General features: G+C 39.3%; 3 protein-coding genes across 5 annotated transcripts; 1 reads left to right on the plus strand and 2 right to left on the minus strand.

Annotated features, from left to right (window-relative positions):
- Positions 1–3,771: 3,771 nt before the first annotated feature.
- calcb (calcitonin related polypeptide beta) lies at positions 3,772–5,484 on the minus strand. The gene is made up of 3 exons (XM_022765382.1): positions 5,399–5,484; positions 5,159–5,290; positions 3,772–3,934 (listed from the first exon to the last, which is right to left on the minus strand). The coding sequence occupies exons 1-3, from the start codon at positions 5,482–5,484 to the stop codon at positions 3,772–3,774; spliced, it is 381 nt and encodes a 126-aa protein (XP_022621103.1).
- A 6,937-nt stretch (positions 5,485–12,421) lies between these two features.
- Positions 12,422–15,279, plus strand: LOC111236567 (vitamin D 25-hydroxylase). Its single transcript, XM_022765355.1, has 5 exons — positions 12,422–12,658; positions 13,291–13,432; positions 13,544–14,176; positions 14,362–14,691; positions 15,062–15,279. Exons 1-5 carry the CDS (start codon positions 12,422–12,424, stop codon positions 15,277–15,279), a joined length of 1,560 nt encoding a protein of 519 aa, XP_022621076.1.
- A 1,906-nt stretch (positions 15,280–17,185) lies between these two features.
- On the minus strand, positions 17,186–58,385 carry pde3b (phosphodiesterase 3B). 3 transcript variants are annotated; one of them, XM_022765330.1, is made up of 16 exons: positions 58,054–58,385; positions 31,889–31,939; positions 30,580–30,828; positions 29,187–29,338; positions 27,805–27,905; positions 27,468–27,699; positions 27,257–27,348; positions 26,643–26,809; positions 25,895–26,050; positions 25,147–25,258; positions 24,820–24,933; positions 23,227–23,426; positions 22,184–22,387; positions 21,237–21,398; positions 20,401–20,659; positions 17,186–20,305 (listed from the first exon to the last, which is right to left on the minus strand). In XM_022765330.1, the coding sequence occupies exons 1-16, from the start codon at positions 58,255–58,257 to the stop codon at positions 20,079–20,081; spliced, it is 2,682 nt and encodes an 893-aa protein (XP_022621051.1). In that variant the 5' UTR covers positions 58,258–58,385; the 3' UTR covers positions 17,186–20,078. The 3 variants fall into 3 exon arrangements, with proteins under 3 accessions (XP_022621051.1, XP_022621050.1, XP_022621049.1); XM_022765329.1 differs by having other exon boundaries at positions 25,895–26,029; positions 57,370–58,385; XM_022765328.1 differs by having other exon boundaries at positions 57,370–58,385.
- Positions 58,386–60,948: the final 2,563 nt, after the last annotated feature.

The raw sequence follows: 60,948 nt of genomic DNA on the forward strand, positions 1-60,948 counted from the left end.
TCACTAGTACCAACGTAGTAGCTAGTCAGATGGCTTAGCTGTTTGGTGACAGGCATGCTAACGTCCCTCTGGCCTTTATCATCAGGTGTTCGTTGTTTCGTTGATATGTTCCTTCTTTGCTTTCCCCTTTAACTTTAGTGTGAATTTGACTGGATGTTTTTTAGGCTCCATTTTTTACTTGTCACCACTAACAAAAGCTATTAAGTCGCGTATTGCCAGTTACGTACTAGACACTTTTCTTCACCGGTGTCACTTAACGGCTTGTTTTTCATTAACTGGTGCAACCTGAACGAAGAGCCGATTGAGTCCCGCCCTCTCTCCTACCTGGCCTCTGTAACTCTTAAAGGGGAACTCTACTGAACGTATTTTACACATCAAAGCATGTTGACAGGTCTCCACTGCAGACAGACAGGTGACAAAATAAAGGAAAAAATAAAAAAGTGTAGAAACGTGTACAAATAAGGGTGCTGTAAACAACATTTTAAACATTAATATATCAGTAATCATATATTTTTCTGTGTAAAGATAGCCTATAGTGGGGTAATGTCTGAAGCAGAGAACAAAATCACACCACCTATAAAGGTCTTGTAATCTGAGTGTCTCTGTTCTTTGTATTGGTATCCAGTCTTGCAGCGCATGCGTGTTAGTGCATGTGTGTGTGCGCAATATGAGTTCCTCAACACATTTATAAACTATAAAGGCCTCAGACAAAAAAAGAGATAAGACAGACAGTAAGTGGACTGTGAACCCACCTGTCACTCAGAGTGGCCACCTCCATGCACAACTTTAAGGCTTGATAAAATTTAAATGGGAAATTAGCTAGAGAGATTAGAGATTAACAACGTTTTTGGTACCAGGCTGCAAACATGTTTATTTCTGCTGTAAAGATGGGCATTTTAAAAAGGGAGTATATGATGATTGAGTTGCTTTTGGAGTCAGCATCAAGTGGCCATTCAAGAAACTTCACTTACCATGTTGGCTTAATTTTTCAGCTCAAGAGGTTGAGACTTGGTGTAAAGTCTGATAAATTGCCTTAAGTGACATCACTTGAGGCTGACTTCAGTCAGCATTGGTTGGGGTTGAAGGCTGCAAGGCTGAAAACAATTTGCGAATGTGGAATTGGCAAGAAGTGATCTCGCAAAACCTGTAGCTGGATCCTCATTTCTACCTAAGACTAGCGACTCAAGGATATATTAGGCGCTAAGACACAAGACACCAAAATTTGTACTTTTGTGAATCTAGTTGATTTGCATTGTAGGTAATATAGACAGCAGGTTTTCACAAGGAAGAATATTGCACGGAATAAAAAGATGACACCTGTTGCTCTGATGCATCAATTTTGATCTGATGATCTGATGATTTTGATCTTTTTTGTTAAACTGAGCATTGTGAGTCCGACAATGTCAATCTCCTTACATGGGGTAAATTAGTTTCATTAATCTTATTGTCAATTGTTGTGTTAGCATTTAACAGATATAGTACTAAATCTGTGCACATAGGTAATATGGTGAGGTGATATATCATGAAACAATATAAATTTGTCAAACAACAGAGATTTCTCTTGGTGTATTGGGGTGTTGTAGTCAATGTTACAAATTAGTGACTGCTTTACAGCTATATTTCAATTTTTTATAAATTTTTGGATCCATTTGTTAAACAGCCTTGATTTGTCAGGCATTTTATTTGGTCGATGAGCCAATATCACATCTCCTGGTCTGGTTAGTCCAGCCATAAACAGTTTGTCAATAGATTCTTCGTGAAATTTTATATATCAGAATATAGTATATAGTACTATATATCAGTATCACAGTATAGAATCAAATATATATTGATTGATTGAATTTTATCTCAATTGTTCACTCATTTTAAGCAGCTCGGTATGTTCAGCCATAGTATGTTTAAAGTTAGGTAAATTATTCTGCTTTAGTGAAGTCTGCTTTGGAGGTTTCATAAGTTTTATCCAAGTATCACCTTTGTTGGCATTTATTATTGTTTTGTTTGGCCCTCCCTTGATGAAAAAAACCTACAATTGGCTGTCTTTACAGTAAAGGATGCTTCCATTATTTTCCAGTGGTTTGAGATTCAAGAAATCTGCTAATATACTCAATCATATTGCAGTATTGTTTAGGACATGACAGGAGTCTTTCATGATGGACCATTTGAGAAATTATGCCCAAAACCGTCTCTCTACTTGTATGCGGAAAAGCAACACTTGAAGGTACATTATTATTGGATTTTTATTGAAACAACATAAAAACTTTACTAGAAACCAAGTAAGAGTGTGATGCTGCAGGAGAAATTAAAAATAACCCTCATTTATGACACTTCTTCAATGCAGCTCTATCCAATGAAAAAGCAGTGACTTGTAACCACAGGAGGGCAAAATTAGCCAGGTGTGACAACATATAATATAAATGTGTTCAAAGAGATATGCTTACCAATGTATCTCATATAACAAAATAGTATGAAATACTAGTTTGCAACTCATTGAAATGTTTTAAATAACTATTCTTTAATCAAGTCCTCCATGTGGATTGAATATGTCCACTTTATTTCCATGAAAACAGAAACGCGAATGCCATTGTTTGATTTTTTGCGCACACCTTGTTTTTATCTGTACCTTTTTGAAATGAATTGATAGTGCATGTAAGCTCAATATGGTTTTCAGCTTATATCACCCAATCAAACAAAAATACAGTAAGACATGAAAGCCTAATGTAGCTAAAATACAATTTATTCCTGCCTTCAATACACAATTGTTAGTACATTTTTCATAATTGCATTGTGCACTATAATGAAATGTAATGAAGAGTTTTACATCAAGGCGCAAGACAGCCACAGTTGTTGAAAGTTTAGTTGGTAGTGCAGATGTACAGTATAAGATTTCCACACACTGTACTGCAGACACAGGTCAGAAGTGCAGTTGAGCCACAGGAAAAGAGAGAAAAAAAATCCATTCTGATCTAAAAAATATATACTGGCAACTGTCTGGTAGTCTGAAAGCAAGACATAAGTCCATGTTTGTGAAGGGTATTTTTCTAAATGACACTCTCATTTCAAAGTGATTGTAGGTGGATTATGATGCAGTTTTGTCACTCAAGGAGGCACTCGGTCCTAAAGAGGAGAGAAGACAAAACAATTGTATTGTGAGGCACAGAAAATTGAGAAAGGATTCATTGACAATTTCATTGGGGCATTTGGCTTTATTGACAGTAGACTGCCACTGGAAATATTGGTAGAGACAGAATGGATTAAAGTTAATACTGTGTAATGCTAACTTTTTGTCAATGTAGCCAATCAGGCTTGGTCAGTGTATGGTGTACTGTATATGACCACATCAATGCCATACTTAGCAAAACATGACATGGAATTTTAAATGCAGATAGATTGTGTTAACCCAATACCCATTACAGGAATACCACAATAGTTTTCTTATATACATAATACAACACCTTACACAGGTTGAAACATAACACTAACAGATTTGACAATAATATACTGAAAGATTGCCCTTGATGGGTATATCAAAATATAAAAGACTACCTTGCACTTTTGTAACACCAAATATTCCAAATACAAAAATACAGAAAGTACATTTAGGATGAGACTAATGCTAGTAAAGCTTAGTAATTCTAAACTCAGATTTAAAATACAATGATTTTGTTTAATCCCTCTCTTATACTTTATCTACAGTATAAATTACCATGAGTCCAGCAATTATACTGATATGGAAGTACGGAGTAGTAACATACCACGTATTTGCTCTTGTGCTCACACGGGTCCGTGCCGCTTCCGTCTGCCAAACGCCTGGGCGCCCACATTGGTGGGAACAAAGTTGCTGTGCCCCAGTCCCCCTGACCGACTCAGCAAGTCAGCCAAGCGATGGGTTACACAGGTGGCTGTGTTGCATGCCCGCTTCTGTGCTGTTGCATTGCTTATCAGAATGGAAAAGATAGTGAACACAGTTTGTTATGATATTCAAGATCAGATCAGACATCTACATGACAGACTTTGAACAATACTATCTAGAATTATTACATTAAACAAATATAATAGATTACATTATAGATAGCCATGCTTACCCTTTCATTCTTCATGTTCTTAATCTATGAGTCATGTGTGTTTTCAATCTTGAATTAATTAAATACAGCTTTGATGAAAAGATTAATTTATTCCAGAGGAAAAATAATTAACACAAAGAAAAAAATAAGTTAACATCAGAAAGATTTTTAGCTGTTCTTATTTTTTTTATTGTATTATACAGAACTGCCAAACACAATTTCATAGCTAATTCTAAGTTTTCAAATCTCTGTCAAAATCTAATGTCAGCCGGTGGAAAATTAAAGCAAGGATGTTTTGTTGAAGTTAGTCTGACATGCATCAGCAGTCTGATGTATGGATAGAGCTGGATGAAAAGCACTGATGAAAAGAATAGATGGGCTAAAAAAGAGTTTCAATTATATGAGTTGCCATAGTTTTCATATCGCTCAGATAGACTTCTCTTCTTGCCAGGCGTCCCTGCTCCTACGTCAGTGCGGGGATAGGTTTGCAGTTTGTGAATATCCTGGGAGAGTTTGCCCAGCACACAAGTGCTTAAGCCGGTGCAACGCTTAGACATGGGTCTATCCAAGCTGTTAGAGACAGAGACAAACATGCAGAGACAGGCTTACAGTAACTGTGGCATGCAGATAAATATTAATAGTTACATGCATGAAGTTTTTCTAAAATGTCATGCATTTACAGAAATGCTGAGTTAAATTAACATCTCAAAGGCATGCTGAAAGATCCAACGGGCATATGGAGATTCTCGTGAGGCAAATATTTTGGTTGTCATGCTGTCGTTCCGTTTCATTCTCTATACTAATATCTATCATGCATGTTCTCTCATATTCTTTGATATCATGCTCTCTTCGGTTTTCTGACCAAGGAAACTCATTTACTAATACTGAATGAATGGATGAATGAATGAATAACTTAAGTCCATGCAATAAGGGATTATGACAGAGAGTAGATTTACATTTATTTCCCTATATACCTTGATAAATAATAAACACCAAAGTCGGAGCTGTTGGACAAAAGTCTGTTACATTTTGCTTACCAGATGGTTAGATAGATAGATAGATAGATAGATGGATAGATAGATAGATAGTTAAGATACCTGTTCCCATCAGCTGTTTGGTGGTCTTGCTCATCTGAAGTTATCTGCATTAATGCCTTCATATCTCTGAGTAACCTTTGCGCATTATCATTTGATAGTGTGACTCCATCTGACATGGACTCCTTGCTAGTTCTGAAAATACACATTCAGTCACAGTTATTCAGTTGTCTTTGGGGCTTTGAGGAAATGATTTTTTTTCACATATTAGTGTACTTTTAGGGATAATGCCACAAGTCTCACCTGGATGGAGCTGCCTGTGAGATGTACATCTGGCAAATGATCAGCGCATAGGCAAGAAGGAGAGTCCAGAGTCTCAGCATTATCATGGTTCTCTGTGGGAAACACATACAATACCAAACAAGGTAATAAAAAATGTTGCAAGTAAAAGTCTTTAAAAGCATTTCATGCTTTTAAACATGTTTTTGACTCAGACTTTCTCATCTACATGCATAGAGCTATATGACTTCTCTCTGTCTCTGTCTCTCTCTCACACTCCTCTGTTAGAGCCGCTGAGGTTGCACATGCAGATAGAAGATCTATTACTGATATACTGATATCGGAAGCTTTGCCAGCAACTATAACAGTCCATTAGCAGAATTAGCCGCAGCCTACCATAGATGGTATAACATCAACAAACCAGCAGAGCACCATCGATTTTCTATTAGCATCCAGTATCCACCAGTGTAGTTGTAGTTACTCAGTCCTCACTTTCTCTGCATCAGCATCACATCTGATATTTCTAACAGAGACATCTGATATTTCTAACAGAGACATCATAACTACTACTATAATATAAATAAGCAGTCTTTTATCTGTACTTACCGTAAGATACTAAATCGTCTGGTAATGAAGAATTAAATGATAAGACTCACTTGTGAATCTGCTGAGGACTCCCACAGTACAGCCTTTTATATATGTTCCCCTTGGGTTTCTGTATTAACTAAGTGAGCACTTGATCATGCTCTATTGGCCAGTCGGATGTTTTACCTCAAACTGCTAGCCAATCAGAAGTCCTACGTCACTTACAGCAAGCCAATAAAAGAGCTTGTATGTAAATTACATCAATTCACAAAAAAGCTGCCAGGTACTGGAAACAGTTGGTAGCGTAATTTCTTTTAAGCAGGATAAATGGGGCTTTAACACAATAAGACAGAAGACTCTCCCTGACAATCTCACAGTGTGTGAGGCTCTTGAGTTTAAGTTTAATGTGGTGCCATTTCATCATTAAGTGGTTAAGATGAACAGGACTAGGGCCAATAAGAGGCATGGAATGCACAGTACCTACTCACATATAGAGTGGATAAAAATTGGAAATACCATGAGATGTCATTTCATTCACAAAGACAGTGATTGTTCACAAGTCGGTCACATTTAATTATGTTTTAGCTATGTGTTGAACTTAAAAAAAAAAGGTTGCCCCAAAAGAGACAAACAGTCTTTGTTGCACTCACTCAGGATGCATTTTTGATCATTGAAAAGGGAACAGTTGTTCCACTGAGAGACACAGTGATAAAGTCCTAAGCAAAATATGTTCAATTAAAGCTTCATACAGCTAGTATTTATGGCAGGGCCTTTATATTGAAAAAACAAATATACTGTTGCTCATGAAGTTGGAATAAAATATTTCTTACCTCTTTCCATGAAATGATTGTGACAATGTGATTTATTTCATTTCACCTGGGTAATTGGGACTGATAATGTAATCATTGCAGCTGGTCAAAAGTGATTACTGATGCATTTAAATAGGAATAAACAGAGGATTGTGACTTTATGGGCAACAGTGTATAATCTAATATAAGTCACAAAAGGATGAGAAGCCCTGAGCACTGAGTAATAATTATCCATTGAGTCATTTTTGTTGGCTCTTGTTATGATGGGTTTGTCATCATGTTGAAGGTATTTGACCATCAAACAGCCAGGGAGAATTCACAGTTCCAGGTGTACCCCACAGTCACAAACTGCTCCATCACATGCTTTAGTACAACCCCATCAGACACTGCCCAACAAATTAAGAGGAAGTTGGTGGAAGCCAATTTCTGAGTTAGTTTTCAACATACTGTGTCTCTGCAACCGAGAGTTTAATATCTGGCCAGATCTGCAGAGCAGTTTGATCCCCCTCATTTTCATAGTTTATGGTTGGACAAAATAATGTTTTTTTTAATGTGGGGGCCTCGTAGTGAGCGCTCCATGGATAAACTAAACCTTCCCACAGAATTCAGTGGTGTTCATCCGGTTTCTACAAGATAATTACTGGACTCTTGGTCTCTGGCCATCTTCTAATTCCCCTTATGTAACAATATTGGATGATGTAGCATAAAGCATCCTGCCTCCCAGTTATTTTTTGCGTCACAAGGAAACTCATTAGAGTAGATGAGCCTTTTAGTACTATTGAGCAGGCCTGCAGGCCCCACACAAGGCACTAAATTAGTCTCCAACAGCTCCACATACTGTCAGAAACTGCTCGTGGAGGACTAAACACTTAGGAGCTGGAGATTCCAGATACACACACAGTGATTCATTTTAATTGTCTTGTTGTCGTTTGAGTACCTTGCTATGAAAATTTGAATTTTATATATTTATCTTTAAAGTAACTACTTATGCCCAAATTCTCAGGCAATGTTAACCCAATAGAGCATGTACCGTATCTCAAGACAGAAAATCACTGTCATCGAAAATCTAGAGTTTGGTAATAACTATAGAAATTTGAGAATGTTGTCTCTTCCTCCATGGCAAGTGGCCTTATAACAGGTCAAGTATTGGAGATGCACTTTGTATTGGTCTTTGTAAAAGTTAAGTACTCCTCACACTGTCTCGGTTTGGGAACTGCTCCGAGGCCTCAGATCACCACTGTCTGTTCTGACCAGGGACATGAGTTGAGGCAGAGAAATAACATTCCAAGGGGGAAAGTGTATTGTCAAGAACGCAATTAGCTCACACTGTTCACATTCCCAAATGTTAGGCATGAATTGGTCTGGAAAATTAATTACAGCACAGGAGAGTATTTGTGACAGAGAGGGCAGCGTTACGCTCACTGCAGTGCATCAGTGACAGTCTCAGCTGAGTCAGTATGAATTTGTTTTTTTGTTTTTTGTTTTTTTGTCAGAGTCCCAGCACCATTCTCTGACAAAAGAAAAAGTCCCAAAGAGAATTTCTTTCAAAGCTTTATTGTCAGTTTGCATTATTCAAATAAGCAGCAAGAGTTGATAATCGGCTGGAATGATCCCACAGTGATATCAAAGTGAGTGTGAAAGAATTATGGAAATTTGAGCTTATGGATGGATCTTTAATTATCTGAGATGCAAAAGATACATCAGTCCTCCACAAAGTTTTTTCCCCTCCAGCCTGAGAAGGACGGTCTCTGTATCTTCGAACAGAACAATACATTTAAACTGAGGCTCATGGGATTATAAACATTGAGTAAGTAATCCTCAACGAAAGGACTTCCACCTGCTGCGCCCCATTAGGAAGCTTACCAAACCTAACCTAACATTTAAACACCTGGCCAGTAGTTGCAGAGGGATTACTAGACTCCTTGTTGCGTCTGTCACTGTCATTGTGTTGTTGGAAAAAGAGGTTCTGGATAGCATTAGAGAAGGTTGGTAATTAGATTTTCCACATGCACTTGATAATTCCAGTCATCCGGATGTTAATAATTTACTGTAGAACAACAGTAGTCAAGGGACCCACCCAATCAGACATGTTGCACATGCCCCTCAGTATAGAAAGACCGGAAGAACACTCTTCAAGTGGCCTTATAACGTAAAGACTGATGCTGTTCTACCACGCATACAGTAACTGCATTAAATCCCATACATTGATCAGGATGGAATAAAATTACCCCAGGATAGACTTGGGCAATATGATGATATATGGCTTCCTGTGAGACTGTATAAATTTGTTTTTTCCGTACCAATGATATGTTGGCAGCTATCCCTTTAATCTTTGTTATTTTGGGTCATTATGGGTAATGTTCAAAAAAATGCCCAGGACTAATATAAGTTTTGCAGCACTGTGATGAAATACCTTCATTTTTGTGGGACTTGCAAGTGACAAAAAAGAATTATTTAAAAAAAAAAAAAATGTGATGGAGCAGAAGCTAACATATCCAACTCCATAAACATAGGATTTCATAATGTCATTCAGCAGACCCCCCGCGTCGTTCAATCCTCCCAATACCAGTTTATAATTCAGTCAATAAAATTGTTGGCGTGTCCCTTTCAGTAAATGTATTATGTTAATATGTATATGTCAATCTGCCCACTCCTGTCCCAGGGCATAAGAACATGCGCAAAATAAAATAACTCGCTCCCAAAACAGGAATTATTTTAGAAGAAAGATAGAAAAAATATTGGCATTTTTTTCCAGATACAATTATTGGGGTCTACCAGTAAAGCCTGTTACACCTAACCTGATAATATTATGCCCTCTACTCCAAACACATTTTCAGATATAAACTTTGGCATTTTCAATTTTTTTTCTTTTAAATTGCCTAGTAATAGCAGTATTTATTCTGTCTTCTATTTTTTAATCTTGTATTTTTCAGAATTCATGCCACTTACAAAATATGGTCCAATATACCACCTGGGCACTCTTGTCACTGGTGTTTTGATTAACCCAACCACCAACAAGATAATGCAACAGTGAAACCATGTTTATTTGATTAAAACTGACAGATTGGTATAAAGCTTCTAGAATAGCTTTTGAGTCTGGGGAACTGGCAGGAAGCATAGAAGTCATTTGCAAGAATGTCCTCATTAGGTAGCCCTAACAAATCTGAATGATTGGGAGAGGTCTGTAGAGGCCATTTGAGGCATCTAAGAAAAAAAAGCTGAGCAGCTGCCTCAGCAGGAAGCAACAGCTGGATAAACAACTCCATGTCTAATGAGGAGCCAGTCATGATGAACTGATCACACAGCAAAGTGGAGAGCATGGTTTTATAAAAGTGCAAATTCTTTATAGTTTAGCACCACCTTAATGAGATGATAACATTTTCCAGGGTTAATCTCAACAAGTTCTATCCATCTTCACTTCCGTGACAGAGAACAGGAAAACTCTTGGCAATAAAAAAAGTGAATAAGTAAACAACTGTATAGTGATTATCGTCTATGAATACATGGGATTATTTCAAATATTTGGCAAATATGTTTTTACGTGTGTGTTTATTAATTTCGCTTTACTTGGCTAGAAAACAACCACTAACCGAGTTCTGACTTTTAAAACTCAATACCCATTTATTACAACACTTGTGCACAGTCCTGCGCCGTCTGGATGAGTTCAGGTTCTTAGCCGACAAGTCTGAAAAATCTCACACAACTATGCAAGTCTGGAATGTGGTGCATGCCTTAACCTTTGACCTCTGAATGTAGTGCAGGACCTAACCTTTAACGTGTTGAGGTGAAGGAACCTGCAGCAGCTTACTGGGGCAAAGTTTATTTGCTTTAAAACAAAACCGACTAATACACAAACATGCTTTACCAGGACTTCTCAGTTAATTACCTCAGTGAATTCAATTTTGATACAAAAAAGAGGCTCTCCAAGTTTTTGTGTAAACTTTTTCATTTCCTGTTGTGATTACTATCAGTACATTTTATATTACTGTGTATTATGGAAGTTTAAAAATGTTTTTTGCTCCAACAAAAAAAGAAAAAAGATACAAAAAATTATATTGCAATATATTATTTAAAATGTGTAAAATAAATTTGTGTAAAATTTCAAATAAATATGAAAGCAATGTTCAAAAAAGAAACTAGGTGAACATATAGAAAAATAACCAAATACATTTTGGTATGAGAATCAACAAAAATCTAAATATATTTTATATAATACATCATATAAAATATTTTAAAAAATCTGTAATGTTTTCATTGTTCGCTGCATTTTTTTTCCTGTTGTTTTCTGTTGATACGGCCAAAGTGTAAATATTGCCACTTTGTTACATTCTTAAAAATAAGTCGGTAGGTTCCACCACAGATCTGAAAAAAAAGAAAAAAAGAAAACATTTATCAGGTTATGTGCTCTCTGAACTCAGCTGCTCCCCACTTCTCAGTTGTATCACTGTATCAACAGGCTTCAAGATGTTTTACTCACTAACATAATGAACATTTTTTTTGCTGCCTTCTATCTTGAGAAAGTGGTCCATAACTCCTCCTCATGTTTCTATTATATTTTTACATGGACATGCACTGAAAAAAAAATTATTCAAAATACTATGTGTGCTGTTCTCAAATTATTTAGATATTGCCAAAGAAATTGTTTTGAAAGTACAATAATGAGAGAAGTTCTGTGGCACTGTGGGCGTAGTTGGTATAGGCCTATAGTGTATGATGTATCTTTACAGCGAGATGACAGCAATATGTCCAAGTACATCTTCCTTTTGTTGCCTATAATCCCCCTTTTCTAGCTTCTCAAAGCAATAGTGACTTTGACCACTACACAAATTAGGCTAAAATTACATTTGAGTGCAGGAAAATATTATTGACTCCTTACTAATGGTACGCTACTTAGAAGATTTTATTACAAAACTTTTAAGATTAATAGCATACTCATCTTCCTATTTCAGTAGCCATAATAGTCTGTGCCCCGTCTTCTCCAATCAAATTTTTCAGGTGGTTTTCATCGATTCTATTTCTGATCATCCTTGTTCTTTTTAAGGCGCAGGAAGTTGCAGCTTTAAACGTTCACATTCGCAAAGCCTGTTTTTGAACTCAAATGTGCTCCAGCATTTTCCATGTACCGCCCTACGAGGAAAGACGCTTCCCAACTTTGTGTGCACTGCACACTGTGCGGTTTTCTCTATGGTTTCCTCCCCACCGCACGCCCGCCTCCACTGTTATATGATATATTAAGATCATACTTACATAATTGATGATGTCAATTAATGTTTGTGCACGTGTTATTCTCATTCTTGCATCAACGCGCTATTGGTGCACGTGTGTTTCTGAGTCCAACTAATACATGCATTTTATAACTTTAATAGCCGAAACATTTTTGCAACCAATAAGGGGCCTGATCAACTGCAGTTTAATGACGTCCCGGCCCCTCAAGAAGTCAACCCAACAACCACCAAAATGATCCCGATTATTGATCAGGAGCAGAGCAAAGTTCACCAACAGTTGACTCTGTCTTTCTGGCCAATCTTAGCCTTAGAGGCGGGGGATAGAAAATGTGCAAGATGATACATATGTGCTTCAGTTCGTCTGAGGGGAAGCCGAAGTCAGCAGGGTAAGTCTGGCAGGGAAGAGAATAAGAGACAGTTCCGAAAAGATGGTTTCAATTAAGTCGCCGTCTCTGGTGCCGGTGTCCTGCGCACAGGCTCTGCTCGGTGTGGGCTGTTTGGCTGTCGCCCTCCTCGCTTTCCTGCTGGTTCGCCAGCTCGTCAAGCAGAGAAGGCCCCCGGGGTTTCCTCCTGGTCCATCTCCCATCCCTGTGATAGGGAACATTCTGTCGCTGGCCACCGAGCCGCACGTCTTCCTCAAGAAGCAGAGTGAAGTTCATGGACAGGTAATGACTCAGCCGACAGCGTATTTCATGACTGCAGATCTTTTCTAGCCGAGTGCTCTGCAAACTGTGCGGTGCATGAACCTCTCCACACACACACACACACACACACACACACACACACACACACACACACACACACTTGCGCGAACAGACACACACACACACACACACATGCGCGCACAGACAGACAGACAGACAGACAGACAGACACACACACACACACACACACACACACACACACACACACACGCACGCACACACACGCGCGCACACACACTGGAAAATCCTCCTGAAACGAACAAAGGAGACTCGCCCTAACATTTGGCGGTCTGTAACATTTGCTTGGAGAAAAATAACTGGCAAATCAGGGTCTCCCAAAACAAAATACATATAAGGGCGCAGACTTGGATTTGTAAAGTTAAACATAATTTAAGTGCAGAGCTGGATATCTGTTTTAGATGGAGTCTGTTTCATTCACTCTGTCCTGTTATATATCATGGAAGTTTAACTCATCCCTAACTTTCTGGCTCATGAAACCTCACTTTGGAGAGGAGCACTAAAACTGAATGTTGCAACATGTCTACAATTGTTACACATAAATGTGTATAAATGTCACAATGTGTGCATTTCAGATTTTTAGTCTTGACCTGGGAGGCATCTTGACTGTGGTATTGAATGGATATGACTGTGTCAGGGAATGCCTTTACCATCAGAGTGAGGTGTTTGCTGATCGCCCATCGCTGCCTTTATTCAAGAAAATGACCAAAATGGGTGGTAAGATACAGTGATATGATTACAATGCAATAAAATGAGCCTTTTATTGTTATAAGTCTTATCTATATTTTAAGAGATTGAATTCTTTTCTTTTTTCTCCACTATCCACAGGCCTTCTTAATTGTAAATATGGCAAAGGCTGGATTGAACACCGTAAACTGGCTTGCAACTCTTTCCGTTACTTCGGCAGTGGCCAGAGGCTGTTTCAGAGGAAGATCTCAGAGGAGTGCATGTTCTTTGTCGACGCCATCGATGAACACAAGGGAAAGCCCTTCAACCCCAAACACCTTGTGACCAACGCGGTGTCCAACATCACCAACCTGATCATTTTTGGACAGCGTTTTACTTACGACGACCGCAACTTCCAGCACATGATTGAGATATTCAGTGAGAACGTGGAGCTCGCAGTGAGCGGCTGGGCCTTCCTCTACAATGCCTTCCCTTGGATTGAGTATGTGCCCTTTGGAAAACACCAGAAGCTGTTCCACAATGCTGCCGAGGTTTATGACTTCTTACTGCAGGTTATAAAGGGTTTTTCACAGGGCAGGGTGCCACACGTACCTCGTCACTATGTTGATGCATATTTGGATGAATTGGAGCAGAATGCAGGAGACTCCAGTTCCACCTTTTCCTATGAAAACCTCATCTATTCAGTTGGAGAGCTCATTATTGCTGGCACAGAGACCACGACTAACACCCTGCGCTGGGCCATGCTGTACATGGCCCTCTACCCCAACATACAAGGTCAGTTGCAGTAGAGGCATCGTCCCAATATGTGAACATTTTACTTTACTAGTGTGACCACGAGAGAGGTCTGATGCACATGTCTTTAGAGTTTAGTTGACTGTTTGAGTTTGCTCTAAATGTAATTGTTATGTAATGTTACGCACGCAAATGCCTGATGGTGGTGTCTGTTTTTCTGTGCTAAGAGAGGGTGCACAGAGAGATCGACAGTGTCCTGGCGAACGGGAGGGCACCCACGTTGGAGGACAAACAGAAGATGCCCTACGTGGAGGCTGTGCTGCACGAGGTCCTTCGCTTCTGCAACATCGTCCCACTTGGTATTTTCCGTGCCACCTCCCAAGATGCAAAAGTCAATGGTTACACAATTCCCAAAGGCACCATGGTGATCACGAATCTCTACTCAGTGCACTTTGATGAGAAGTATTGGAACGATCCAGGTGTTTTCTCACCACAGAGGTTTCTGGACAGCAATGGCAACTTTGTGAGGCGCGAGGCTTTCCTTCCTTTCTCCATGGGTTAGTCTCTTTTGATTTCTCTAAAACCGCAGAAACTCCTGATCCAAATTATTGTGCATTATCTGTAGTCTTTAACGAGACAGTGACCTGTCAGTGGCTATTTCATTTACCCACAAATTGTTTTCATAAGTTACATTTTAAAGTTTAGAAAAGTTTTTAGTTCTGATATACACTGAATTCTGTCCTGTTGTCACGTAGTCTTTATCACAGGACATTCTCATAGAGCATGAACTAGAGTCCCTTGTGTTTTTTACATCCCCAGCACACACCGTCATCAGTCAAGCCTATTTTAAATTAAACTGATAATCCATATTAGTCAGATGTTGTGTCTGTGCGTATGAGTGTAAATTAATGAATTTTCTTTTTTCAGGGAGGCGTCATTGCTTGGGTGAACAACTGGCCAGGATGGAGATGTTCCTCTTTTTCACCACTTTGCTCCAGAGGTTTCATCTTCAGTTCCCTCCAGGAACCGTTCCCACTCTCACTCCCAAACTGGGCATGACCTTACAGCCCAAACCTTACTCCATCTGTGCTGTCCGCAGGCAACAGAAAGTTCCCTGCTCGAGAGACACTCCTTATCACAAGTAGGCAAGCAGACATTTATTTACAGCTTGTTCAGCTGTTCAAGCTAGAATTTTAACTATTTTGCACAGCAATGCAACCACATGATAGGGGTGCATAAAACTGTATCACTGGATTGTAATGTCCAGTTCCGGCGCATTACAGTTTTTTAAGGACTTTCAGTGGCCGAGGTGGCTCTCTACATAGGACTGTGTGATCCAGTTTACTTTACTATCAAATTCTCTCACTGAGCAGGATGCATATTTGCACAATACCTTTTAAGCAGCAGGGGAGGCGGCAAGACTCTGCTGAAAGGACATCCTGGGAACATAAGTGTGCTATTGATTTAGATCTCTGGAGCTCAGAGATCCCCTGAGCCTGGAAAGTGAAATGTCCATGCGGTAGTGATGGGTTAGGTACATGTATGTGTCAATGATTGATAGTAAGTACACCTATGATGGTTCATAGCCCTGACTTGTCTGGACAGCTTCAGGTCAGACAAATGGCACCACTGATTCGTACGTGTGGGGCAAAATGGGACTATCAGACTTTCCAAGAAAGTTCTGAACCCTCTCCCTCTGTGTATTAGAGCTGGACAGGGGCCAGGATTTACGTCATCTGAACTGATTCTGACCCCTTCTCCAGGGATAGTGCTCTATGGAAAATCTTTCTCTTAGAAGGCAAATTCAACCCTGGTGGATTTCTAGAAACTGACTATGCAACACTGATTTCTGCTAAATGGTGCTTATCAGTACTAACAAAGTACTGCATTAAGGTTTTAACATTTGTTTGTCCTTTTTTTTTTGCAATACTGGCTGTATTTTGTGTATTCATAAAGTGTTTTTTAAGATAATGAAAACGTGCCTTGTCTTGTTTTAACCTTGGCTAAATTGCTAAAAGCCCAACTCTGAAATGAACAAAGACTTAAGATATATTACTGTTATATTAACACCCCAGATTCTCACTCAGAACTTGCAGAATCATTTGATCGACATGACAGGCAGAGGACACAGCCATCTACATACCCAGCTTCTGCCTGCAAAACACCCAACATAATCATTCATTTTAATAATCTGTAAATCAAAGTTCATGAATGGTGAAAAGCAGCTATGGTGTCACCCCTTTTCTGAGTTTACCACTCACCCCTTTGGATGTGCTGTGCATCCAGTGATTAACAGTATGGCGAGTAGATGGTATTTCCTGCATTAACTGACTTTTTTGAGCCACTTGGGGGCAGCGCAACAAGTTCTAAACACACTGATACAGAATCACCAAGATAACAAACTTCTGAGAGGAATATCTGGCTCTTTAGAAGCTACATGCTCTACTATGTTCACCAGCTAGTCACCAACTTTGTCTGCTGTTTGGTGCTGAGTTACAGTACAGTGGATTTTTTTTTAGAACCGTTTTACTCAAAGTGACACTGATGAATGAAACTAAAGATTTGGGCCATAAAACCAACACAGTGCACTCTAAGACTCTAAAACGCTTTGTGCTATTGCTGAGAAGAACTCCAGAGTTGTTTGTTATTATGAGCAACCTCTTTCACATTATATATAGCATACTGATCCATTGTTTATTTAAAAATCTCTATAAAAGCAGCTTTAAAGGCTCAGTACACCTACGCGAGTGTTTTCAATGACTATGGCTGATTAGACCTACTGCATGCTCAGGTTACCTTGGGTTTTATGCATAACATAAATGACAAGGGGGGAAGTCGTCCCACTGTAAGAAGTGCAACATAAGTAAGAGTGAGGAAATTCAGTCAAGCAATTTGAAGACACACACTGCTCTGAGAGGAGGTCTAATCAGTCTAATCAAGCTTATAAGTGAAAAACCCTGTGTTGGTGTACAATAGGTGTATTTATGGTCTTTAAAATTATTCTGTTTATTTGGGGTGGCATGGACAAAAAAGAAAAAGAAAAGAAAGCAGTGTTAAATAAAATATATTGTGAGTTCACACAGACACACACGCACACACTCCAATAAAAATCAATGAGAACTGCTGATACTTTAGGGATGGTGTTTTATGACAGCTATAAATAACAACAAAAATCAGTTGCCCCCACAATGTAGATAAGGGTGAATGGTTACATTAGACAAACGTACGTATATTGATGCTACATAAGGGTAACAACCATTCATAGATGTATTTATGGCACAATCATTAGAGGACACTGTGGTTTGAAAGACTGCACAGTGAGAAGCCAACAAACTTTTACAACTTAATGAGCCAGAATATGTGGGGTCGGGAGCTACCAAGGCTTTATGATCCAGCATGGGTCCATGTGAAAAAACTGACGACACGGTTGTCAGAATGTATATGGCTCTGACCTGAGTCTGACTCTGACTCTTGCCTCTGTCACTGCCACTTTGAGCCTGGTGGAATATTTGACTCAAGGTGTTTTCTCTTGCATGAACAGTACTGGAGCCCAGAGAAATTTTGCCCATCAGCATATCACAGCCCACAAACTACTGTGTGTAGGTAAAGTTTGGCACTAGTTGGGTTGACTGAGACAACAGTGATAGAGAGAGATAATGAGGAATACAAGAGTGGTTATGATACAGAACAGGGAGAGGCTGAAACCAAGTGAAAAATCTAAATCAAAACACCAAACCCCACAGTTCCACACCTGTAAATAGAAGTAGATAAAAACTCTGGAAACACAATGGTAATTACAGGATCTCAATGTACAATATGTCAGCTGCATGTAGAAAACAGATGCATTCATTTGATTATTTAAAAAATATATATTTATATGCACATACTCTTTTGTACAGCGGCTAAACACTTGTTTGGTATTAAAATGTGCACACCTTTATCTATTTTTTGTCTTTAAATATTACTAACTTGATTTACACTGCTTACTTAACATTTTCTCCAGAGATTATGATTTAATAAGGTGATAAAGGAGCTAGGCAACAATTCTGCCTTCCCTTTCATAAAACGTCTTATTCTAGTGGAATGCCAAGAGTTCTTAGAGACAAAAATAGAGAACTAGTAGTTTTTTAACCTGCCTCATGGCATGTCATAAAATATATATATATAAACAAAAGTAAAGTGAAATGAAACCCTGGATCCCTTCTTTACACACTGGCCGAGTTATGGGTTTGGCAAAAAATTTGAAAATGAGGAAAAAAGAGAGATGGGTGAACTTACAGTTTGTCTAAATATCAGTGTCTGCTGGCGGACTGAAACACAAACATTTAGACAGTGTACTGTTTGTTTAAAAGCAATGCAGAGAACGTTGAATTTAAAAACAAACAAAAAAAAAAACATTACCTAATATACTTTAAAGAACTGCAAAATTGTACAACGTGTTGTGTTGCTGCAGGAGAGACATTTGCAGTCTGCTGACAATCAAGATAAGCTTTTTTCCAGTGAGGTTGTAAAAAGGTTATGCAAACAGTGTATGAATGGCCAAGAGACAGCACATACTGTATGTTCCTCTGTCACAGAGGATTTCAATTGCTTGAATTTGTTTGTAGTCAAGTTGTTCATTAAGAGATTACAAACTACTTCAGTCACCCAGATTTTTAATTTTCTTAGTTTTTAAAGTGTATTTCATATTAATGACATAAATTCTTGCAAAATAATTATTAAACTTTGCGTGAATCCTGAGTAACCTTTAAAAAAATACTTAGAATCAATAAGGAAAATGAAGAATCCATTCATTGAAACAGCACTCCTGATCTGAATGCAACATGTTAAACACCAGAGGACATTTCACTGATTAGAAACCATTACTGAAAGGACACACAAACATACACACAAATTACACACTAAAATAATTAAAAATGTGCTCTCTTTCTCCCTACTCATTCTCTCTATCACATTCCCGCCAAAAAATATTCACACACACAAAATGAAGCAAGGAGAGTTAAAGGATTCAAAAAAAAAAAAAAAAAAAAAAAAAAAAAAAAAAGACGGGTGGTACACATGAGTAAAAGCATCAAAAATGATGCAGATATAATGCTATTAATCAGTCAACATTTCAATAATGTCTCTGTGACTGAGTCTGATACAGTGTTTCGTGTCGCCAGCAAGGAGAGAGAACTACACAAGCCTAGGCTCTGGGCCAATATGGACTCAGTAAAGGTTCAGACAGGCACATTTGATATATATATACATATATATTTATGTATATATATAATTCAAAAATATACCTGACATTGAGGCTGAAACAGTCTCAGTCTCTTGTCTTTCCATGTTTGAACTGTTCACTTTGGTAAAGGGTATCAATCACTTGATGATGTCGCTTTCTTCATTATTTTTCCTCTACCTTTCTTTTTTAAATAGACAGGAATTGTTTTGTACCTAAGGGAGGTGTAAGCGCTTTGCATTCAAGGCAGCATCACAGCCGGGTTACCATGGAGGGCAAGTTAATGCTGGATCCCGTCCACTCTCGTCTTCTGCACCCTCCTCCTCAGTTCTGGTGCTTTTTTCTTTTTTTTTTCTGGGTGCACTCGACTCTCCATGGGGTGAAAGTGCATAGGAGTTGGGCTCCCACCATTGCAGCAAGGATCCGCTCACAGTAGTAAGGCCTTTTTGTTTCTCCAAAAACAATGTGACTGCTTAAGCATCTGAGTGTCTGCACAGTGAATCTTTCAATATATGTGTGTGTGCGTGTGTGTGCGTGTGTGTGTATGTGTGAGGGAAAGAGGGAGCAAAGTGTGTTTTATGTGCGTTTGTCAACTGTCTGCGTGTGTTTCTCATGTCTGTTTGTGTTTGTCTCGGTGAAAGGCAGGTGTTTGAGGGACTAATGCCCTTATACTGCCTCTCGTCTTCTTTTTCACGCATCTCTGTTCTTTCCTTCGTCCTCCTGCTACTGACGCTCCTCTCCCTCCTCTTCCTCCTGGATGACCTGGATGTCATCTGATGGGGAGACGGGCAGGCCGGCAGGCAGGCTGGGGAGCAGGCTGTCTGGCTGCTGCTGTTTGCCCAGCTCTTTGCTCTTCTCCTCCTCCTCGATGGTCTTCTTCCACACCTTGTGGTTCTCCGTCAGGTGCTGCATGATGCTGCAGAACAACCTGCGGCGGCTCTTCCTCCTTTCTGCAGTCGACAAAAGGCAAAGATATGTTTAGGAAAATCTCGATTGGTTTAACTGTGAGGTAACACTACTTAAATGACCAGGTATCAAATCTTACTTGGTGCCAGCTCATCCTCTAACTCATCTTCCTCATCCTCATCTTCTTCTGAGTCCGTGTCCACCTGCCCCTCCTCATCATCTTCATCTGATCCCGCTTCATTAATCCAGTGGCCAGGAAGTAGGCCAGCAGCATCGTAGGAATTACAAAGCGGTCCTACGATGTGGGTGATGAAGGACTCCTGTAGCTTGGCCAGCTGTGGAGAGGAGCGGTCCATGAAGGGGCTGATGGGTAATCCCAACCTAGCCTCTTCATCTCCCTGCGGATCAAAAACAACGATAAGGGTTAAAGTTTCCTCATAGACACAAACTACAGCACAATCACAGAGGAGCAGAATGATATTACTGTTACACCTTCTGACTGACACTTGTTACGTTTTATTGTGTCTGTTTCTGTTCTGTGCAAAGACAAATTTCCAAAAGGGAACATTAGAGAGTGAATTATGAAATGAACTGAGCTGAAAGGCCCTCCTTAGATTTTCACTGATTTTTTTCTAGTCATCTTTTAACTGTTACATCTTTTAAAAGTTTGCAACTTTAAAGGGATACACCACAGAGGGATTCAGGGATGACACTAATATTATTCATCTCTGCTTTTTGTTTTTGTCCATTTTCCTGTTCATCTTCTCTTTGTTGTGTTTGACCTTGATTAGATACAAATGTGTAAGTCATGTGTTCTATCTGAAGGTGTTTGCGGTGGGAATGGGATTACTTCAGGGTACAAAGCATGAGAATATAATCTTGTTTAAAGTATTGCTTTCAGATAGAGAGAGTAGATAGAGAGGAATGGTCTGTGTTGATTGAATACATTCTGCAGCATTAGCCTGCAGTCTGTACCTGCTCATAAAACTCATTGACGATGCCCTCTGTCCATTTGAGGTGCAGGTCACGGACTTTGGCCGGTCCATTGATATCTGCCAGCTTGATACACACTTGGCACACCAGCAGTCTGTCGTTCTCATTGGTCCAATCAATTCCTGGACTGTTCACATCGTTCACCTGTTCGCAAACAGACAAAGATGGATGCCTTATTACAACTGGTAAAACTGTTTTTTCTGCATTCATCATGCTGCGTAATATCCGTTCACCTCGTCACTACACGATCTGAGTCACTACATGATGTGAGTCGTGAATGCGCCATTTCATGACAATAGCTGACTGCTGTTTACTCTGGCTAGCTTCAGTTAGCCAGCCAGTTAACGTCAGAGCATGCCACCTGCTGGAGTAATCCTGACACGGTAACACATAATAAAAGCCCAGTCATCAGCGGGAGGCACTTAATAACAGCCATACTGACAGTGTGGGAGACGCGAGAGCATGTCATGTTTTCTCTGTGAAAAATCCATAAACTCCAGACTGCGAGATGCTTTTATATAATTCAGTACAGTTAACACAATCTTTAAATCTGGTTGGACTGCTTTACTGGCTAGACACCAGCATCTGCTTATTCACATGGAACCTACTATACTTTCTTTATAATTTACAAAATGAAATGATCTGCTGACTTGTGACATACGGTCAAAAGTGTAAGTCCAAGATAGTTGACCTCACATGCTGTAAATTGTTTCCGCTCACGTATCCATGACTCAGATCATGTCGTGACACACAAAGATGATTATAAAGATTGTTACAAAAGGTCAAAGAGTTTTTTCTGCATCCATTATGCAGCGTACTATTCACTAAATTTCAACATACGATCCTGCTAAAGTTTCCATCAATAGTTTGCCTATAATTGCCAGCACCGATGAATAGATAATTATCTATTCTGATCATATCACTCAGACCTTGGTATTGAACTCAGCCAGGAAGTCAAAGTGCTTCTTGAGGTCAGTAGCCAGTATAGCCTCAATGACAAGGAAGCGAAAACGCTTGAACTCCACGTGATCCAGGTTGACCAAGAAGTTGAACTCGGGCCGGGACAGGTAGAGGCTCCAGGCAGACGCAGCGTGGTGGTTCTCCAGCACTGAGCGGTCATTGTACAGCACTGCCTACAACGCACAGGAGGGAAAAGCCATGTGATGAGAGTGGGAAAAATGGCACACTAAGAAGATTCCTACAATTTCCGCTAACATGTCAATAATGAATTTGCTTACATAATGTGTCTGCATATGTGTTACACAATTTGTAATGGATTTAAAAATAGCAAGCACTCCATAAATGAGATAAAAGGGACACGAGCGTATTTGGTTACGAAAGAAGAAAGGTAACACGCTCAAGCGCAAGTACAGCTGAAGGGAGAAGCAGGTTAAAAGCGGTTTCAGGGATATTAGATACCAAGAAAGAACGTTTTAACAGAAATGGCGGTAGTCAACATCATTAGCAATCAATAGGTTCAGGGTTCCTTCTCCTTTCTTTTAACCCACTTTCCTGGGACCTTTACAAAACACAGACAGTGTGAGTGCTATCAATGCACATGTTGTGAAAATGCAAATATAAACTGGGACACACAGTTAACCTTTTCACTCGCCATTTAGATGACTGACCACAATGAGAGCACAATGGGAATAACTGGCCATGTGGTGTTGAGCTCATCTTGTATATGATCTCAATTTGAGACACACTTTGTAGAGATCGGGACATCAAACAACACCTTTACATCAAATAGTGATAATGACCTTGTATCCTAAAAGGCTAATTGTTTTTTTAATTCATACTATGTATAGCTTGGCTTTGCATTATGACGCATGTAAGCATATAAACCCATATTTTGAAGATGTGATCCTTTGATTCTGGAAACATGAGTGTGCTTATGCGTCCCAGTGAGCTATAATAAATTGGTTGATTCAATCAACAACACTTTCAAGTATCGATAAATGCGATGGTTTACCTGAGGTGCATTAGTGGCTACTAGAAAGGCATTTGTGCGACCAGGATGGTCATAGTCGTGCATTGCAGCTGCTACATAAAGAGCCATGAGCTCCAGGGCAGGTATGTTCCAGGCCAGGCAGCCATAGCTGTCATCTGAAATCGAGGAGCTCTTTGAGGAGGCGTAGGATATCCTGCCTGGAGAGATCCCACTATCTGAATCTGGAATGTGACAGAAAACAAGGTGGATGTCAATGAAAAATAAAGTGTAGACCTTTGGTGTCTTTGGAAAAACATGTTATAACTGCAGCTTTTCCCCACAATTAAGCAAAACCTTTATTCCACAATTTAAGCAGAAATTGGATTAAATGCAAAAAAGGAGGACAGAGAGAAACTTAAATTTAATATGGCCATGTACACACACACACACACACACACACACACACACACACACACACACAGTTCTACTTTCATTTATTCACTGTTTTACTCAATTTCTCATATCACTGCCATTTTCTCATCCCCTCCTCTCTATCCCCTCTTATCAAATGACAGCTGTTCTGGCAGCCTCTGTGGCAGACGTCAGTGGATAAGCCTCTGATAATTTCTAATAGAGCTAAAATATTATCAGCAGAGACGAGACTGGGAATCTTTAAACCAAGCCATCTGTGTTCTGTAGAGTAAAGGCCACATCCAAGAAGAGACTACTAAAAGCTACAAACAGAATCAGTCAGAATTACTGTATTGGTGACATCAGAGAGCAGGCGAATAATACTGTCGATCAGCAGTATACGCACCTCCAAACAGGTGCTATCAGAAGGAAAGGATAAAGAGTAGGCACACTTTAAAATACAGTTTATTTTCTTTATTTGGTGCTGGATTCTCAAAATCTGTCTAAATCTTCCAAAGAAGATGTTGCAAAAAATAAATCTCTTGTCTTAACGCCTCGGTTAAAGTAATGATTTTTAATTGCAAGCCTAAAACTTTCTCTTCATCTCTACAGCAAGTAGGAGGCAAGATTCTTTCCGTTCAGGAATTCCAATAATGCAGAAGTTTATTCTCGGGAGGAAAACTTATATGACCTACTCAGGAATATTAGTAAGATTGTTTTGTGAATGTGAGCCAACCTGAGGCATCAAAAATGCACCACGCCCATTTGACCCTTAGTATCAACCAGAGATATGTTTTTTCTGTTCTGTTTAACTTTGCAGACATAAATCCTTATCAATGCACATTCACCCACCTAATAAACTGACTTCATCCACAAGTCGTTCATTAGGATTGGTAGGACACAATGTTTTTAAGTAATTAATGACTATATTTTACATGTCAGATATATCTTAAATATTTATATATTATATTTTTATAGACTGGGAAAGCAACATGGAATAACTGTATATAAAAAAATCATGTTTATTAAAAAAAAAAAAAAAAAAAAAAAAAAATTCTTGATGACATAGAAGAAGTTGATTCAGTGCACCATAAGTGCAATGTGAGTAGACGCTGAATGAATGTTGTGCAGCCGTATGTCTGGATTACAACCGGTGCTCCACAAACTGTAACAATAATCTATGACCAATGAGTTTGTGGGCCCACCTGTATCCCTGGTGTTTACCTGTGTCACTTCCTGTCACATGCTCACTGTGGATCTGCTGGAACCCAGGGATTGGTCGAGTGGTCAGGTACCAGACAGCATGGAGCACATCAGTAGCATGGACCCGGTTATGATCTGTATGTTTTTAACCACAATGAGCTTTAATGAGTCTATTTCACCATGTACACCAGTGGTAATTTGAAATTTTAGATAATCAGTCCAAGTAAAGCTACATCTTAGCACAGCCACACAATAGCTATTTGATTCCTCCAATAATACACACGCACATCCTGGGATAACACAAAAACAAACAAACATGTTCCATCTCAGAATTTCTTGAACACTCACAGGGAATGTCCCTGTAGCCATTTTCCAGAGCACAGAAGTATGTCATGAACTCCCTCACCGGGATCTTGAAAATTTCAAACAGACACGTATCCTGGAAGAGGGTGTATGTCACCTGAGGAAACACAAGCCAGTGTTACTGAAACACCAGTCAGAAAACGAAGTAAGCAGCACCATCACTGATGTTCAGTGGAACATTAAAATACATTAAGCATTAAAATAACTGTGTGCACATTATTATGCAGAGACAAGAAGTTCACAGTCCGCTGAAACTCTGAAATGTAATCACTTACTGAACTTTGTAATGATTGTAATTGAAGTGTTGTATATTACATTTACAATGCTGTATGTCTGTGATTTGACACTTATTTAGAACAGGTCTCTCTTGGGAGCCTTTAGGAAACTGTACTGCTGCTGAAGAGCTAATGTGATGGGTCATTATTAAAGACCACACCAACTCCACCTGCATAATGTTACAGTTACAACATATCACCTTTTCCAGGTTGTACTAAACTGTACCAGTACTGCACTTGTGACTCTGTTCACCAAAATGACAAAATCTGAATGGTCACACAAAACTAAACTCTTCACATAACCAGCATATTAAATTTAGACTACAAGACTACAAGTGCTGCCATAAAGACAGCAAAGACAAAATGTCACACTTAACAGAACTGTTTATCTATCTATTCATTAAGGCACATAATACTACAGTTACAGAAGACGGCTGGTTTGTGCTTGTTGTACTAACATAGCTGAGTATCCTTCCGGTCTCCCCTCCTGTTCTGTCCACCAGGTCAAAGATCTGGAAGTTCCAAGTGTTCATCCTCTCCATGAGCGTCTCATGGTCCTCCAGCATGGGATCTAGTCTGAACTCCTGCTCACCCTGGAGACGGACATGCACAAGCTGTACGGATTAGCACATATATTATTTCCATTGACACAGAATATTCTGAACATGCAAACCCTAACCCGCATGATAAGTAAATAAATATGAATAAATATTTGACTTTTTTGATAATAAAAGAGAAAAAAAAAACCCCACATGATACAGAAATATTGAAATAGTCTGGCACATAGACTAGACTAACCAAAGAATATCTGGAAGATGTTATACAAATGAAGCATATCATGAAGCATTTGGGACGGCTGGAAAGGTTCAATGACAAAGTTTGTTTGCCGAATGAAGTGGGATGACAGGGAAGATTAGTCAACTAATGAAACCTGATGTTACTATGTAAAGAATAAAGTTAAGTTGTTGTAGTTTCAACTCTCAAAGCAAAGTGTTCATGATGAAAACTGAATCCCTAAAATATGCTTAATTGTAAGCAAGTTTAGATAAAAGTATGAGCTAAAAGCCTGAAAAGTGACTATGGCAGCCAGGGTTGATGTGGTTGCTTATGGGAAAGGAAATAAAAAGACAAATGGAATAACTGTCCCATGTGCTGTGCTGCAGCAGGCCGTCATATTTTAAGCAGAAGCCCTCTGATCAAGCACACCTCTGATTCCTGAGTCTGCTGGTCTGTGCTGCTCGGGCTCTTCTCCTTCTCGTCCTCTGCCTGGCCCTGGTTCCCTGCAACGTCTGGCCTCCCGTCTCCAGACACCTCCTCCGTGACGCTCTCCTCCCTGATCAGAGGCTCACCTGTGAAATCCAGCCCTTCACCTCCTGCGTGCACAGAGCACAGTGAAGGGAAGAGTATATGAACACATGCACATGCACACATACCTACATGTGAGATACATTTATTATTTTTTTTTTAACAAGTTACTTTCATGTGTTTTGAATTGAATTTAAATGACAACGTTGCAGGCACAAAATGCAATAGCTTTTGAATGGACTTGTGAATTACATGTATATAGTATATTTACATTTACTAATTTGAAGATTATTAATATAGTCCTAACTTTCTACTTAATAACTTCAGTGTGTTTGCACCTCTGCCTGTGTTTGTGTGCATCAACTTGCATTCTTGTTGGATTCCAGCACAAAGCAGAATGAACCCTCTAAACTGCTCGCAGAAGTGTTTCTCTTTCAATCCCCAATACTATATAGCACTTATCTGACACCACTCTATTACACTGTATAATGTTTATTATATGTAGATATATTTACCTGAACGCCGGCGTTGAGCCTCACTGGTAAATGGTTGATGAGATTCCCCTGTATCACTGCTGGAAACTCCTTTGAGCATCTGACGACCACAGCTAGGATAAACAGACAGACAGGCAGACACAACAAGACTTTATTGTTATAACCACTGACTAAAAGAGTGGATGATGGATGATGACACAGTAACATGCCACTTCAATACAGCGGGTCTCACCTGGTGCAGAGAGGGAAGGAGGGGCTACGGAAAGCTTGCTGAAAATCGGGGGAGCTGAGGGTGTAGCCCAAGGGCTTGTGCAGGTTCAGGTTGACACTCGGCTTTGTCAGGAAGTCAGCCGTGTCGGGGAACTCCACAGGCGATCGAGTGACGAGTGACGATGAAGAAGCCGTACCTACTGCGGGGGGACTGTGGCTTGGTGAGGTGACTGGGCTCAGGCTAGGAGACGTGCCTGGAGAGGATGAAGGGGGCGCAGGAAAAGAAAAAGAAACAATATTAAGTGAGAATATCTGCAATTAACCAAAATGTGGCGTCTTCGGGAAGTTTCATGTCTCACCTGCTCTCCTGGGCCCTGCATGGTATGTGAGGGTAACAGAGGAAGACCTCTGCTTGGGAATGGTGAGCAGGTTTGCACTGGGCCCATTGGACAGACCTGAACTGAAGCACAAAACACACCCATTCAAATAACTTTTAACTCTCACCCAACTTTTTGCACAACAAAGAATACTCTTTAGAAGCTGTCTCACAATCAGATGTTTTGCTTCATCTAGTGCACAAAACACTACACTCCAAAGCTACACTATCCTCTGTCAAATGAGTCTTCTAACGTCTCTGAAACAAAAAGAACATGACGATCTTAAACTCAAAACAGCTAATCAGCCATCACAGCTAGTCCTATACTGCCATCCTGTGGACAAAAATAGACACTACACCTACAGTGTCCACATAGCAACACATTTTTAAAGTTACGGAACAAACCTGATTTAATAACAGTACATGTTAACAGTATTATTATTACAATTATTATTATAACACTCAGAAGAGAAACAAGCCTGCGACATGTTAAAGCTTCCCTCTGCTTTAGGTTTCTCTGCATAGGCTGAAACTCACATTGTGTTTACAGGTGCATTTTGATGACAGCAGAAACACAATCACAGGCAATGAAAGGCACAGGCAGCATTGTAATTTGTGACAGCATCTGTATCTGTTGTTTCTCAGCTGATGACAGCGGCCTCTGTTCTGCCCCATGACGCAGGATTTTGTGGGTTAGCTAGCCAACTTTGGCCTTTCAGTCTCACATAAACAGCTTCAAACCACAACACAGGCAACAGTCCAAACCTGAACACAGCTGTTTATGTTCATTTTTCACAACAAGAAAATCACCTCTTCACCAATCAGCTGTGAGGAAAAGTATCAAATCAGACATATGAAATGTTTTGTAGTACATCGAAGCATAGGGAACATGAGGCGACTGATATGATATAGCTTTGATATACTGAAGCATGATGAGGATGTAAAATAAACAAAGGCCAAAGTAAAGTCTGCAAAAAGAGAACAATATTTACTGTCAAATCTGCCCTCTCTATTCAAAACTAATGGTAAGCTACATTTGTTAGGCGATCCTCTCAGTAAAAATGAATAATAAACAGGCGACCTGGTTTACTATGAAGTGTACCATTTCTATTACTATTTTGAAAGTGAAGATGATTTCATGCTTATTCAAAACTCACTAAGCTAACCATTCAAAACTTTTTTCAGGCTGACCAAAGAAAAAACAGCAGACTTGGTTTCCCACAGCTGGAGTACAGTCACATTGTTCAGATCTTGCAAGAACAGCCATTAATCAGATCCAAAATTGGGCAGAATTGTGTGAGCAATTTTGAAGACCAAATGTGTTTCTGAAGGGTGGTGAAGTTTGTGTTGTGTTTGTGTCAGTACCTGGTCAAGTTGAGGTCAGCGTGGGGTCTCTTGCCATTGTTGCGCTCCCAGCGTGAAGAGGTGGAGTCAAGAGGGGAGAGTGCGGAGGACGTGGAGGAGGTGGAACTCCGCCTGGGCTGAGGGGTGGGGAGGCTGTTTCTGCTGCTCAAACCCTGATTGGGAAAGGAAGTCTCCAGTATAGATTTATGTTTTATACACAAAATGAAGACGTTGCTAATGTGAGTCAAACAACATTTTCACCCACTAGTGTCAACAAAACGCAGCCTCACTCATTCATTTCAGGCCGGTCTTGTGGTCAAAAAGTTTAACCTGGCTCAGCATCATCTGGCAACACAACACATTTGGCCAATCAAATATGTGAATGCCTAGAGATGGGAATTTATAAGATTTTATTGATACCACTGTCATTATCGATTCTGCTTATTGGTCCAATTCTTTATCAGTTCCCTCAACGATTCCTAGTCAATTTTCTGTGTGGCAAAAATGCAACTCTCTGAGTCTGAACACAATGTGAGACGGAGTAGGAAAAAGATTCACTGTTTAACTGCTGTTTTCATTTAGGTTCATCTGCTAAGCCATGCAGGGTGGTGTTAATGTTGTTTTATATATATATATATATATATATATATACACACAGTGGACATTACGTTACCCTGGTAACGGACGTACTTCTCGGTTGGGTAGCAGTGGCACTCGTGCATAGAGGATCAAATACATGGCATTCCTGGCATTTAAGCCCATGTAGCGCAGAAAACATGAGTCTGACGTCATTGTTTTGCAATGAGCGTAAACTGTCAGAGAAACATGCCAACGTCGATTAAACAAATTGATAAGCTCTGAGGCATTCAATTGTGATAGCTCAGACAATTTGGAGCCGGTGCTCGATTCCCATTCCTGTGAATGGCGTAAACCTGTTATCTACCTTGTGATCATTAAGATGGAAGATAAAATGACTGTTTCTACAATAACTTCCCACAGTTGTAAAATCCTTTCTCATGGTGTTAGTAACTGCTATGTGATGCTGTGGTATCTGAAGAGTCAAATAAATGACATTTTACATGACTCTTGTCAGTCAGTGCCCTTCCCAGGACGACTCAGTGATAGTTATCAGTGTCAAGTGCATCAGATGGGGGCTGGTCATTCCAAATAGGACAAAAAGGAGAAGAATTCAAAACAAAAAAGATAAAAAAAAAAAACCTAGTTAACTAATTCACTTAATATTTCATAACACATGACACTGTGGGCAGACAGCAATGCTGCATAGTTACTGTACTGGAGGTGCAACCAAGGGCCGAGTTAGTTCCTATATTAAGATTCATTCAGTCCCAGGACTATGACCGAAAAGGCTTGTAACGCCATACTAGCTTGGTGCAGTAGTAATGCTTGCACCCACCTTAATGGTTTTCCTGTCACTCCTCTCTACAGAGTCCTCCACCTCATCGCAGGGGTAGAAACCTGGGAAGGGGGTAAAGGGATTAACCCTGGGGCGGCACGAGCCCGAGAACGTCCCCATGAGGCTGGAGATGCTGCGCAGAGCTGAGATGGTGTGTGGCGACAGAGACGAGTCCATCAGCAGGTCTGACACCAAGTTCCTGGCCTCGTTGATGACTGAAAGATCCACGCCGTTGCCGCTCACTGCACCCTGTCATATGCACACATACATCACACAGGTTAGGATACATGGAAGCAAAGGCACTTCAGTGCAACACCCTGTTGGCATGCACGCAGAGTACTCTGTTTTCAAAATGTTTGTGGGAAAGTTTTGTGAAAAGCCCTGCCAGTTTGCTTGCCATGTGAAAACAGAACCAAAATTTTGGCTTTTGGCTTGAGACAGTGTTTTCTACAGGTTTCCTGCTGGAGTTTACTGTGATATGGACAACAGGCAGGTGCTAATCTACTGATTCATGCCACTAACCTAAAAGGCTGTTTGGAATAGTGGTGCTGTTGTAGGAACAACAACATCAGGCACACAATGCTGATGAGGATCCCCCACCTCTCTCTACACTCCAGTGTGCTCCATCTTCATTTCTTTTAGGAATCCCATTTTCCCATAGCTGACTCTGCTGATAGTTACTATTTCTAACTTCCTCTCCTGCCTCATTCCTCTCCTGTTGTCTCTGCTATTAATACAGCCTCTTAAACAACAGAAAAGGTAACAACAACTATAATATTTTGGAAGGAAAACACATTACATCTAGAGCTCATATGAGATGAGATGTGTAGTGCTATGCTAATATCTCAAGTGAAATAATACCCATAAAGTGTAAGAGCAGTCTGTCACAAAATAAGTGTAATCCTTGCTTTTTTTAGTACAGGTTTCATGGGGGAAAATGTGCTGGCTGGCTTTGCCCTGTCTAACAGGAAGGAATAATGACTTTTGGTCTGTGGGAGCTAAATTCTTTGATAGATTACACAAATAGTTCAAACAAGACAAAGAATGTCTGAGTGAGATAAAAAAATGTGGCATGACAACGATTCCAAGGTCATTGTATGCCAGGTTTTACACAATGTGTATTTTGCCTAACCAAAAACCAAATATCAGGAACAGAACTGAATGTACAAGAGTTGATTTATAGACAGCCTCTGCAGGTGGAATACAGAGGCCACTCTATCTGAGAAGACCTGTATGAGCTGTGTGTTACCTGAATGAACCATGCTCATGTACCTTTAAACATGCGAGTTGAAACAAACACAGCACTGACCTGATACTGTGGTTTGTACCAGTGTTTCAGATCCCAGTCCCACAAGATCATCTGAAAAAAACACAAGAGAGACACAATAACTGTCAGTCAAATGTCATCGTTGTATATGTGTTGCTGCATAACAGAGAATATGAAATGTGTTTACATAGAAAGAGCACAGGCTTTGACCTGTGCTCCACTTTGAGCACATTAGCCCCATGGCTTTTCAGTACGGGGCACTGGCAGGTCAGCACCAGAGCGACAGAGCTTCTGCGAGTCTATTCTGCCTGTTATCTAAACACACAGTGTAGTAACAGTTTACATTAAGGATTTCCTGCACCACATGATGCACTTTCTACTACAGGTATGCTAATGCACACTGCTTTAGCGACAGCAGACCGAGGCCTTTCACTGAAAGCACAAGAAGAAAAGCAAACCACTAAAACCACCATGGTGCGTCTACAATGGAGCTATGAGATCTTATCTAGCTGCAACTACGTCAATTGGCAGCATTTCCACATTATCTGTTGGTAACCAGACAGCCCTCACACATTACAGCAGTCGAAGTTGGTGCAAAGTTGTGTAACATTAAGTTTTTTCTATGTTAACTATAAATACAATACAAATTTTATAGAAATGAATTAGTTAAGATAGCAATTAACTAGGTTTGTTATACGGTCCACTTATAGTTTTACTCATTTGCACATTTTTTTAAAATGTGCATTGCATTTTTTCAGCCATGCACACTTAAGTGAAAGCATTGACATCTATTACTTTTTACAGTGCAACACATGAAAACATGAAGCCTGCTATTTGTGATCAGTCTAAGTCCAATGTGGCGATTCAGAGGTGACAAAAGGACACCCATGGTATTTTAGATCTACCTCTATGTCTTATTGGGAGAAATACATCAGTTTGCCATGTAAAACCCAGACAGTAAACAAATCAAGGCCACTGTGCAGTCCTACCCCTCACCACAAGGGGGAGAGACACTGAAGCCTTATTTGAGAAGGACCTCCACAAACACCAACAACCTGAACCGAACATGTAAACACACACCACTGTGAAGGCTTTTTTAACATCTCAGCCAGTCATCATATTGTCAGGAATAATCAAAGCACAACATATCACATAAAAGATGTGAAAAGTGCATCAACATCATAACAGAACATCGATAGCTTCTACAAGACACTATAATATAATTTTTTATTATTAGGAAAACAAATTCACTTCATTTGGGGAATGCTTTAAATTAGATTATAGTTGGAGGTTAAAATGAACTGTTCCACTAGTGTTGTACATTGTCTGATTACAAAACAGCACATACCAGTTTTCGAAAGCTACAAGAGCAGGTTTTTAAATAAATAAGAAAAAGTCCCACTTTTGTCCCACACGTCCCATATTTAAATGGCAAAACATAACTTATATTTGTTTTCTTATACTATGCTTTTTCTGCAGTTGTTTGTAATGTTTGGTTTTATACATTACATTTTTCAAATTACAGCATGTAAGACATGCTGTACATTAAATCTATAACTATGGTTGTTAAACAGATCAGTGGCTCGGCCCCATCTCCTCTAATCAGTAACTGATTCATTGATCAACGTGGGATGTTGGGTGTTTGTCATCAGCATCTGTACAATGCTGCCAAACATTTAATATGGCAAATAAGCCCTGCCATGGCAACCCGACATAGAGGCCAGCAAACAATGCTCCATACACCATGGCAACAGGATGGCGGCAGACGGCTGGAGGACAGAGTTGTTGGCCTTCTGCTTGTTTACGGAGAGACACGGAGGGGCTGAAACAGAGAGGGAGACGGGTAAAAGCTGAAGGAAAGGATGCCATTAAGGAGGGGATGGAGAGTAAAGGACGGAACAGACGGAGATTTTTTTTTTCAAAAAACAAAAAAAAAACAGAGACACAACTAGATACAATGTGAGTTTGGCCTTCATTTAACTCAACCAAAGGATTGTGTTTTGGCAGTTCCATTTTCTACTGACCCTCGTGATCACATACGCAGCACACACCCAGTGAAACGCTCAAATGTCTGCAGTGTGTCATACACTATAGCGTAGTATGTGTACAATCTGTCAACACGTCACCATTACAGCATGCTCCTCTCTTTACCTCTATGTTATCTGTGCACAAAAAACATGGACTCTTCCCTAACTCTCACCTAGCTCAGAAAACAGGAAAAGCTGGCTGTATGGGCGCCTACCACCAACCACCACCATTAAAGTGTGTGCCAAGCAACAACTTATTTACAGCAAGGCCTTCTGCATGTGATGAGATTATAATCTTTCAATGAACAGGAGAGACATTTTCTCTAGTGATGTTATGAAAACATGACATGAGGGCGGACACATAGACAGAGACACTCAACTCAGCAGCTGACACTTGGACACCTGTAGACACATGCATGCACAGACACAAAAGCACATTGCAAAACACATTATATCATGCAATTTGAGCATTTCCATTTTATACTACTTTATATTTCTACTCAGCTACATTTAACAAGACTAGGTCAAAACCTGGTATATGATTTGTCACTGGACCACATACGGTCAATGTGCAAAATTGAGGACATTGTTGAAAACTGTTGTGGAAACACTGTAAACAACATTTGCATTATTTGTATTCAGCATAGTGTCAGTCGGTTTCAGCCCTTTCTCTTGTGGCTTCTCTCCTACTCTGTGCTCACATATTATTAGTATTTTAATACAGTCAGCTGTTCTCATTTTGTCAGACAACAGAATAAATATGAAGCTATTTCCAAGCTGCTGCTAAAATCCTGATTTTATAAATGTGACGTCGTCTCACACAATCAACCAGAAACAAATAAATAAATAAAAATAATCATAATAATAATAATACAAAATAAAGACAAAGACTGTGCTGTGATGTCATCAACATTTACTTGTAAAATGATTGCTTTGAGAAAATATTAGAAGCGAATGTTGCAGTAAGCATATTGTCTTATTTCCAGTTTTGTGCCAATTGATTTTAAAACAGCAACAGCCAAAGGGGAAACTCCAACTCAGTCACGTGGCATTCAGCTATCCAATAATGGAACTATGATCACTCAACTATGATCACAATCCACGATTATAGGGATATATTGCATTTTTTTTACTTCACAAGATTTATTTAATAGTTAATGTGCAGATTAAGATATGAATCATGTAATTTATTATGTGTGCACTGCTTTAGATTTAACTACCGAACAGTATATAAAGCTGTAGTTAAGACTACCCCAAACTCAACTTGCTACAACATGTTTATTTATCTGAAATAAGAATTATAATGAAAATTATCTAAAAGGATGATAAGTAATATGTACTTTTACTTTTGTATTTTCACACTATCACATTACTATTTTTATTCAGGTAAAGGACCTAAATACTTCATCCACTGCAAGCTTAAGAGTTAGGACAGAGGAAAGTAAACAATATAGTGGGGGACTGTAAATCATGCTATAAACCCAAACTTGCATTTAAAAAGAGTAGAGAAAGACGTCAGACTTTGTGAGGATGTTTGCAATTGCTAATAATATTGTACATCAATATCATAATTTTATATTTACAACTGAGGATATGGGAACATGGCTGCAACCATGTCAGACTGCCTGCGTATTTTCTCTACCCCACACACAGTTCTCTATTTTTAATTTTAGGCTGACACAGATAGGGCTTGTTAGAATGGCTGTATCCCATGTATCTGTCATTCTGTGTAACACTGTGCACACCCACATGTGTATGTGTATGAGGCTTATTTATGGTGCAGGTATTTCCACAAGGGAAATATAACACTATATTTATACACACCTGCCTGAATGTACAGATACAAAGCAAACAAGGACAGACCCACATAGACAAAACAGACCATAACACAGATAGTGAAACGCTAATGCATGCACTTAAATGCACAGGCAAGAAATAGTAAACATCGAAATAACTCTTCACATACACACAATTATTTAGCATGAGACAAGTCATAAATATTTCCTTACAGGAGTCAATAAACCTGTGCAATCTATTAGACGGCCGGTTAGTCACACCTGCGTGTCATATTAGCTAGGCTGTAACAGTGTGGTGTGAGAGGTGCTGGAACTGATAAAAAGACGCTAATAAGAGCGTGGGGGGCAGAGAAAAGGTATCAATGGCAGGCAGGCAGGGCATTTGTATGGAGAGGAGCAGGGCACTGCTGACGTCAGTCTGCAGCGACACACACAACGTCAGCAGCCCTCTGCACATGCACACGCTGATAATGAATGGGCTCTGGCAGTCGAGACACGCACGGGAAGAAAAGATGATATGGAGAGAGGAAAAGAAAGCACAGGCTGGCTTGATTCTTTTAAGCCCCTGTTCAGGAAAGAGAGTTAACCAGATGAGAGGTTTGCAGTGAGTGTGTGTGTGTGTGTGTGTGTGTGTGTGTGTGTGTGTGTGTGTGTGTGTGTGTGCTATTGGTCAGACATTGCTTGAACTGCCAGGATATGGCTGGCCTGTAGCACAGTGCCAAAGCTCAGACAGGTTAGCTGACTGTAGGCCAGCAGCTGAAGGAAGGAGCAGGGATTAAAAAAAAAAAAAAAAAAAAAAAAAAAAAAAAACTGTCTCTGAACTTTTGACCCAGACTGACTCACTACAGAGATGAATCCTCCACTCAAGCACACACACACACAAAATTCACCCATAGGATAAAATATACCACAAAAAATACTAGCGATGCAACAATTTTTTTTTTAATCAACAAAATTAATTTTGTGTTAATCATTAACAGTGACTTCAACATTCTCAATATGAGTTTAAGAATACGGAATAAAACAGGAATCATCACTGGCTGCACAAATGTTTACGATAAACTCTTCCTTCCAGAGTTGCACAGTTCAGAACTTATTGCTGGCAATAAAATGATCCCTCATCGCCAATTCGCTGTAAAGTTTTATTTGTTAACAATGATAAATATAGACTGGCTTTGACATGGCTACCAGTATGTGGTCTTTATAATTCACATAATCTGACTATCTTTTCCTTGTAGGTTGTCACAGATAATGATTAATACAAAATGGTTATAAAGAAAGAGACTGAGTTCAACAGTGAACTTACATTAACCCCATACCAAAGATGAGGAAGTTAATCAAACAAAAGGTTCATACCCTTATGGAAGTGGTTACGATATCTTTAAAGTGAGAGGAAGGCTTTGACAAAGAGGACGCTTTGCTAAAACTCAACAATAAGCAATTGTGTTAATTAATTGCTTTATTAAATAACAACTGTCTCAATATATTTTATTTTTACTCTTTTTTTCACAATTTGGTCAGTTTCTTTACAAGGTCACAATTACTCAACCTGTCACTTTCTGCTTAATTCAACTTGGTGCAGCAGACGACCAAAGTATGAACTGACTAAGCAGCTGCCTGTGAAAGGTGGGAAGAGACACAGTACGTCCTCCCAGACAATCTACAGGACCAAAGACTTGTAAAAATCTATTTTGCATCAGTGTTGCTTGGCTCACCACCGGCCCACAGGTCAACAGGCCCAAACGGGAAAACTCATGGTACTCCAGATGGCTAGTCCGCCTATGGCTGTCACCAGTGTCGTCAGGGCAACCTGGCAGGACCATGGAAAATTCTTTGACTAGGGAAAGGAGCTCGTGCAAAATGTCATCCCTCTCTTTCACACTCATCTACCACTTCACTGGACTGGTGTTGTTCAGCGTCTGCCCTGCAAAAGCCAGCACCTATCAGTGTCATTTGGAGTATCTGTTTCTTTGGATACTGTGGTGTTTGTCCTATTTGGCAACAAGCTGGTGAATTAAAAAAAGAAACAAACACTAATAATGAAATGTCTTCCCAAACATGGTTAAAACATTCAAACCATCCAAGGCATGGACAAGTTAACAATTATAGATTTCTTGTCTTGGTCACCTGGGTGTGAAAAATCCCAGTTTAGACAAACAGAAATGAACAGTTAACAACCAGTTTCAACAAAAAACAAATCCACTGTTGACAAATATTATATTGTCCACTGTTTTTCATTCTTATCTCTGTGCATTTTCCATGGCATTAACATGCAATTAGCAGTCATGCTTCTTTTCTATGTGTTGCAGACAGAAGCCACTCATGGTGTCTGCTACTGTGAGATACAAGAAAGTGAACTACTGCCTTCTAAGTTTTCAGTTTCTTATCTCAATCCTAGGGGCTGGGACTATATAAACAACACCACCAAGCACATAACTCGTTCATTTGACTCAACAAAGATTCAGTTTTCCGATGGCACCCAAGAATGCCACAGAAGAAAGCTTTATGGGTATTTATAGAAGCCAGTGGGGAGACACTCAGGCTAATGAAGAGCATGACACAGGCTTTAGAATCAAAGTCACATCACACAGAGTAGTAGAGCACTAAGAGTATTTTAGAGGTTGATCTGCCATACTTGTGTTTGTTTACATATGGAGTAGAGGACATAAAAGCTACTTTTGGGCATACATTACCACAGAATTTTCACAAAAACAAAATATACAGTGAACTAATGAAAGGGAGGTAATGTGCTAGGGTAAAGAAAGGAAAAGCTGTGGATAAATGCAAATGTATGAAAAGCGAGGGATAGGGAGGAATGGTAGCAAACAACAGGTACCAAATACTGACATTGGATGTCTTTTGAAGTAATGCCAAATTTAACAGAAAACACTGACATTTAAGACAAGGTTGTACACAATGTTTGCCTGTAGTGAGGCAAAATTTAAATTACCAGGACAATAAAAGCACATACATCTATTAGGGTTTATTCTATTGTTGACTTTATAAAAAAAAAAAAAAAAAAAGATGCCTGTTTGTCTTATCACAAGAGATTGGCAAGAATATCGGCATGTATGACCTTTGGAGAGCGGTGGCAGTGAGCCCAAGTGTAAATACTTAGAATAGTACTTCTCAAAGTCCTTTCTGCTGACACTGATTTGCTGATCTGCAGGTTCATATAGATATCCCAGGTTTACCCAGTGTTAACACCAGTAATTATTAAAAGGACCATTGACCTTGTGACGCACAGAATATAAAATCAGAGCCAGACGAAGGCTTCATATGTCATCAAAAAAAATTGAAGCAGCTGTTTATTAAGTATGATAAGTATCCAGATCTGCCTCTGACTGGCCTCTCTGTTTTGTTTTCCTTTTCTACCAACTGTATTTCCTCCACTGATATTTACTTATATTTACAAAAGTTTGGTTTCCAATATGCTGGTTAAAGTTAATATTATCAAACACTCAATATATGCCAGGCGATCTCAGTGCAAATGTTTTCTGCTGAAACTGTGACAAGGCTACAGAGATTTACTGTCTAAGACAAGAATTTTACATCCTCTACACATATAATTTTTTGCTTTTCATTAGTCCACACATTATACATACAGTATGTTTGTTTACAATCTTTCTTTACAACCAACCATTCAGCATAGTGGTATGAAACAAACTGTTCCACCGGGTAGGGCCGCAGAGAAAAGAAATGAACCTGATAGTACTCAGTGAGTTTGAGTACCCGCAGACACATGGGATCATACCATTGTCTGGTTGCCTGGTTTGTTACTTCCAAAACTCTTGAAACACTATTGTCGATTTTAACCCTGACAACAGCACTGTGCCAAAACCTGCAACCTCCTCATTCATTTCACTGACACAGATCTGGGCTCTGGCACAAAGAAAACACGGGGTAGTCAGTTCAAAACTTTGACACTGGCTCAACTTTTACAACAATGCAATACGACGTCATACAGCAGCATGCTGAACTGGCAAATCAAATAACATGCAAGTGCACATTCCAGGTAGATTATTTTGAAACGTAACAGCATAGTTCTAGTGTGTACGTGACTTTATGTTCCAATCCTTGGAAACCTTTCGTATATTAACAGGTCATGGCAGCTGCAACACGTTTTTGTACTCAACCTTTATTGAAAAAGACAGGTAGGGTCATTTTGGACACGCTGATAGGCTACATGTGAAGCTGTTAATTTGTGAATGATTCAGTACACAAGTGATTAGTTGATCAACATAAAATTCATGGTAAACTATTTTTAATTGTTTCCCATTAAGAATAATTAATTTATTAGTTTAGAGTGATTAAGTCACTTATCAAGCAAAAATGCTTCTAAAATGTGTGAATAAGCTACACTTTTTAAAAATATAATCAATAATGATAAAAGACCACATTATGTCACAGGAAAACGGTGCTGTTGTTATATTCTTAATTTTGCATTTTTTAGTTTACAATTCTTCGTAATTTTTCCATAATGTTCTTATTCTGACGGGTAAACTGATATCAAATAGTCTATATCCCCAGCATATTCTAACTACGACTGTTTCTCTCTATCAAAGTGCAAACATGTGATATATGTCCTTCACACGCAACCTTTTTTGACCACTGTGGAGCCCAAGAGCAAGCTATAGTTTGGAGGCTGGGAGGCCTGAGTACAACAGGAAGGTTATACCTGATATGGACATGAGAGCTAGATGAGGGAGGCTCAAAGCCTTGTAAGGGAACATCTGGTTTTATCATGGAATCAGTGCAGGCTCCTCTCATAAACACAACCTAACGCCTGAGCCCTGGAACTCTGGCCAATAACAAGCATGTGAACACAAACGCCATCCATCAGAGCCAAGCAAAGGGAGGAGGAGGAGGAGGAGGAGGGGGAGGAGGAGTTCACAGGGAAGTAGAGCGAGTGAGACAGACACAAAGAACAGTGAGAGAAGAGACCATAACAGAAATTGTGTTAAGTAAATCATTTACAAACAAGTGACCAATGCTGCCCGTAGGAGGCTTCTTATTTCTCCTTTACATATGGCATTCACAAAGCTGCCATTAAAGCTGAGGTGACAGGGGTAATTAAATGAAAAAAAAAAAGCTTAAGAAGCAGTTGTACACTTGTCAAGTTAAAGGTCAATACGGAACAGACTACTCTGAAACAGCTCATCATCTGTCAGTGAAGTTGTTGTTAAAGTTATTTGAGAACACACTTAAATAACTTAATGGTTACTGTCTATAAAGTAATTTCACCAAATTCAATACACTCATCTAGGAAAGTTCACAGTGAGAGTCTGTTTGTGTGCTCCATAGCAACAGAGGGCTTTCTGCAGCCTGTCCTTTCCTACTCTCCCGATCATGGTGTGTGGATCACATAGGTAAAGGTCAGTATCATACTGGGCTCCTACATGTACTTTTCAAAATGGCTCACAGCTACCAGTTCTTTTTTGTATGATATGATTTTGACAAGGTGTGATAACCTGCAGAAACTTTGCTAAGTCATATAATATCATAAACTGAGTAGCTGTAAATATAAAAAAACTAAAAACATTTGAAGTTTCATTCATCAGTACATACACACAAACACCCAGAGAGAACTATTGCTAAACTCTGCAGCTCTATGGAGACTTTCAGCCTCTTTTAGGTCATTTTGGTTTTACAGCTATATATTTAGAGTATGGTTCAGTCCGTACAGTTCACAGCTCTCAAACCCCCGTTTCAAGCAGCAGCAGGAAGCAGCCAACAGCTCTGACTAGAATCACTGTACAATACTTGCCCAACAGTAAGCAGACAAGGTCAAGGTCAAGGTGAAGAAAGTAAAACATGTAGCAACCTAAATATCCAGATATCCTTCTCAGGAATTGGTTGAGACCAAACTAAGATAAAAGGAAGGTGCACATTGGACTTAAGTTCATCAGATGGCTTGAATGGGATAATAACGCTGTTCTATGTCCATGGGATGTGTGAGTAGGCAACTGTTTGCTAACTTATCAACTATTACAATCATTAAGGCCATAATACGTCAAAGCTGTGTGTCTATAAAGTTTTAGAAATCTTCTACCTTCTAGTGGCCAGAAATCCAAGAATGCAGCCTTAAGGTGTGCATTTAAAAAAAACATTAGGTCTGACTTTTAGACCTTTAGAATATAAAACTTCATACATTTCTGGACATTTCAGAATGATAAAATCTCCAAGACTGTACTGCAGTTCCGTCATTTTATTCGGCACAGATGTTTTGGGCAAAACGCCCTTTTTCAGTGTGTGGCAATTACCCACGAGCGTGCAACAATCAACTTCCCATGATAAGGCAAGACGATGGACAACTGAACGCTTTCTACTACACTTTTACAGCAACCCTGCTGATAGTTTGCAGCACTATATTGGGTTGGGAACTAAATCCTACAGCAGGCCTCAATTTTTTTTTTTTTTGTTGCAATGTCCAAGAGCAATAAATTGATGTATCATGAGAATAATCCACCCTGGCTTGGTACTGGGGTGGGGTGTGTCGGTATTTCACATTGTGGAGTCCCTGGTGTTTAGCGCACACATAATGAAGTAAGACTGTCATTCTGCCATGAGGCCCGTTTGCTCTCAGTGACGAACATGGAGAACCTGCTGTTGGAGCAGACAAAAACAGACAGACGCATATTAATATTTATAGCCACAACCATTGACATCCAGCAGCAAAAATAATAGTGTAAGCTTAAGCAAAAAGTTCACTAATGCTCCACCACAAAGAAACACGCTTTCCTTCCTGCCTTTAAAAATGACTGCATCAACAATATTTGAATTTAAATATAACAGATATTTCTGCCATTTAGCACAAAAGCATTTCAGGCAGGGCTATATGCGGGTGACCTTCATCACAGGATGCATCAGTCACATGACTCCTATTTCTCCTACTCCTGTAACAACCGAGCACCGGACATCTCATTTATTTGTAGATACTTATCTCCTGCTATTGATGCATTCAACAAACATAAATCTCTGCGCCAGAACAGTCTGTTAAACCAACTGATCACAATGCAGCCTAAATGTTAAAACTAATGTAACAAATGAAGTCAGAAAAAATAGAAGATTATAATGATGGTTGAAGTTGCAGCTAACAGACAAACATATTTGTTGTTGAGTTTAAGTGACAAATCTACACTTCCTTACAAATGCATCATGCAGTTTGAAGTTTAAACACAGAGTCACAAGGCAGGAGAGGTGGCTTTCAGAGCGACTGGGGTCTTCAGTTACTTTCCCCTCAATATCCCGTCTTAGGAACAAGCAGACTCAGCAGCCAGTGCTGACAGAGTGTGGGTCACAACATAATGCTGAAACCACCAGAGATCAGCGTTTTACATCTGTAAGTATAAACTCAGAGCTCGGCAAGCTCTGCCTGCATCACCTGAGACAGATGCCACATGGCATAAATACTGGAACACTGGCTGACTGTCAGATGAGTCAGAGTCACACAAACCTGAGGTAGGTTTACTAAACAGAGTTAAGGAGAGCAAAGGTGAGGCCTACATGTACCAAGTTTACCAAGATTTGTGTAGTTGACAATCCTTTTGTTTTTTTTTTTGAAGAACTTTAAGTTTCCAGGTATGAAGATACTGTGGCATCGATGTAAAAGAGCACTCTAGTCGTAAATCAGGTAAATAAGGTTGAAAAAACTGGAAGACTTCTAGAGAAAAATATTGATTGCCAAGAGGAAGAATAAAGTAAAGGGAGAAATCATGATCCTCAAGACACATGAGGCATCCATTTGGACACATCACACCATATTCTACATTATTTTTGTCCTGGACTACAAATCTACAAATCCCTTTCTCACACACACACACACACACACACACACACACACACACACACACACACACACACACACACACACACACAAAATATTTCATTGCAGTTGTTCCTTTGAGGTTTGTTTTAGAGTAGTAACGTTGCCTGAATGTGACCTTAAGCTTGTTAGTTTCACTGCTCTGTTGCTCCAACAGTTAACTTCAATGCATTATCTGCATGGACTATTAAAGGGATAGTTTGGTTGAGGTACAATATCAGTTGAAGTGTAGGCTATATTTTGAATTTTTTCGGTGCTTTACCCTCCTGTCAAACTGCCCTTTCCTTTGGCACAACAGTTTAAGAGCCATTGAACTACAGTATTCCTCTACGCATAAGCGCACTATCCCGCGCACTATATTAGGCTGCAGATCAGCTGTTTGAGCGGTCTGTGGAAGAGACGACAAATAAAAGAAAATAAAAATTTGTGATTATGACAGCGGCGACAAAATGCCATTCAGTGTCGAGACAAGAACTTTTGCAAATGGACAATGAACAGGCTGAAACAGAGAGAGGGGAAATTTCTGTAGAAGCTGGAAGCCAAGAAAGAGCCAAAACAACCTGGTGGTGTTTGGCCTCTATAAGCCCATGCCCACAGACCCAGATGGTGACTGCTGCCGTGAGTGGGACTTGGTTACAACACAACTACTTTCTGAATCAGAGGATGGCAGGGCCTCACATACAGTCTTGCATGACCAACAATCCGGAGTTCCCTTACTGAATGCTGAATGAATACTGAATACAAACATGCACCATATTTGAAACCTTTACAAAGGTGAAGTAGCAGGGAAAAGCATTTTCACTACAGAGGAAAACTAAAGTAACTACATTTTCTATGTTAGGATAAATTATATTTTATTTGTTGCAAGCTATTTGATATCATCATTGCGACGGAGTCTGACTTATTCTTTTTTTATAAGCATATTTCAGACAATGTTGCAGTTTTCTGTCAGTTAAAATACAAAGATGGATGAAACATGGTAAATAACCTAAGAATTGAGCATGATGATAATTTCTTTGTAGGAGACTCATTATATGAAAAGAAACAAAGGAAAGGAGATAGAAAATAATCCATTCCTACCCCCAGCTAACTACTGCTGTCTGCCTAATGCCCTGTGTCTATGGTACCATGCCAGGGTGCCTGCTGTTGATATGTGGCATCAAGTCCACTGTTGATCCAGTTGATCCTTTGATAGAGGGTCATGACAGATAAGGACAAAAGGAGGGTCACACAGCAGCAAACAATCCCATGTTTTGCAATATGTATCAATATAAGTGAGATTTAACTTTTAAAAGCCTTTATAGTATATAAATACTATGACATGGTGTCTCTTTATTGAATAAAAAATATTATTCTTTGGCTTGTTTAAGTCTACAGTCTCCTGTCAGGTGTGGCCATGAAGGTGAGAGGGATTGTGTGTCTTGCTAAATGACGCCCTCCAACAGTTTCACAAGGGTGAACTGGTCTTCTGCTTGAAGGAAAGCCTCTATGGCCACTAAACCACTGCAGATCAGGCCTTGATCCCTGAATCTCACTCTTCAAAAATTCTTATGAGCACGTCATTTCAAGGCCTTCACAGGGAGCAGTGACAGTTTGGGGCGGGCCACCGCTCAGACTGTATCTGAACAGCACAGTGTGCATTAGCTGCAGAGGGGGTGTGCGATTAAACCCTGTGCTCTCCGCTCACTCACTCTGCCATCAGTGAGCGCCATATGACTGCTGCAAAAACCTATCTCTGCCCATAGACCCTCATTCTCTGCCGGCGCTGGTTTATCTCCAGCAGCAGCCTGTATCAGCCATAATAACTTACATCACAGTCTTCGGAGCACAGATGCAACAGACATGACATGTCTTCTGCTGTATATGAACAGGTAAATTATTATCATTATTATTATTATCATTATGTCACAGCTCCCTAACTTTTCTCACATAAAAAAAACGAGGGTACTGTCTTGTGTGTGTCAAGCAAGCACAAACAAATTATGTTGGTTCAGTGTTTTAGCTTTGACGTAGACAAAATAAGTACCACACTGCAACAGACATGTACTAAATTCTTACAAAATAATAACCAATAACAATTCAACTGCTGAAGAGAGGTTAACAGAAGAAGTCCACTATTATCCTAACCTGAAATGCTGATGAGCTTTTTGTTTGGACCACTTTAACAGGTCAAATTTCGTGTGCGGTCACAAGAGAGAGAAAAGCAAGGGGGTGGGGTGTAGTGGTGGGGAGGGAGAGGATGATTCAGGTCCCCGGGAATTGATTACACTGAACAATGGTGAGCAGATCAAGAGCAACCTTGGCCGGATGGGGGAGATATCACACTGAAGCTCAGAGTCAGAGACCTTCGTCAGACACAAAATCTATCTACAAAATCTCACTTACATTATGTGAGGGGAAGAGTAGGGGGGAGGAGGGAGGGTCTGGCATTTGAGCCTGTGTGTGTGTGTGTGTGTGTGTGTGTGTGTGTGTGTGTGTGTGTGTGTGTGTGCTTGCGTGTTGGGGGAGGGGCAGACGGGGGTTAAAGTGAGAAAGAAAGGGAGACAGCGACAGACTAAAGAAAAAGTGAAGAAAAGGGGGTGGGGATTGGCCGGGTGCAGTTTCTTCAAAGAAAATTTTGGTCTAAACCTCATCATTCCACTTTGAAAGATTTACTTTTACAATAAGTCACTCAGACTAAATTGTGCACAGTTTTATGAAATGGCGATCCTGTTGGTTGAAGTTAGGGTTTTCATTGCAGTGACTAATAGTGCTTCACAGTTTTGCCCTTTTCAGTGGGATCTGCCCTCAGCTGCTAAACACACACAAGCCCTCCTCTGTAGCTGCGGCTGACGTCAACCGTCACTTAGCAACAGCCTTTTGGTGTAAAAGCAGCAGTGCTGACACCGTTTTCAAAAGAGGCGCACAGAGAGAGACAGAAAGAAATTCAGAGAAAATGAGAAACAGAGATAGAGAGAACAAAATGAGGGAGAGAAAAGTAGAGGAACAAAGAGAGTTAAATTTTGATGAGATTGCGATGTAGTGTTTCGATGAGAACGCAATGCAAAAATGATAAATGTAATCATTTTCAGTGCCACAGAAAGCTGAAATCACTCTTGTCTGACCATGCCTTCAGATCACCACGTAAAGCCTTTTAGAATATTTAGGGAAAAAGTGACATTAATAAAGTCATCTGGAGACTATTAACAGTCAGTAAAACCTATGGTATGTACTCATTTAAATAAAACATTTACTACATCCCTCACCTCTGCTTCTCCATTCTGCTTAAATTCCCACAGCAGCAGTTTATCCAAGGGCTACCACCATCTATGTCATAGCGGTCTAATTTAACCATACCACCCCTTGACTGAACCTAACCATGCTCCCTCCCTCTACTCTAACCCTGTCATTGGACTGGACAAACAGTCAACACACGCAAGGTTCAGCAACCTCATCCTGAACTTCAAAGCTAAGACACCTGAAATGTTTGCATTGTCTGGGAACCTCCTATGAGACGAGCTGTGCAGAGAATCTCCACTGTCTCCTCAAACTAAAAAGCTTGATTGTGTTGCGAACACAGCCAGTGGCTTGAGGAACATTTAGTCATTACTTATCTTATCTAGCCACTTCACATTTGACAATTTTTCATGTACTGAAAACAGGCAAAGTACGGGAAGCTGATACAAAAGTTGCATTAAAAAAAAAGGTCTAATTAGCCCAAACTTAGTAGATGGCAGTAGTTCGGCATCCCCCTCTCCAGTCCAACGTTCTGGGCCTCAATAACACACAAACTCAGCCACAAATAAGCTTTGTATAGATAATAATACAAGCAGATAGACGAGGTCAGGACATCACATCAAGGCTCATTAGAGAAAAATAAGAAAGAGAGGACACGCTGCACAGCTCTTCTTAGGCAGTTCAAAACAGCATCAAAAAAACCATAACCCTAACTTTGTCCCAAAATAATAGCAATTTATGGACTATTTGATAAACAAAATGTTAAAGGAAGAAGAAAAACAAAACTGTCTATGAATATTTTGTGACTTCTCTTTTGATGGTGACTCTTCAGACACTAGAGTCATTAGGCTAAGCTCTGGTAGACCTATCATGAAAACTAAAGAGCTGCAAGCTAATTGCTGGTGATCATGACGCAAACCGTTTCCAGGGTAACCCGAGTTTTGGAGTACCCGCTCCAGCATTTCCTCATCTGTTTGCACTCACACCAGCAGGCTGACAATGCAGTCGCTGCATCCTGTTTCACTCTGCAGTCAGCCAAACACACAGCACCTCGCTCAATTTAACCCTTTCTACTGGTCCTGCTGCAGCCGCTGAAAAATTAAAAGCAGCTATGCAAACGAGTTTTGACATTAAAGAAAGTGGGATGAGAGTATAATTCACAGAAGCTGTCACAGCAGGTCACCTGGATCCAATAACAACAAGCCAAATTTTATCAATGCAATTTCCCAAAATAATAAAATTATTATGTACATTTCAAGAAAAACACCTCAAAATATCCATTGCACTTATAGGCAAGACTCATAAATGCTGATTCAGCTCTGGATTTGGCAGTCACAAAATGTTTACCTATACTATTAAAGCTACCTGTGGCATCGACAAGTAGTTGCTAAGCAGTGAATTAGAACATCTTGGTCTTGATATGGCAAGTGTTGCACAAACACACTGTGGTTAACGTCATTCTCCTTCAGTTAAACAACAGCTCAGCCTAGATTATATTTCATCAAATATCACAATAATCAGCTCAAAGTCACATGAACACCACTTTCACTAAAGATGGCTGTATGTTCATTTTAGTTTAAAATCCAAAAATTAAGTCCAACAAAATGAATATGTGTATTATAAATGACACTGGGGGTGCTACAAGAGACTAAATACTTTTTTTACTTTCACATAGAAATTGTTCCAAATATTAATATCAAGATTAAAGTTTCCTTAAAATAAAAAAAAAACACACAGCAACACACCACACACACACACACACACACACCCTTTAACTGCAGAAAACATTAGACATTTAATGGCCCTTTTTTTCAAGGTAGCACAGTCTCTAGAAGCTACAGTCAATTCCAACAAAAGTTCTGTAATATGTATAAAATGAACAAAATAAATTCTACAAATTAGGTTGAGCTCAAAAGGTTCTCTTAGTTATCTTATTTCATCTTAATTAATATTAATATTTTTAATAAGCCAAATATTAAAAAATCAAAATAAAAAAAATATGAGCAATATGAGTTACAACGTAAAATTCACTGTGGTGTTCATGACACATCCTGAACATGTAAGAGGCCCAGAGTGGCACAACAATTTAATTACCCTTTAAACATTTCATTGTTTAAAGCAGGATGGACTTACTTCAATTTTTATATCATTTTATTATCATTATAACACATATATCATATTGAAAAAAGTGCAAGACATAAATGGCATATGGGGGATTTAGTGTACTGGAAAATAAAACAAAATCAACATACACTGCGCACACGCGCGCACACACACACACACACACACCTCCTCGTCTTGAACAGAACACACCTTGTTCAGACAGTGGTTTAGTTTTGATAATAGTGAACCAGAGGCAAAAGAGCAACCAGACGGTTCCACTAAATGCACAGAGGCTTTCATCCCCACAGACAAATCAGATAAAGAGGCTGAAGGTGCAAACAGTATAAACAGCATATAAGGTACGATTTAATTTGGTCATGACTTTATGTCATTACACCACTGACAAAAAAGCAACCGCATTATGATAATACACATCTCTACATTTAGGATGAGACTAATTATAATATTATTTTCTAAATCACAAATCTACTATTAGATTTTACACTAATTACTTTCTCTCTGTTCTACTATAACACTGATGAGGGAGCATTTGTTCAATCAAAGTAAACATTACATAACTAGTTCAATACACTTTCACCACTGTGCTGATGTCAGCCTTACATTGATGTATACCTTCAGCAAAAAATATCAAAATATAAAATATATTATCTTGTAATACAAAATAATACAAAATTATAAAGCCTACAGCTTTGTCTGATATTTTGGATGAATAAGCTAAGTGGTCTGAAGTACAATTCTCCATGGCACCTTTTTCCACCAAAACACTTTCTATTGCACACCGTCTGAAGACGGACAATTTCTCCCTTTCTCATCACTGCTAGAGGCTAGACGCTATATTCTACAGGGCGATTAATAAGACTTGGCATTTTTTTTTCCTTCTTTGCAATCACCCTGTGGTACGTCACTGGGTTGTGACGTCAATGTTATATCATTCCACATGGCTTTACAGCAAGCGAACGTGACAGCTGAGAGCTGCTCTGCGTTTTCACTGCTCTCCCTTCCAACCTTTCTCTCTGCAGCCTACTTCTCTGTTCTTGTCTGGATGGGGGGTTACTTAAGTGTATTATTTACCCCTGCCTGCCCCCATGGAGTGGTAACCACACAAAAAGAGGGCCTTTTCCCTGAATTCACTGCCAGCACTGCCTCTTAGGTCTTACACATGAAGTAAAGCTTTTAGATTTCTGACATGAAAGCCCAAATACAATAATCCTACTTTAAAAATATTATCTCCACTTTATTCTCTATATTTCAAAAAACTAACTGGGTCTCAGAGACACATGTTGACATAATTCTGGGTAAGAACCGGTTGCCATTCAGGTTAAACAATAAAATCATTGTTTTCGAAAACAGTCATTTGAATTAAATGATTCTAAGAATCCACAACCAAAACATGCAGCAGAAAATTTGCAAAACATATTTCTCACTTGCAAATAGATTTAACCAAATTCTAGGTCTCAGTTTGTGACCCTTGTGATTACTGGACAGTCTCAAAGTGCAAGAGTAATCTCGCAATAAAAGTTGGGAATACAAAGTTTTACAGGGCACCTTCGCCGTGTCACAGCTCCATGCTTCACTGACTTCTTTAGGTATTCTACTGAAGAAGAATTCAACTCAACAGAGTGACACAGTTACTGCAATAAATCTAGGATTCAGTGAGCCTGACCCCTGGCACTTACAGTCAATCCATAAAGCTTTGGTTGTGCAAGAGGTTTTGAGTTACTGTGGCAAAAAACACAAAACTGAGACTGGAAATGATCAGAGCAAAAATTCACATTAACTGAAACAGCAATTCGCTAAATGAGAAAATCCCATTTCCAACACTACATCAAAGGTTTTGTTTATAGGTTTGTACTGGATATTTTTTGTTTTAAATGTGTAGGTTTGGCCATGTTTTCACTTTGACAGTGACAGGAACCTTTGTCCCGTTTCATGATTTCTAAACGAGCAGTTTCAACACTGTTTCAATATGTTGAGCCTCACACAAGAACCTATCGTATGAACATATTCACACATATTCAAATTCGGCGACACATACGAACAGTTTAATAGAATTTGTGGCATTCATCACTTTTCTGGTACTTACATTTTGTTTGTAGCTAAGAATGAGACCTGTGGTACGACCCATGACCGCCTCCCTTCACAGGGAGAAAACATAGTCCTTTGACTTTACAATTATGGCGGCTTAACCTGAATGAATTTTGACTTCAGTGATACTGAAATGCATGTACTTTAAAAAACAATCCACAGTATAACAAAATTTATATGCTGACCACAATATCATTATCATTATGGCTTGCCAATGCATTGAGAGGTTTTTTAGATTTTACTATTTTTAAGCAGCTTATACATTTCAGTAAGAAGAAAAGTCAGAAAGACAGCACTAAGACAGCTGCCTCGGGGACTTTATGCAGGTCTCTGTCCAGTATCATCCTCTGTGGCACCCGACAGTGTAACATCACCTACTGTAGGCTGTAATATTCTCTAGTCTAATATTTCAGTAATTGTCGTCACTTCGACCGCCTCACATTTTAGTCATGGACTTAGCGTCTAACTTCATGTAGGCTAAACCATTCCCTCTTTATTTCTGTCACAGCACAGCACTGCTCTGATGATACATCAATGACAGATGTACTGTTAACATTTTCTAGCTGTTTTGCGTCCTCTAATAGGACATAGGAGGATATGTCACATTCTTGTTTCCTGGTTTCTGACAGCAGGACTTGAAACTCTCATTTTTGTGAATGAAACTTTCCCACAGACGAAGTCGAAAAGGCAGCCTTATATGGCGACTTAAAGGTGTTGATTATTATGATAAAATCTTACGAACGTGCACCTGCTCATGAGCATCATGGTATTCATGAGTCTGAAAGGTGCGATTTGCGACAGGTTTGTACAGTGAAGCGAGTTTGGTGAATCTGACTCGGATCACTTGTACAAACAGAAAAATATAAATGAATGTTCTTGCACAAAGATGTGCTCAGCTATAGACTGTCACTGTACACTACCACAACATTGCGCACAGGCAAAGAAAACAGAGAAATTGACCTTTAAAGCAATCTTTGGACTCACAGCGGGACCATATCAACACATGAAAACGAATTAGTCTGTAAATCTCAAGCACTAATTCTCATTGTTTGTTTGGTCTTTGCTTTAAGATCATAAACAGATAATAATTGAATGGTTTATTCACATGGCATGGTGCAGTTAATCAGAGTTGAGGTTGACTACAGATGCTTTAAAGCAGTGTCAAAGCAAATATTATTTCATGGCCCACTCTTTAGTTTAGTTTCTCCTTTTGAAAAAAACTGTATTTAAAAAAATAACAACTAAATCTTAAAGAGTAGCAAGCAACATTTGCTGTTTTTGGTAGGCCATACTTCCATCATCTTGGTGTTAAAAACTAGTCAGAATAACTGACAATGCATTGAAACTGTATATAGACAGAGATTTGTGCCATCAGTCAGCTGAATTTGAGTGACGTGATCTAAATCTGTATGTGATCTATGGAGCTGTGCAGTGTGTTGGTATTTGTTGTAACATGTAGCGAACATTTGAAAGCTCAGCCTTTTCAAATTAAACTCTTGAAAAGCTTGTGATCTGTGGCATTATACAGGTTAGTAAAAACAATAGTAGGTTGCTGAAATAAACAGGCTGCGGAGGCTTTGATGAGCTGAAGAAAAAATGTGATTCTTTTGGTAGATCCAAATTTGTGCTTGTCAGTACCAGAGCATGCGCAGTCCCTGTTAAGCTCTGTATGGTTTTCTGTCATTTAGTTTTAGAAAGAACTGTCACACTTAACTTTTGAATTCGACGCCTTCCACTCATTTATTAGCTTTCGCATATGTCTAACGTGATTATAAAACGGACACTGCAGGTGTTCTCTTCAAAACAAGTTTGGTTGTGTTTGCATTCAGTGTTTGTCACCAAACTGAACTGTATTATTAAAGTCTCAACAAATATTTGGATGCAATTCCTACCTTACAAAATACCAGTAAAAACAATTTTTGGAGTGCTCTGAGATTTCCACGTCTCCTAATTTATTGGCACATAGCTGCCTTTTAGGACACATTACCACCTCCAACTGTTAACATGTAGAATTGTGTTAATCCAGGGGATGCCTTTAATCACCTCTTATTCACTTTCATGGCCAGAAAAGTCTGCAGGTAAACATCGTTTTTGTGGCAGTTTCACATGCAGAACGAGCTACAGACCAGAATTTCCTAAAAACTAAATTAGCCTCATTAGCCTAACAGATCAATATTTTTGGCATGGATGGCCAGCCTTGTGTATATGCTGTTAGCATCCACGAGTCAAACAATATGACCAGCTGCTCGTCAAAGCATTTCCCTACAGCACCACTAGTAGCTAAAAACTGCTAAGTGTAGTTTCACAACAGCAAAAGTAATAGCCTCTGTCTAAGAGATGCTAATCCACGGGCTATGTTTTAGTTTATTGCATTATCTACACACTGCACCCGATAATAATACACAATTAGTCTGGTGTTGTATTATCATATAATACCTTTAGCAGTTACTTCTGATGGGTGAAAAATGGTTGTGAAAAAACATCTTAAACCTTGAATATCAAAAAAAAAAAAAAATCTTTATACTTGTGTCCTCAATTTGAACTCAAATTAGAAAAAACTGGGACAGAGGCTACAAACCACTTTCTGACATTTTTGTATTTTTAGGTGCAACTAATACTAAGGTTTTACAGCATCCTACATGTTCTGTTGCAGCTCTTTAATTCCTTCATGACAATTGACAAGCCTAACAAACAAAAACAAGCCAAATATTTCTTAAATATCAAAATCCTTAATAATACAGGCACTGGACATGCAGAACCTCAGGTGTCTGGTGGGACAACTCTTACCCTGGTGTCTTTCAGGCCATGAAGTACGTTCGTCTGAAGTAGCACTTATAGCTTTAATATTCATGATGGTGTCAACTTACAATAAGTCTGCATCTACATTAACGGAGTGGCAATGAAGAACACATCGGTTCAAACATGAATGTCAAACTGATTTCAGGTGCATTATAGAAAATTGAATGTGTCTTCTTCATTGCTCTAAAGCACCTGATAGAGCCCACAAACTCCACACAGTACACAGTCGAGTCTCAACTTTTCTTATTTCTAATAAAAAATAGCCATGGAAAGGTATGATATAGTCATTATTGCAAATGTCTTTAAATTTATATAATCCGTAATACACAAATAATATACAAGTGAATAGATGGGAGTGTTTTGCTGTGGTTATACCATGATCATTTACCACAGATAAAAAGGATAGCTGTGTTTACATCATTATCTATTTTTAAAGTTTGTTGGTCGTGAGTGTCACTCTTGTTTAGGTCCTTTTCAGCAGTCAGAGTTATGTGTTATAGTTATATAGTGACGCAGTACTGTCTCTGTTGTTACTTTACTAAAACATAATCCACACAAATTAAGAACATAGGTAAAACTGTTAACAGTTTTTTTTGGGATGCCCCGTTATCTGATTTTAACAAGCACATGAAATTAATTAAACAAAAGGCATGAGTATGATTTCTTGTTTAAATTGTTTTGAAAGCGGCATTTTCTTCTAGTTTACTTCGTTTTAAGACTGTTCACATTTATCTGTTAACCTGACAAAAACAGCTCGTCTGTTGACATAATGCCATAAAACTATATAGCCATTTCTACGAGGTGATGATGATCTTGCTGTATATGAAACCACGTGGTACTGCGAACAAAATAACCCCCCCCCTCTTTGCAACCGCAAGACGGAAAACCTGTGACCCTCTCAGACAACAGAAAGAGGGGGTTGACTGTTATGTGTACGAAATATGTGTGAAGATGAAGAACATGTGTGACATCACCAGTGAACCCTGAGTGACTCCTTTCAGAGTCTTCCTTTGTGTCTCTTTGTGCCTGCCTCTGACGCAGAAACTGACGGTTTTTGTACAAAAATAATCATTAATATGTAGAGAAGTTATATCACAAAAAATGATTTCTTATGCTCGGTTTACAGTTCTTCACCGACTACATTTCCTGATTATCAAACCCAGGGAATGAAAAGCTGGGTGCTGTTAGCAGCTAAAATTCAAAACATTTCCAAAATCTTGAGGGAAAAGGAGAAAACTACTTTTTTTTAAGATACAAGACCATGAACATTGTTTCCCTACATTATGGGCTGCATAGTTAATTATGTAGAATATCATACTATCCAAATGAAGATCTATCCCAGAATGCAGTGGACACTATATGCCAAACAGGTTGCCAGTAAGCTGCATCATAGGGCTGACACCTACAGACACACTCACCCCAAAATTCACAACTAACAGGCAATTCAGATATGAATGCACCTAACTGACATTTCTCAGAAGAAATACACACCAGCTGGAATATTATGGAGTGTCTTTATGTTGTTTGTCCCTTTTACTCACAAAGGAAAACTTAACTTTGACATAAATGTTCACTGAGAGGCTGCCATTTATGTTGTTAAGGACAGCGTTATGATGACGTGGGCACTAACAATGGCCCGCAATTTTGGTTATCTTTTTACTCAGTATGGATTTGGATGCATGTCAGATATTTAGTTGATAAGATGGCATGACTACACACAATTAACAGCATCCTATCCACAACTTTTACGCAAGTTTTCATTGTTCTTTTAATGCGTTTGCCACATTGCTGTCTAAAATTTGCATTTATGCATTTTACACGGTATAAAGGAGGTTTCATCTTTTTGAGGATGTGGGACAGTGTGTTGTATCTGCTGTATACCTACCTACAAAGAAAAATTCTATTTTACTCAAGACATTAGTGAGATTCAAGTCTTTAAGCCCCAGTCCTTGAAAATGTCAACACTGACAAATGTTTTACATTGTAAGTCAAGTAACTAACACGGATGCAAGATGAGCCAAATATAAATGTGTAATGGGAATACTCTTATCAGACGTTGCCCTCTTATACAATGTTTCTTTAGATATTTATATAAATATATATAAACCACACATTTTTTGCAAATAATGTTGAAGCAAAAACACCTCATCTTAGGCTCTATTCATCATCTTTCTCTTCCAAATGAAAATGTTGGAACTGAGGCCTCCATCACAAAACTTAAAAAAAAGATATTACAGGTTCCATATATCGTTGTTTACTTCTCGGTAATGGTCAATAACACATAAAAGGCATTCTGGGATCTAATGTTTCTGTATCTTATCAGATGAAGCAAAAGGTGAAATGGCGTAGTAGTCAAATAAATGTCAGTATGTCTGTGGTCATATTCTTAAATTCTTAAATGATCCAAAATGTTTTTTCTGTTTTAGGTTTCATCCAACATTTAAGGCCTAACTCAATGTGACTGTTAATCTGCTAACAGCTTAAAACACAATGAAGTGGAAAAACAACTGCTGGAAATAGGACAACTTAGACAAACTGGATATACATTTTTAGTTCTCTTATCATTTCTAACGAAGCTTGAAGGACACGAAAACAATGTGTGTGAGCTGATGGCTTGGCATCCACTGAAGAACTGCATGTTTTGTGGTTAAATATATTGCTTAAAATGATAGCAACAACAATAATGTTGTCTTTTGTCTATAATGTCTACACTGGGATAAAGGTAGCAGCTTGCATCAGCTTTTTTGTCTGCAATATACTGTATGCAACATGATAGTCTTCACCAGGTATGGATATCACTCGATATAGGTGTATTGGTTTACAAAACTCATGCAAAGTAGGAAGGAGCATCACTTTGTGGTGGACCTGTTAGCTACTGCGTGTAAACTGACAAACAGAAACAAAAAGAAAAAGAAACAGACACTGAATGTAGACACTAAATAATCCCTGCCTGTGCTCAACATATAGGACTGTAGGCCACATCACTTGGTTTGCTGCTGGTTTTGTTATTATTCTGAGGTATGATGATGTATGGCGATAGACACTCACATTTTATGATTATCTGGTATATAAAGTTTGAAATTTTAAATATATTTCCAACAAAACGTAGACAAACATTACTGATTGCATGACTGTAAGTGTTGTAGGAAAACAGATTAAATACCATAGCATATTGAGTTTTGATATTTAATTATTAAGTATTTATAGCCTATATAGACACATTATTTAAAATAATTATCATTAATGCTGAAAAAAAAGTAAACTAAATTTGGACAGAGCCCTTTCTTGATATTTATAAACACACATGTAGGCCTGTATAATAGCACTGCAAAAAAAATAATGTTCGACTGCCTGCCACCTGGAATAGTCCACAATAACCAAGTTAAGTCATTCACAATACAATGTTTTCCTTAACTGCAAGTCATTTACTTTTTGCATATCTAACGTATGGCTGATAATTTGATGAAACAGCTTGTTCTGTGAGGGAATGTTTTTTTTTTCCTGCGAGTCAGTAGTTTGTGTGGGATTTTTCATGACATAAGACTGGGTGTTTTCTTCCTCTGATGCACATGTGTACTCGGGGTAGCCTAGATCAGTGGGCCTACTTTTACAACTACAACAACAGACGTGGTCCTGCAGGGGAAGACCTACCTGTTCTCTGGATATACAGGGCAACGAGGGTCTGCGAGGCATTTTACAACTGCCATAATAGCTGGTCGACGTTTCCCCCAGTGAAACACAGCTGGACCTTCTCCTAGGTCTGATCACAGGGACCTTTTCCTCGGCGCTGGAAATCCCACTCGGTGCTTCTTTCGACGGGTAGTAACGGTCAAAACAGAGCCCCAACAGGCAGCCAGAAACCCCCGCAAAGCAGGCGAAGAGCGGTCTGAGCAGCGCGGGGAGACCACTCAAACTTGTGAAAGAAACAAGCCACACAACGCTGGCAAAAACCAGTATAAGAACACTGTGTTTGAGTTTGAGAGTGGGGATCAGTGTGAGCAGACCCACACATCCCAACACGAATAACAACCTGCCCACCATTTGCATCTGGTGTTGGTCCTCTCCCCATTGCAAAAACCGCAAAACCAGAAAATCCCCGAGGTAACACGACGCTGGCAGTGACACGAGCCAACATTTGCTGCTCTCCTTCTTTTTCCTCCTCAGGTAAAACGTCAAAAAGAAGAAAGCACATCCTATGCTGAATAAAGGACTGATGGACTGGGAGAAGCCCCACAAAAAAGTCCGCAAATCCCAAAGCGAGTCACTTTGCAAGCTCCTAGAAATGAGAAAAGAAACCGCGAAAATTACAAACGCGCCGACGTAGAGGGCAGAGACCTTTAGCAATTTGGAATTGAGAATGTCTTCGTTGCAAAACCTGCACAAGTTAAACAAAAAACCCCTCTGATGGTCCTGTTTAAGGGGGGTGACGCAGCTCTTCACATAGCCGTTCCTGAAGCCCTCTGAGCTGTTTACACTTCCAGCTCCGTCGTGGTGCCTTATTTTACTGTGCAAAACCTCTCCTTCCTCCCGTGCAGCCATGGCTCGACTGTGGCTCCTCGTATCCACACGAAAGTCCCTCTCCTCTACTATTCACGCCGTATTAACGCTGAACTACATGACAGCAAACGCACTCCATGGTCACTCAAACGTGCTCCAGCACTTGGACTAAAGAAAGAAGGTGAGATGTTGTTTTTACAGAAATGGGACTCTGTGTCGCCGCCTACAGGCCACAACTCAGACCTCAGGGCTTTGTAATGTGGAGCGCCGGACCAATCTTGAGCTGCATCATAAATATAACATAATAAACATTCTCTGTGGCTGCAATATTTGAGAAAACTTTTTTTTTTTTAAGTTTTCGTTTAATATAGAATAAAACAAAAGTTCCCATAAGAGTTTTACCCTCAAATCCTGTAGGCTTTCTTGTTTCACGTTCATTCCTTGGGCCTATATGTAGGGCAATCTTTGTTGTTATCAATTTAGACTTGATTTCATGTGTACACAATTAAAAATCACTTGTAAAATGTAAATGTGTAAAATGGAGATAAATTAATAAGTTAATTCAGCTAACCCAGTTCCAGGGTTTGTTACAATTTTGAATGCTTCTCATGACTCAATTTCACACCTACGCATATACTGTAAATTAGCTTGGCCATAGTCTAATCAACTGTATAATTGAAGTTATATTTTACCATCTTAAAATTAATTGGTCTTTTGTGTCACCACCCTGTGTGGCTGCCTGCATCACGTTGCTCTGAGATCGTTTGGTTCTCCCTGCCTTGGGTCGATTGTCGAGTAAACTGATCAAAATAACCGGCTTTCACCACACGCTGAGGTATTTTTAAAATATGTATATACACCATGTAACATCTTTCGCGAGATAATTAATGCATAGTCAAAGCCATTGTTCATGCCTGACAAAAGAAAACTGCACTGGATGTTCTTGCTGAATGAATACATAGATGACAAGATGGCTCGTTGACATCGTAACGTTATGTTAATCATGAGAGACAAACAAGACTTGAAACTCCTTGAACTGAAGATAAGTACTGATACGTGTTCAGTAGGGACTGCCAACTTCAGAAAATAAACCCTTTCCTTCATCCTGTGATTTTGTCCAGTCCAGTTATATCAACTTCATCAAGTTACAACAGCAGAGGACAAACTGTTTGATATGTCAATACAGACAAATCTTTGACCTATCAGAGACAGCTAATGTAGACTACTTTTAAACAGAAAACATTTTTGACATGTCACAGCAGGAAAAGCACAGGTGTAATTAATAATTTTAACCATGGCTGCATACTGTTTAGTTGTGCCAATTCCAACGCCCTTGTCCTATATGCTGCATGCTGTCTTACTGGCATGGGTTACTGGATTATTATAATGGAACAGAGACATTTTTAATGTAATTAGTAACACCTGTGTCTCTGCTGGTATGACAAGTCAGAGTGTACTCAGACTGTTTGCAGGTAAACTCCGTGTGTGTTACATTTAAATGCATACAGCAACAGATAACGTTTAATAGAATAAATAAAGATACATGGAAAGAACCAACAACTAACACACCCTCCGCATGAAAGTGGCAAACCCTGCATCCACCCCAGAGACACAAACACAAATTTTGACCCGAGAGACACAAACACAAACTGTACACACACACACACACAGCAACTAATCACAGTCTGGTAATCTATCAAGCCTGAGAAAATATAATGCTTTACAGTTTGCTTAACTTGGGCACAATTAAATCAAGTCCTGAAAGACACTGTGACTAGATAGCACATAGATTGTCATAGATTGCACGTAGATTGCACATTTTCTGATTAACATAATGGATTTACAGATGGAAGGCCTACTTGTATTTATGCAAAGGCTAGCTTCTAATATGTGATAAATATTTCAAATAAAAATTCTATGAGCGCAAGTCAGTAAATGTGTGTAACCCATAGACTGCATATAAAGAGGTGTAATCTCACATGTCTCTAAAGAGTAAAACTCCCATTCATTGCGCACTGTTGGCTTCTTGGCATTTGTGTTTCAATTTAAAACACATATACAATATGTTTTTGTTTTTCAGTTGTTTCCCAGTGTGGTGAGATGCTAGCCTTGAATAAACTTGTGTGTTTTTGCATCTCATTTAGCTGCATAACCTATAGGTTACTGTTTGGAGACCTCAGTTTAGCCTTAAAGTCAATGCTTGTATACAGCTGACCACCATGACAGCTTGTTTATGTGCTATCAATTCTATGAAATTGTCCATGAGAGTGCTTTTACATATTTCTTCCTTTAAATTAATCTGAAGAATCAGATACAATATGACATGGCTTAAGAGAAACCATGCCCACAGAACAGGCTCTTTTTTTACTAAGTTATATAAGAATCCTATAATAAACAATAATTTTAATACTATATTGTAAATAGAAGCACAAGTGAGGTCATTGTTCTTTGGCTGACATGGCTCTGTGACATAAACAAGTACTTTGCTTGTGATTTGAACCATAAACCCTCCTTATCACAACTTCAATTTGAATGTGTATGCCTATGCAAAGACTTGCGTGGAGATCAGGGTAACAATGAATGTAGTCTATTGTGGTGTTTGCAGCCATACAATACAGTGTGTTAAGTTGGTTTGCAAGACTCACAAAAATTAACAATTTTCCTCAAGATACCAAAACCAACAAAAACCCACTAATAAGTACTGTTTCTGTAGTGACAGCCTGATGTAAGCTA

The sequence above is a fragment of the Seriola dumerili genome, unplaced genomic scaffold (genome assembly GCF_002260705.1).
Source record: "Seriola dumerili isolate Sdu_G_001 unplaced genomic scaffold, Sdu_1.0 BDQW01000674.1, whole genome shotgun sequence".
In the NCBI taxonomy this organism is placed as follows: domain Eukaryota; kingdom Metazoa; phylum Chordata; class Actinopteri; order Carangiformes; family Carangidae; genus Seriola; species Seriola dumerili.

Coding starts and splice junctions, on each gene's coding strand:
- pde3b (XM_022765328.1), bottom strand. CDS start 58,257: ATGGCTGCACGGGAGGAAGGAGAGGTTTTGCACAGTAAAATAAGGCAC. Junction 27,906..29,186: donor GCTGACCTCAACTTGACCAG/GTACTGACACAA, acceptor TTTGTGCTTCAG/TTCAGGTCTGTCCAATGGGC. Junction 21,399..22,183: donor TGGCTGAGTTCAATACCAAG/GTCTGAGTGATA, acceptor GTTTGCGAACAG/GTGAACGATGTGAACAGTCC.
- LOC111236567 (XM_022765355.1), top strand. CDS start 12,422: ATGGTTTCAATTAAGTCGCCGTCTCTGGTGCCGGTGTCCTGCGCACAG. Junction 12,659..13,290: donor AGAGTGAAGTTCATGGACAG/GTAATGACTCAG, acceptor TGTGCATTTCAG/ATTTTTAGTCTTGACCTGGG. Junction 13,433..13,543: donor GAAAATGACCAAAATGGGTG/GTAAGATACAGT, acceptor CACTATCCACAG/GCCTTCTTAATTGTAAATAT.
- calcb (XM_022765382.1), bottom strand. CDS start 5,484: ATGATAATGCTGAGACTCTGGACTCTCCTTCTTGCCTATGCGCTGATC. Junction 5,291..5,398: donor TCACAGGCAGCTCCATCCAG/GTGAGACTTGTG, acceptor GTGTATTTTCAG/AACTAGCAAGGAGTCCATGT. Junction 3,935..5,158: donor CAAACAGCTGATGGGAACAG/GTATCTTAACTA, acceptor CATTCTGATAAG/CAATGCAACAGCACAGAAGC.